Raw genomic sequence first — 72,089 nt, forward strand, 5'->3', positions numbered from 1 at the left:
CCAAGTCTTTAACAGTGTAAAAAGATCAGTATGCATGAAACAGCATTTCACCCCCCCTTTAAAAGCAGGTGCGCAAGTTCCATTATGGCAGTGAAAGACAGAGAAGTTGTGTTGTATAGGGATGGGAGAAACCCACCCAAAATAGCGTCGGTTTAACAGTTTTTTCAGTTTTTCAGTCAATTTTTTTTCCTGGTTCTTGACAGACAAACCAATTTGTCAGATGTCCTTATATACATATATGTCTTGCCACTATTGGGCAAACAGGTCTGATCCTTAATTACTACAATTAGCCTGAATAATTTGTAAGCTAGATTTATGCCTATTTTTTCACATCTTCGTGGCACTCCACAATGATTTCCGTCATCTCGTGTTAATATTTTTTTTGTGTAACAATTTATGATTTGCAAAAATAACTGTTGCATCTGTGTAGATTACATGAGGATTATACGTTGTGCACGCTATACATTATGGTCAAGCATGGGCCCTTAAAATAGCATAATGAACAACGCACAACGCGCCACTGACTTTAGACCAGGTTTTTTCTGGTCAGTGGCGCAATTGTTTAATGGAACAGCAAAATAGCACCAGGGATTGTTTGCGCCGGAACACGCCTCCTTTATTGCGCTGAACCGCCCAGGGAGCGCAAGTTCATGCACTAGTTTAGCGACGTGTTTCTTTGGAGGGAAAAGCGCGCTCTGCGCGGGTGGAAAATAGGAATGACACAAGCGTCGGTGTACAAAGTCAATTGCGCTGGGTGCAAGATAGGGCCCCATGAGTGATGAATTCATTAATTTAATCTTTCTAAACTAGCTGTATTTGTCACAATTAATTTATAGCCTTGACCTGGGCATTTACAGCTAATATTTCAAAACTTTAAGCAAAAAAAACAAACAAACAAAAAATCTACAATTATCCCAGCTCTCCATTATTTCTGTGTGGTTTTATTCAGACTCCAACATTAAAACCTCAAGTATCTGCTATTGCACAATGATCACCCTTTATTGCAGATGTTGTATGGCAAGCTCCAGTAAAGTTTGGGAAATCGGCTCCACAAATCAAAACAAGGTTTACCAATGGACTGGATGATAACAGGATGTTTTCAAATGTAGCAATTGAGCTGCACAAAACCATCCTGTTGCATGATGCACTTGAAACACAAAGCTAAACTGAAGACACTCAAATGTGAACCTTTCAGACCCTGAGAAGGGCGAGAGAGGGGGAAACTGGATTCAAAACATTTGGATTTCACTGGATTCAAACATATTCTACATTTAAAGGTTCAGTGTGTTGTATTTATGGAGATCTGTTGACAGAAATGCAATATATTATACATATGTTATACGTATATGGTAAGACGCTATGTTTTCAGTGGAGTATAAAGACATTACTTATTGTACTGTTAAGTTGTTATTACCTTAATGAGCCATTTCTATCTACATACACCTTGGTCCCCTTACAGTGAAGTCGCCATTTTGCACCGTCATGTTTCTACAGTAGCCCTAAACGGACAAACTTCTCTACAGAGTGCTAGTCACTCTCTGCTCTATCTGACAATGACATTTTGTCCTGAGTTGGCCACCGTAGGTCCTCTATGTGCTCTGAAATTGAGGGTTGTGGCTAGAAGGGATACAGTAACAGCCAGAAGTGATTCAAATTAATTTTAACTACTTTTCAGATTGTTTTATTAACGTCTACACCTACCCCAGCCCTAAACCAACTTTTTAAATAATTTAAATAAAGTAATTCAATGATGCAGTATTGATGTGCTCATGCCCAGTGGCTGTAGTTGTATCCTTTCTAATCTTTACCGAAAGGGAGAGGTAAACGTTGGGTGATTCAATTCACAACATCAGCGCTAGATGCTGCTAAAATTCACACACTGCACCTTTAAAGGAGGGTGCCTATTCTAAACAAAGGTGTAGTCTGATGATGCCAAGTGTGAGCGCAATATTGGGATGTGGTCTTCACCTCACAGCCGGTGGAAAATAGGACCCGGGCAGAAATCATGTTTATGGATGCGGTTATTAACGTTACTGTAGTGTAAAGCAGAGCAGGACCGAGTGTTGTGGAGCTGAGCACCGCCGCTCGAGCGATTGTTTTACAAACACACGGCTCGCAAGTACCGGGACTTTTATTATGACGGGACGGGACACAGTTGCCAAGCGCACGCACTTCCACTTTTTCCGGTCATGATTATAAGGTAAAGCAGCTCTGTTTATCATATTAGATACATTTAAGTGTGTTTATTATTATTTTAGGATGTTACTCTGTGCGTTCGCTCAGCGCTGCCGTGACATGTTCACACTGCTAAGAGAAAAGCGCTTCTGCAGAATAAAACCGAGGGTAACGCAGATATGATGCGATAGACAGGCGACTCGCTCAAACGCTATGCTGAAACGCTATGCCTGGTCCTTAGTTAAAATAGCAATTTTCTCACAATTTACAAATAGTTGGAAACATTTGGGATATTGTAAGTACTCAACTGAACAAAACATATAACACTGGCCTAGTGGTTTTTGGATATTTACTGCAAAAATACTACATAGTGCACCTTTAAAGCCTGAACATACGCCCATTGTGTTTATTGAACATCTTCTTTGAAGATATGAACATATGACATATATTTCCCTAGTTTGTCCTTGCTTAGTTCAAGCAGGCTGTTTACAATAGTCAGGCAGTCAGAAAAGAAAAGAAAAACGTCATGAGCGTTTTCAGGTTTAATGATAGACTGTATAAACCAAGTTTAATTAAATCAAAACATGCCAAGCTTAATTACAAAATAACTCTTGTCATGTACAGTAAATGAGCAACATGATCCGCATTATCTGCAGATGTTTATTTTAAAAGTAAATCTGATAAGGATAAAACATTTCCCATCAAAATCCTCGACATAGCTCTGTGACAAAAATGAGAGCAGCCAAAAGTGGGCCAATCCTGTCTTTGACAATTAAGAGGATGTTCTTTGGATTGCTTTCTTATTATGTTTAAAGCCAACCGGAAATTCCAGGATATTGTTTTAATACTTCAAATCTGAGAAAATTTATTTGAGCTACAGGATAATCCCTTATAAATCAAAGTTTGATTAATTCCTGTGACACCCACCGACACATGTGCCTTCGTGCCTTCATAAGGTGGGGGGTGGGGGGTAACCGTAAATGCTTGTGTGTGTGTGGATTAGTGTCTGGAAATGTTGCCTCCATGCATAATGGATTTACCATGAAAATTGTGCTGTGCGTCAAACACTAATAACTCATTTCTCTCACCATAAATAACCCTTTCATCTTTCATAGGAAGACTGGGGCTTGTTGTCACACTTTTTACTACAGTGAATGTGTTACAAGGTGCTGTAAAAAAATATTTTCATGATTTGTTAACATTTTATCATTTGTCAAATCAACTTAGATAATTAATGTAGTTCAGATGATATAATATTATGTATTTCTGTTTTATTAAATTAATCTCCTTTGTTGTATTAACTCATTTTTTATTTGAATGAACTCAATATTTTATAATTATAATAATAATAACAATAATTTGTTCGATTTATATAGCGCTTTTCAAGGCACTCAAAGTGCTTTACATTGAAGGGAGGAATCCACCACCAATGTGCAGCCTCCACCATGATGCGACGGTAGCCATATTGCACCAGAACGATCACCACACACCAGCTGATTGGTGGAGAGGAGACCGAGTGATGAAGCCAATCAGGATAGGGGGATGATTAGAAAACCATGATGGACAAAGGCCAATGGGCAAATTTGGTCAGGATGCCAAGGTTTGCCAGGATGCCGATTTTTGGTAACTTGCTCTTTTAAGTTAAACCAACAATATTTTTTACAGTGTAGGTTTAATTTAAAAGTTTGTGCATAGTCACATAACTTAAAGGTGCAGTGTGCACACTGTAAACTTAACTTAAAAAAATCAGTCACCTGGTTGCCTTAAAATGTTGAGTTTATTGAAATTAAAAAATGTAGTTAATACAATGAAGGAAATTGGTTTAATATATAGAAACTCAAAATATTGTTGTATCTGAACCACATAAAACATTTGGTAAATCATGAAAATAACACAATTTGGCTGCATCATCACAAATAAAACACATAATTACCCAATATTCTTACAAAATCTTTAAATAATATTTGAATAAAAGTTGTCAATTCTCAAAAATGTTCATTGTATTAACTCAAATTTTTAATTTCAATGAACTCAAAATTTTAAGGCAACCAGGTGACGGATTTTTTTAAGTTAAGCCAACAATATTTTTTACAGTGTGCACACTGCACCTTTAAGTTATGTGAGTACAAACTTTTAAATTAAACCTACACTGTAAAAAATATTGTTGGTTTAACTTAAAAGAGTAAGTTACCAAAAATCGGCATCCTGGCAAACTTTTTTACAGTGAGAATCTTTATGATAATCTATCGACAGAACTGCATATATAACTATGTTTTCAGAGGAGCATACTTTAGGTCTGCGCAGGTCATTCAAACACACATTGACACTGGGGTAAGTTTTCACAATGGAACATGCCATTAAACAGCCTTTTATAGACTTTTCAGGTCATTTTAAAAATAGTATTTATGACATTTAAAATGACCAGTGTAACTCTAACCCTAACCGTAAATTTACAATTCAATCTGAAAATATACAAATAAAACTAATTCAAAATACTATAAAAGTATATAAATAGTAGGCTACAAGAATAAACTAAACCTGATATTTATGAAAAAAGCCTATTCTAGGTTTCAGTTAAAATGCCCATTTTATCTGAATGTGTACTTATGTATACCAGCACATTTGACCTTTGCATTCAACTTTGATTGTGCGTGCGGATGACCTCCACTTCCCTTTCCCTCTCTCTCACTCTCTTTTCTCTTTGTGATTATTCCTGTGCATTTCTAGGTTGGATTCAGGAATGTGCTCCATTTCCCAAAAGGAAGTGGAGAGCGGTGCCCAGCCCTGTTGCCCCTCCTCACGGTGGGCCGTAGAGTGAAAAGACCCTCAGAGACCCTGGACGTCCTTCCTGCTGGGCCAGCTTTCGATCCGGCCTGATTCCCATCCCTACCACAGCAGCTTCTGGCTGGACAGCTCCTCTGTTGGTTACAGTGCTCTTCTTGTATCAGGACTAATGTATAATGAATCCATACTGTATGTTGGAGTTCTCATAAACCTCCCTGCACAAACCAATAAAGTCATTAAACCCAAGCAATGACGGCGGATGTTATTCGGCAGTTTATCTGCTCAGCATTGAGGCTGGTTTTATCACGTCTGCGTGGGTGTTTGTTTAAGCCTGAATGTGGAGGGTGTTTTAATGCAGGTTGAAGATAACAAATTGATTTCATAGTCAAATGTGATCATACATTGTAGGAAGGAAAGTATAGTCTGAAAATCCCCAGGGGGAGCCCATTCGCTTGGTGCAGTACAATAGAGGAGGCATTATGGGGGAAATTGTGGTTGGGACAGTTTTGTTTGTTTTTTATTTAAGATTTATTTTTGCAATTTTTTCCTTTATGACAGGACAGTTAAAGGATTGGGAAAGGTCCACAAGCGGTGCTCTGCCTACAAAGCTATTGCAGTTATAACATAACATATAACATAACATAACATAACATAACATAACATAACATAACATAACATAACATAACATAACATAACATAACATAACATAACATAACATAACATAACATAACATAACATAACATAACAACATAAATTACTCATGTTGTTGACCCCCTTTTGCCACATCCCAAAGATGCTCTATTGGTTTGAGATCTGGTGACTGTGGGGGCCATTTTAGTACAGTGAACTCATTTTCATGTTCAAGAAACCAAATTAAAATGATTCAAGCTTTGTGACATGGTGCATTATCCTGCTGGAAGTAGCCATCAGAGGATGGGTACATGTGTTCATAAAGGGATGGACATGGTCAGAAACAATGCTCAGGTAGGCCGTGGCATTTAAACAATGCCCAATTGGCACTAAGGGGCCTAAAGTGTGCCAAGAAAACATCCCCACACCATTACACCACCACCACCAGCCTGCACATTGGTAACAAGGCATGATGGATCCATGTTCTCATTCTGTTTACGCCAAATTCTGACTCTACCATCTGAATGTCTCAACAGAAATCGAGACTCATAAGACCAGGCAACATTTTTACAGTCTTCAACTGTACAATTTTGGTGAGCTTTGTTGTAGCCCATCCGACTCAATGTTGTGTGTGTTGTGGCTTCACAAATGCTTTGCTGCATACCTCTTTTGTAACGAGTGGTTATTTCAGTCAAAGTTGGTCTTCTATCAGCTTCAATCAGTCGGCCCATTCTCCTCTGACCTCTATCATCGACAAGGCATTTTTGCCCACAGGACTGCCGCATACTGGATGTTTTTCCCTTTTCACAGCATTCTTTGTAAACCCTAGAAATGGTTGTGTGTGAAAATCCCAGTAACTGAGCAGATTGTGAAATACTCAGACCGGCCCGTCTGGTACCAACAACCATGCCACGCTCAAAATTGCTTAAATCACCTTTCTTTCCCTTTTCTTTTGGCTTGTGCATCTGAAGTCTTTATTTGTATCACCCATTTAATCCCATTGGTCACAATAGGGGCCGTAAATATTTTTTTCATTTATAAAAGTTGGTGTTTTAGTGCATTTCCTGCAAATATGGAAAAAAATAAAGGGTCTCATTATAAATATGTGCAGTGTCACATGGTTTGTGCAAATTGTCACATGACCAGAGCAAAGTTCCAACCTGATGGCCAATTTAAGAGTTTTGGTGGCTTACCGTAGATGTCAGTGCAAAACTAGTGAGCACTTTAAAAAAAAAAGAATTTTAGAAAACAATTTTAGTACCAATTTCCACTATCTTTTTTTATTATTAACTAAAGGAAGCATTTTGCCACACACAGAGATCAAGAATCAGCAGGCGAATCTCAACAATGGTGACATGCTACATGCCACAATGCATGCTGGGAGCCAACATAGTATTCAAATTATGGCTCCCAGCATGCATTGCAGCATGAAATGTTACCATTGTTGAGATTCATATGCTGATTCTTGATGTCTGTGTGTGTCTAAAGAAAGTTCCCAGAATGTATTTAAAAATCAAAACTCAGAATGACTGATCTGCTACATAAAACCTTTGGTGGTAAATATAATATACCATTCACAAATAAGCCCTTTGATCATGAAAAAAGTAGTAAACTACTTCCCTTTATAATGCTTTTCTCTAGATCACATGATCATTGGTTACAGCATTCTTTGCAACAAATTACAGTGTGTTAGGTGGTCAAACACTGTTACAAACTCACACAATACACTATAAGACTCAAACTGCCCAACTAAAGGAAACACTCATCACCAAAATGGTAACCAAACATTTTCAATAATAATAATTAATGAAGACAGAGTTTGGAAAAACTGCTTTTATTTATAGTGCATCAACTGCCTGGAATGAGATTCAAAGATCACTAAAACTTAGTGTATTTATTTCACTCGATGAATTTAAGTTATATCTTAATCGAACATTTCAAGCTTTCTGTACTTGTTCTTGTTCTTGTTCTTAAAGGTGCACTATGCAGCTTTTGTCCACTGGAGGGCGCCTATGCAAAACAAATGCGTAGTTTGATGACGCAAAGTGTGAGCGCAGCATCTTGGGAGATGTGGTCTTCTCATCACAGCCGGTGAAAAATAGGACTCGGGCAGAAATCACGTTCATGCATGCGGTTATTAACGTTACTGTAGTCTAAAGCAGAGCAGGACCGAGTGTTGTGGACCTGAGCACAGCTGCTGGAGCGATTGTTAAACAAATACCGCCTTGCGAATACCGGGACTTTTATTATGACGGGACGGGACTCATTTGCCGGGCGTCTGCACAGATCCGCTCTTCCGGTTATGATTTTGAGGTAAGTGTGTGTTTAAAACGATGTTATGACGTTACTCCGTGCGTTCAGTTGTTCACACTGCTAAGAGTAAAGCGCTCCTACCAAATAAAAGCCGAAACCGAGGGTAACGCAGACGACTCTCTCAAATGCAATGCTGCAACGTCCCTGTCCTTAGTTAAAATAGCAATTTTCTCACAATTTACAAATAGTTGGAAACATTTGGGATATTGTAGGTACTCAACTGAACAAAATATATAACACTGGCCTAGTGGTTTTTGGATATTTTACTGCAAAAATACTACATAGTTCACCTTTAATCATGTATTATTGCTGGAAATGTGTGTGTGGTCATTTTTGTTTTATGTATTTAATTTTACGTTGTGGGTTTTATTTTGAGTTTTTTTTTGTGTGCTGCTACCTTGGCCAGGGCTCACTTGTAAATGAGATATCTATCTCAATGTGATTTTATTCCCTGGTTAAATAAAGGTATAACAAAATTAAAAAATAAAATAAAAAATAAATAAATAAAAAATCTACATCGGAACCTGTTCATTCTTAATAAGAACATTTGTTTCCAAAAGACACAAAATGTTGCATTGGCTCAACTACAAAAGATTTGTTACAGAATAGTTGCTTCTCGCCAGAAAACAAATAATGTCAAGTTGACTCAACTAAACATTTTTTTTTGTCACAGACAACTTATTTTCAGTTATTTACAAAAGTTGAGTCAACAAGAAAAAGCTAGGGGAATTTTTTTTTGTTGTACGAGATTTCAAAGAGTCATTTCAACTTTTTTCAAGTTGTGTTTTTTACAGTGAAATAGCTAAGCCTTTGCAACTTAGAAAAACGAGGCTCACGGTGGTAGAGGAGTAACACAACCTCGCTCGTGTTCTTCGGCGCTGGCATCAGTCCTGCCTACAGGCCTCCCCGGCTCCCTTCCCTCAGCCAAACATGACCACAGAACCAGAACCGCTCTCAATGCCATCGCCTCGTTCCATCAGCGAAAACCTCACAAGCCTGGCCCGAACCCAACCCACTGATGTAACATACCCAAAATTCAACACGCCAGCCTTTGGCGGCATTCATTTTCCCTTATTAAACCGTTCGATTTGATTGGTTAGTTGCATATTAGAGTGATTTGTAGAGATGTTTCAGCTATACGGTGATGTTTCAAGACTTCATAACGGTGGAGAATATGACAGAGTGCCACCTTCAGGGAGCCTAACATCAGAAATGATGATCATGGCTCCTCAACACACAGCCAAAATATGAAGTCACAGTCTTAGTCCTAGGAAAACAAGAACGCCCAGCCCTGATTGAAACATGCTGACGGCACTAAAATCGTATTATTTTAGTCCAAGACAATTCATTTAGCTTCTTTTCAAACTTTTTATGACGGGTACTTAAGGAACACACGTAATACAGCGAATAAAAAATGTTCTCAGAAACAAATGTGGTTTACTCATCCAACACTAGGACAATTTGAAGGGAACACAGTGTACCCAGGAATAATAACAAACATTCATTAAGACACCAAACACAAGTTTGGGCTTAGTCAGACTTTCATTTTTTATTTTATCCAGTAAGGATGCATTAAATTGATCAAAAATGACTTAACATTGCTTTGACATTTATATCCTGAAACAAATGTATCAAAATACTTTCTTGAGAATCAAATCAGCATATTGGAATGATTTCTGAATGATCAAATGACACTAACGACTGGAATAATGATGCTAATATAATTCAGTTTTTTGAAATATATTAAAATAGACACCAGTTAAAGGTGCAGTGTGTGAATTTTGGCGCCGAGGTTGTGAATTGAAAGCACAGAGAATCTACGGTGGGCGACACAGGACAAAAATGTTATTGTCGGAGAGAGCAGAGTGACTAGTGCTCTGTAGAGAAGTTTGTCCATTTAGGGCTACTGTACACATGACTGCACAAAATGGCGATTTCATTGTACATTGCATTTCTGTCAATAGATCATCATAAATACTACACACTGCATCTTTAAAGGGATAATTCACCCCAAAATGGAAATATCAGTTTACTCACTCTCAAGTTGTTCCAAACCTGTATAAATGGTTTTGTTCTGCTCAACACAAAAGAAGATATTTTGAAGAATGTTTGATCTGAACAGTTGAGGGACCCCATTCATTTCTATAGTATTTTTTTCCATATTATATTTCTGCTTAGTTAACCATATTTTTCAAAAATATCTTCTTTTGTGTTCAGCAGAAGAAGCTCAAACAGGTTTAGAACAACTTGATGGTATGGAATCCCGTTTCCACTACTAAATAAAAAAATTAAAAGAGCAATTGTGACTTTTATAAAGTGAGTTAAAGGGATCCCATGGTGTTGAGACTTGTATGGCTTAATATAACATAAATGATGTCTCTTACTGAATTATGTGGTAGAAAACCCATGAAAGATCTACGTTATTTAAAAAATCGATTTTATATTTGGACCATGGGCGGCGCCATTTTGTTTGCGTTCTAGGTTGATGACGTAGAGTGGTTGAACTCCTCAATCAGCTGGCGTTACCCGTAGCTATTTTTACCACAACGCAACTCGAAAATTGTTTCAGAGTTAAACAAAACAAATTAATTGCTTTGTAATTGTACTTAAAACACACTCAAACATACATGTGCACACAAACTCACCTACACAAGTCACAAACAGATCGGCGGGCGCGCACACACACACCTCTGACAGACTGCTCTGTCTCAATCGCATGCATCATCACCAAAACATCCTGCCTCTCTTCCTCACGTTACTTTATCCCATCGTCCTACCTAGATATTTCCCTCTGCTGGTCACATTAGGCATTATAGTTAATCTACTATCAACAGTCTATCTAGGGAACAGGATGTGTTGAACAGGATATCAACACGGGAATAGATTGAGGGTGTGTGTGTGTTCGCGCCGATCTGTTGGGGTGTGTGTGTGTGTGTTCGCGCCGATCTGTTGGGGTGTGTGTGAGTCTGTGTGAGAGAGAGAGTTTGTGTGCACATGTATGTTTGAGTGCGTGAAGTCGGACAGCTGTTTGTAAATCGGCTTTACACTCGTTATTGCGGTGGAACGTGAGACTGAATGACTGCACTCGAACATGTCCACTATGGTGTCGGACAACACTACAAATGTCCGTCCCTTCAAATAATGCCCTATTTAAGGGTATAGGGTCGATTTCAGATTCAGCCCCTGTCGTGGAGACTGAGCAACCCAACATCTCGATTGAGACAGAGCCTGTCGTGTGCGCGCCCGCCGATCTGTTTGTGACTTGTGTAGGTGAGTTTGTGTGCACATGTATGTTTGAGTGTGTTTTAAGTATAATTACAAAGGAATTCATTGGTTTTGTTTAACTCTGAAACAATTTTCGAGTTGCGTTGTGGTAAAAATAGCAACGGGTAATGCCAGCTGATTGAGGAGTTCAACCACTCTACGTCATCAACCTAGAACGCAAACAAAATGGCGCCGCCCATGGTCCAAATATAAAATCGATTTTTAAAATAACGTAGATCTTTCATGGGTTTTCTACTACATAATTCAGTTAGAGACATCATTTATGTTATATTAAGCCATACAAGTCTCAACACCAGGGGATCCCTTTAAAAGTCAGAAATAAAGTCCGAATTGTGACTTTATATCACACAATTACGAGTTTATATCTCAGAATTCTGACTTTAAAACTCGCAATACTCATCAAACAGGAGAGATTAAATTTCATGCAATAAGAGACCAAACACTTTTCTTGTCGTTTATAATGAGCTTTTATTTAAAAGCACATGTATTAGAGCTAAGTACATTTAGCAGAAAAAAACAAAAACAAAACATTTTGCTATTATTTATTTTGTACAAAATGAGACAATACAAAAATACTAATAGTGAATTTGATACAAGTGTATGCTTTATTCAACGCTTATTAAAAACGTACTATCACAAATCTACAATATTTTAGTTACCTAAATACAAAACTCTGTCAATCAATGCTCATAAAAGCAGCACTTTGTAAATAACACAGGTCATGACACATTGCTTTTTAGATTCATAGTGGATATATCTAAACACGTTCAGAAATAATATCTTACATAGTTAATTTTAGTGATCTATACATTATTTATATATTTCTGAGAGAGAGAAATAAAACGGTTGGTTGAAATGATAGGACGGACTATACAATGGGAGGGATGTGCAACACATTTGGAGCTTGAGTTGTGTTGTATGGATGTGTTCTCTGTAATAGTCAGGCATTACTGTACAGCTGTTAGTGGGGACAGTAGACATGATCACGATAGGATCATCAAGGCTAAGAAAAGGCGTATAGAAAAAAGAAAAATAAAAGTCCACAGTTTTCTTAAGTTTCTTCACATGGTAGCAGCCAACTGCACAAGGGCCAGCTGCGGAAACACACGCGACACATATAAACACACTCAAACTTGAGACGGAGCGTCCTGCTGAGGGACCCCACATTCCCTTAACCCCGTCGGGGTTTGGGGAAGTTTGACTTTTGCCAGGACAGGCAGAGGGCACAGGTGGCATCATGGGTAAAAACACACAACTAGCGTTGAGTGATCATGCAGTTGGAAGGGAAAGAGTTCAAACCAGCCAGCGGAAGAGGCTCATTCCCAGTTCCCCAAAAAAAAAAAAAAATGTGCCAGAGCAGTCGGTGGGAATCAATCCCAGCGACCATGGTGGCGAGACACACCTCTACGCCATCCTTCCCAACGTCTAACTCCGCCCCCCTATGTTAGCTCTGACCAATCAGAAGACAGCGAGGCGGCACGGCTCAGCCACGTCCCCAGAGATCGGGCATCGTGAAATCATTTACTAAAATAAAAATCTATCTGAGAATTCAGTCTTTATCTAAAAAAAAAAAAGTCCCATTCCCACCCACCATTTAAAACCCGTTAAAATGCAGTTAGGCCACTGTTCGAGTAGCGAAAATCAGCTATGATGGGTGTTATAGACCTTCATCAAGCTTCTTAAAGCTACACTTCTCAGATAGCGAGTGGTGACATTTAACAATGAACTTGGATATAGTGCTATAAGTTATTCTTCTTTATACTGTTAATATATCTGTGCTAATTACATCGCAGGTAAAACGAATCATTCCTATTAATAAGGAATTTGTTGTCCTATGCGGTTACTGAAAGGCCACAGAGACAATAGAAAGAGACGGTCGGAAAGAGAGAAGCGCTGGTCACGTGACCAGCCTCACATTCACTCTCTCCTTCCTTTTCGTTGTCGTTCATTTACGCATTGGTATATTTCTGTGTATTACTTTCGTCAATGGGCCCGTTTGCCCGAGCTCAATTCAATCTCCGCAACAAATTACGTAATATTTTGAGGGAGAAATCGCTTTTGTCTTGTTAGCTTTGTGTCTGTTTTGCCTTCCGGATTGGGCTCTAGGATAGTGAGGTCTTTATAAAGTCATAATAAGAGTCAATAGGATTGTCTCTGTCCTGTCCCTACATTCTACTGTCAGATGAGAGAGAGGAGGTGTCAGCTAGGCCATAGCTCCTCTGTCACAGGTGGCTGTTCTGGTTTCTTCAGGGGATGGAGGGAAGGGGTAGAGGATGGGGAGATTACAGAAGGATCCTCCCATTCTCCTCTCCTACACCATGTTGTGATGGTTGTTCCTCTCTATGATGTCAGAAGAGGGGAGGAGCTCTTTCTTGATTGGCGAGGGAGGTGGAGTGGCAGCCTTGGCTTTGGGTTTGAAGAGATCCGATACATAAAAGGCCTAGAAGAAGAGAAAGAAAAAGAGAATTAGATCATTTATTTGAGAATTAAACTCTTTCCAGAAAACTAATCAAATCAAGTCAGGTTAACCACAGGAGTGTTTGTAATGCGCCTAAAAAAATAAAATAATAAATTAGAGTAAATTATTTTTTTAGAGTGAACCATCCCTTTAACTGGCCACCACCTACAAGAAACGGAATTGTATTTATGGAAGAACAGGAAAAGGAACAGAACATTAAATTTGAGAGAAATTACATTCTGGGAACTGGCGAGTTTTCTTCTATTCTTGTCAATAAAATAGCACCTATCAAATAGCAAGTTTGATTTAGAAAGAAAATTTATATTAATATCGTTCATAAGTTTGGGGTTGGTAAGACCCAAGTTTTCAATGTTTTTAAAAGAAGTGTGTTATTTATTTATTTGATCAAAATACAGTAAAAAATTATATTGTGAAACATTATAATTTTAAAAATAACTTTTCTATGTATATTTATTTATATAAGTGTTTTAATACATTAAGAACATTTAAACTTTAGGTCAAAACTCGACAACTAAAATTAGTCAAACTTTTTTTTTATTATGTATACTTAATTTCTAAATAAAGGAAATGGTGACTCAAATAGGGCATGAGCAATTGCAATATAGCATAATTTCCAAAGAACCAGCAAATGATTAAACTTCCCAGTTACCACTATTCAGACACATACACAATATTACCTAAGGTATTGGAAAACCCCTTCAAATCATTTAATTCATGTGTTCCAATCACATCCATGGACACGTGCATAAAATCAAGCACCTAGGCATGCAGACTGCTTCTACAAACATTTGTGAAAAAATGGGTCGCTCTCAGGAGCTCAGTGAATTCAAGCGTGGTACCGTGATAGGTTGTCAACTGTGCAATAAGTCCATTCATGAAATGTCCTCAATACTAAATATTCTACGGTCAACAGTTAGTGGTATTATAACAAAATGGAAGCAATTGGGAACAACAGCAACTCAGCCATGAAGTGGTAGGCCACGTAAAATCATAGAGCGGGGTCAGCGCATGCTGAGGCGCACAGTGCGCAGAAGACGCCAAATTTCTGTTGAGTCAATAGCTACAGACCTCCAAACTTTGTGTGCCCATCAGGTTAGCTCAAGAACAGTGCATAAAGAACTTGAATGGGATTCCATGGCTGAGCAGCTGCATCCAAACCGTACATCACCAAGTGCAATGCAAAGCGTTGGATGCAGCCACTACTGGACGCAGCGGAAACGTGTTCTCTGGAGTGACAAGTCTCCCTTCTCTGGCAATCTGACAGACGAGTCTGGGTTTGGCGGTTGCCAGGAGAACAGTATTTGCTTGACTGCATTGTGATTATGGTGTGTTTTTCGTGTGTTTTTTTTGGAGATGGGCTTGGTCCTGTAGTTCCAGTGAAAGAAACTCTCAATGCTTCAGCATATCAAGACATTATGGACAATTTCATGCTCCCAACTTTGTGGGAACAGTTTGGGGATGGCCCCTTCCCTTTCCAACATGACTGCGCACCAGAGCACAAAGCAAGGTCCGTAAAGACATGGATGAGTGAGTTTGATGGCGAGGAACTTGACAGGCCTGCACAGAGTCCTGACATCAACCCGATAGAACACCTTTGGGATGAATTAGAGCGGAGACTGCGAGCCAGGCCATCTCGTCCAACATCAGTGCCCGACTTCACAAATGCGCTTCTAGAAAAATGGTCAACAATTCCTTTAAATACACTCAGAAGAGTTGAAGCTGTTATAGCTGCAAAAGGAGGACCAACTCCATATGAAACCTCACGGATTAAGAATGGGATGTCATTAAAGTTCATGTGCATGTAAAGGGAGGCGTCCCAAAACTTGGGATAACTGGCAATAAAATGTATTTTTGAAGCATCGTTGCACGTTCCAATGACCACAAATGAGCAATATGGTTTTTGAAATGTCAGATGATATAAAGGCTGGCAATTAATCGCCCGTGACATGCGGATGTGTATGAGGTCACAACGCTGATAAGAGTGGCTAACGCCTTGAGTCAGTAATAAAGATAATGAGGAAACCCCATCAGTTCTTTTGTTTCAGTCTCCGACAGTGAGGGAGTGGGGAGTGAGGTCAGTATTAATGGTCTCACTTGGCGTGGGAAGAACTTTATAGTCAAGGAGAGATGCCCGACAACCTTCTCTTTACGTCCCAATGACATCACTGGCAAAACAGGAAACCAGGGAGGGGAAGAAAGGAAGTGTGCCTTTGGCATTACACTAGGCTCGCACCCAACGGATTTACAAAGAGCTGAAAATATACAAGTCTGAGTCACGGACCTTTCATGCCAAACACGGGATGCTTTCACGGTAATGTAGGCTTAGGAGAGGCCTACGGGATATTTAGCCGTCTACACACCATGAATGTTACTGAAGCATGCAGAACAGCTGAGCTGGACGGCAGCAGCGTGGAATCACCGATTCCAGAAAGCCTGCCAATGCGTAAACACGCGCTATTTATGAGTGTGTGAAGAGTATGGGGCCAGTGTGTGACAGGAAAAGAGGTCAGTGTTTGGGGTAGCTAACAGCTAAATTGTCCTGACACGTTTCAGGGACTGCTGTCAGCCGCAGGGCCGCAGTGCTCTTGGATGATGCCAAGGGGTAAGAAAAAGCACATAGACTTGCACACAGAGTAAAAAAAAAAAAAAAAAAAAAAAAAAAAAAAAAAGGATTTCCTATTTGGTTTTGTGAGTGACAGGCCTGAGTAAGCAAGCTGTAACTATCAACAGGTTTGTAAGTGTGTGTGTGGGAAGAGATAGAAAGTGAACAGAAAGCCTTAGAGAGGCCATCAGAGTTCTGGAATCATCTTTCCAGCAGCTGTTTCTTGCATATCCTCTCAGTGAACGACACTATGCTGCACATACAAAGAGCGCTTTATCCAAAGGTTACAGAGGATGAGTTCATCATATGGGGCCTCCTGTGAGCGTCTTCTGCTTATACGAGTGAAAGCATGCCAGAAAGATCATGACATTTCCAGAGTGACCTTTACATTGCACTGGAATGACATCAGGAAACTGGACCGAGAACCTCTGCTTGTTTGCAATTATAAAGGATTTCAATACAAGAGGAAGTATGTCTGATATGGGCTTTCCAATGGCAAGTGCATATTTATATATAATGCAAAATCAATAAACTAAAATGTCCTTTTTAAAGAAAAAACTTTAATTATATACAGTAAAAAATAAAAATCACATTATATGTAATTTTACAAATATATGGTTTTGTAAGTAAAAACTATGAACATAAAAGGACATTTCCAGCACAGCATCACATAATATCATATTTTATATAAATACATTTTTCTTCTTTTGTTTTTATTGTTGTACATTAGTCTATGCCTTATATGAGTATTGGCCATGGATTATGGGCAGGACACTTATGATGAACTAATTAATCTTGGCTTTCGATTTTACCATCTGTATTATCATGTTGGTTTCATTTTAAGATAAAAAGAAAACATTGACGTTCAAGTAGATTGGTATCTTAACATTACATCACTGAGATATATGGTTATAAGTTGTAAAATATCAATATGCAATCCTTTAATATCAGAAAATTGTCACTGTATACTTTCCAATGAATTTCTGGAAACCGTAGCTGCATAAAAAAAAAAAAATGGGAAAAAAGGTTTTTTTTTTTTTTTTTTTTTTTTTACAATGAACACTAAGGCCGTGTGTCCACCAAAGCCTCGCTGTGAGCGCTTCAGAGCGTTTTGAAAGGCAGCGTTTTTTTTCTTCAGTTGACACTTTTTATACTTTTTAAGTGTTACTAATTTCACAGGTAGTTTGTTTCTGTATTGATTCTATATAAAATTGCTGATACAATGTAAAGTATTTGCTCTGGCTCGTTTTAAATAATTTTGATCCGTTATTATTGCTTGTTGTCATCTGTTGGCAGAATGTGGTGGTTGGTCTATGTAGTATTTGTCCCGCCCCTCCTTCACTGTGATTGGATGGCTAGGTAAGTTGAACATTCTTCAACTCTCGGCAACCAGTAAAAAACGCTGAGCGCTCAGCGCTTGAGCGTGAAATACTCGCTCAGCGCCTCGTTGCGCTCCAGGCGTTCTAAAAATGTGGCGCTTCCATTGCAAACAATTGAAAGCGCCAGCCAGCTGTGTGAAAAAAAGCTTTGGTGAACACACGGCCTAAGTGTCAAATACTTTTTGCAGCCACTGTATGTGATTATAGCAATTTGATATATTTATATTTTTTGGTCCATGTTGTTATATTTCTCAGAATTCTCAAAAAATATATAAAAACTATTCATGTGTTACACAGGGCTGACAAGGCTTCTGTCGATAGTCTTCAAATCCAGAATTAGATTGTATGTAATTATGTGTTATCAGATCCAACATGACTCAAGAGCCGTCTCTCACAATAAACACAGGCCGCCAATGAACCTGTGTCACAGGGTGAGTGCTTCCTGTGTCACGGCCCTCTGTCTGAAAGTGTTCTTCCACAGCAAACTCACTCCATTGTGTTCAAATGCTCAGTCAGCACCAGGAAGCTGTTTTTCTTGCTTGTCTAAGCCTGTGTATGTGCACTGACCTTATTGCAGTACCACCAAATGCATATAAAGGAAGAATTAAGATGCACCCTAAGGGTCTGTTACTGCAGCATATAATACAATTCCATACTATTTTTTTTTTGTAATGTGAAAACACTAGAGCGTCAAGTTGCCTAATGTACTATTTTAGTCACCATCTCTGTATTATATTGTATTAACCCTCTGGGGTTCTTCATTTATGGGTCACACTCAGGACCTTCGGGTCTAAAAGGACCCGGAGGTCGGGAATAAAAAAAAAAAAACATTGAGTAAAATCAATGAAATATATTTTTGTTCAATAATATTTTTCTTTTCTTTTTTGGTGTTTTGAGATAATTTTATGATTTATAAATAATATTTATGCAATAATTATGACCCATTTTTTCCCATTGAATATAATAGAATTTTATTTTATTTTTTTTTTTCCTTTTTTTATTAAAGCTGTATTTCATTTTAGAGTCAAGCCTAGGCCTCATGAAAGCATTTTTTTTATTTGATTGGTGCCATCTGGTGGACACAGTGAGCATTTTTATCACGCAATAGCACATTTTTACCACTAGAGTGCATTACAGAACCTGTGTGTGTGTGTGTGTGTGTGTGTGTGTGTGTGTGTGTGTGTGTGTGTGTGTGTGTGTGTGTGTGTGTGTGTGTGTGTGTGAGTTTTTGTTTGTCTGTTTTGCACTCTTGATGTTTTAGAGATTCACCCCTTCACTGTTGAGTCCTTTTTTTCTGCATCCTGGCTGATTTGTAGATTATATGCACAAAAAACTCTGTATTTTCATATTTTTGCCAATTTCCCATTCATTTCCTATGGGGGTCTTTTTTGACCCGAAGGCCCCGAGTGTGACTATTTTTTTTACGACCACTTAGACTTTTCCAATCCTGTCCCCAATTTTTTTTTCTGTCCATATACCAAGTACCAATACCCTCACCAAGTTTCGTACCATTCAGATGAAGCTACGATTTTTAACATTTCTTTCAAAAAAAAATTCGGGTCAGAAATGACCGAAGAACCCCAGAGGGTTAAAGGGGTTTGACATCATCTAGTACATGGCAAACTAACTTCTCCACCCTGGCGCTCTCACAGACGTTTACTTAATTGGACAGGAAATGACACCAAACAATTTGTCGCCATTAAACAATTACCAGATCGTTGAAAGATCCACACAATGTATACACTTATTTTGGATCCCAGAGCTGTGAGGGCTCACCACCAACTCTATCCAAACTAGTCTCAAATGAACCTCACTGAACTTCTGCCGCTTTTCACTGATGGCCTTAAGGGATTCAACCGAACTGTGAACAGGTTCATAGATGTCATGGGTGTGTACACTTGTGTGTGGTCTTCCATTGGTTTGGGTGTGCCTGATTCTAAAAGCGCCAAACACAGCACATGATTATGTGTGAGAGTGTGTTGCTTATGTTATGCATGTGTCTTAAATTGTAGTTTCAGGCACTGAGCCACATCTGCATAATAATTGTGGAGACCAAGTTGTGTTTTGGCTGCTCGCTCGCCAGCGTAACATTAGTAAAGTTTAATAACACTGTTAAAATTTCCTTTCTTCTTACGTACAACCACACTATTTTCGGTTTGAGATGGCCTCCGTTTCCATGGCAACAGGAGAGCTGTGGCCCACAATGGAGAAAAGAAAAAAAAGAGTAAAGCTCAGGCCTAACATATGGGCGAGAGTGATAGGATATCGGGACAACCATCTTGCAACGCAAGCCAGACCAGAAGCACTTAGCTATGGACATTTATCGCAGGCGGAACTGGAGTCTGTAATATTGAAAATGACCCTCTGTGCTCTTGAAGAACGGTGGGATACTGTTGGCCAGGAACTGTTGTGGTGTGAGAACTCGAAGGGTGCTGTGGATATAGAGAGAGTGGGAAAAGGAAAAGGCTGTTTGAGTGCAGGCCTCCAGCTGTTTCCACCCTTGTCTAGTCCTGCAGGAAACACCTCTGCAACCGAGCCTTATGAGCAGCCAACCTCTCACACTCTCTCCATCCATGTCAGCAGCTTAGAAAGTGGGCCGTGTTTGATGACATGAACAAACAGTTCACGCCACTCTCAAACAGGAAGAACCGGAGGATGTGGCTTCAGACAACAGTCCAAAAGACAAAGTAGTCTGAATCTCAAGGGTTCTTTTAGTTGAGTATCAGACATATACATATATGCCAGGCTGCCTGATTTCAGCGATCGTAACGGTGGTGAATCTTGCCAAAAATCTCACCAGGCCGAGTATAAGGAATTGGGATTTTAGAAGACTGAACAAACCTGACGGCCTATTTAGCATTGTGCCGCTTGAAGTTTCGTGTTTCCCTGCATGATACATAGACAGGCTGACATTAACTGCTGTTCTGAGATCAGTTCTCTGGGGGCATCACAGTCTAACAGCACTATGCGACCCGATCCTCTTTAATATGGAACATGCGGTAAGTCTGTAATCAGCTTTTGCAATCCAGCCAAAACTCACCAAGACCTGTAACTTTCCATGGTTTCTTTGAAGCCAGCCAGTTGGACACCAACCCAGAGCGCTTACAACCTTTAAACGTCTTTAAACACAACCCCCTTAAGCAGTAATCAGCACCTACAGCCAAACTTAGAAGAAATGTTTCACCTCCCAACCATGAACTGTTGGAGACTGCTAGCTGAGAAGTTTGGACAAGGTACACTGCAGCCTACGGTGCAAAGCGAATGTTTTATGTATGGGGCCATAACTTTGGCATGTTACCATGTGTCCGTTTCTTCTAAAGACATGTACCTTGCTTTACCTCTATAGAATTCATCTGAGCTTTGGTTATTAGAGATACTCTAATTGGGCCACTAAAACGTTCACAGATGGGGAGTGGAACAGATTCCAAATGTGGGCTCGTTAAAAACAAGTACATGGGGCGCCTTGATCTGTAGTGAAAAGGATCTCCTTTCTACTCTCTTTTAGTTGTACTTATCTGCTATTTTTTTGTATTTTACACTGGGAAGAAACTTCTCCAGGTTTCAACAACAATCTTTCACATTGAGGGTCTTAAAGACCATCAGAAGCTGATGATTAGACTGTTTCACTAAAATGTTTTTTTCTTAATGAGGTTATTAAAGGGTTGGCGAATGGCTGAAACTACTCTTGGAAAAAAGAAACGAAATGGCAATAAACAAAGACAAGAGCCAAATGAAAAGTGAGCTGCACAAATTCGGCAAATTCAAGGACTGACGATTAAATGTTTTGGAGGTTCATGATACCAGTAAGATGATGTTTGGCCAACATCTGTGTACCATAAAAACTGTGCTCTGTCACAGCCAATTAAAGTGAAGAAAGACAGTCCTAGGACATTCTGGGAATTGTATTGTGATGTATGAGAAACACAAATCAATTTTAACACTAGCAATTTAAATATTTTTCTTTCGGTTGTTGTAATAATTAAGTTGGGGTGATATCTAGGGAAAGGGGTATTGGTTTCTTGGCCCCCCTTACCTAATCTTATGAGCCTTGAATATCCCCCTAACCCTTTATGGTACAGATAACATCCTGTTTCTCAAAATAACTAATTAAAAGGGTAATTTCTCTTATAGAGAAAAGGCTTTCTCTCTTTTTACATTCAGTTCCCCAGGCTCAATTTTCCCAAAAACAACCCAGTAAATCCTGCAAAGTTAAGCTTTGCTTACTGCAGGGAAAGTTTGGCACCAACAAGTGTGACGTGCCACAATTATGAAGTGTAAAATTCCTTTTTCCACAACACTCCCCCTTATCCTTTCATTTGAGATTTGGTAATGGTGCAATTGAGGCAATATGCTCTGCATTAGTAAGAAAAAGATTATGCTTCACTGTGATGGATGAGTAATTTTGTGGAAAGGGGTGAAAAAGAGAGAGGGTGGGGCCTGGAGAATGTTGTGGTCTAGTTCAAGATACTCCAGATCCCCTTCCGACCTCAAACTCTGGATGGTCTTCTGTCTTCACTACCAGATGACACATGATAAAGTCTGTTCTTAATAGTTCTTTTGACAAAATTATCAGACAAATCTGCCTCTAGTTGAGTTCCAAACATAATGTCACAAACTATACTGACAGGAAAACCTTTTCATTTTTCAAAGTGACGGATCAAAACAGGAAAACATGCTAAAATGTCGGGTTGATAATTGCCAGCACATTTCCGAAAGGAAAAAAAATTAATTAGTCCTTCTGGTGTTAACACTGTGTAAAAGTGCTTGTTCACCATTTTAGAAAAAAAAAATCCAGATGTTGTGATGGCAAGAAGATCAAGGCCAGTGGTTATCAAATGTCATAAAGTAGGAAATTTCCAGATTGGTATACTTTCCAACCAATAAAGAACAATTCAAGACAACAGCCCCTCGTCTCCTTAAGGGTATTAAACCTTATTTGGAAACATAAACTGGATCTAATGAGGGAAATACAAAAATGTACTCACTATGCAGTAGGCCACCAGGGCTCCTTGGGCAAAGCCAGCTAAGACATCAGTGGGGTGGTGCTTGTGATCAGAGACACGTGATAAGCCAGTGTAGAAGGCCATCATCAGCAAGGTGAACTGGAGGAGGGGTCTCAGGAGACGGGCTCCTCGCCACGTAAACCGAGACTGCAGGTAGAACTAAAGAAAAAGAGATAGAAGGCAATTTAAACAATGCAACATTTGTAAAACTTGTTTATAAAACATATAACTAATAAAAAAAACAAAATGTTTTAAGGGAAAACAAAATGAAGGTGAAGAATGGGATTGGGAAATGGGAAAAAAAATGGGAATTGGAATGGGGGGGGGGAAACCTAGAGATGCGGTCTCTCTCTCTAGTCACCTAAATCCAAGGACCCCTCATAGAGTTTGCTTTCTGGGAACAGGAAGACTCATTAGGGTAAGAAAACAAATGAAGAGAGGGTTGCAAAGATTAGGGGAGGATAGGGGTCAGGAGGACAAACTGTTGACGACGCTCCGGCGGCCCATCAGTCCTGAAACCCTTCAAACTAGTTCGGTTAAGGACCCTGTACTCATCACCCTCCCTTATATCATCCATCACCACACGAGAAGGAAAACTTCCATTATGTCCCAAACCACAGCAGACAACAGAAATCTCTAAACACACGCCTCCTCACAGACATTAACAGATAAACATACATGCGCACACCCAGACGAGGCCCGGAACGATCTGTTAGACAAAACAAAAAATAGCCATCTTGAGTTTTTAGCTTCCAAGCGAAGGTGTGTACAAGGTCATGTCTGCTTTCCTGAACAGCTCTCTCCTCACTCCGAAGGCATTGTGTGCATACAAAGGAAGGAATCCCTCCCTGAGGATGTTTGGGAGTTGGAGTTTCCTTACTGAATGAAGTTCTCAGATGATGCGAGGATGGGTGTGCCTGAACAAGCAGCTCATCGAGTCATATTCAATTTTGATAAATGATTGGAGTTTTGGGTGTCTGGTGTATTTAACTAGACAAAAGATTACAAGCACCAAATATGTTCAAAGAAACCTCATGGGCAGAAAGGCTGGAGATAAATAGAGCCCTCTTCAATCAACTTCAATTGATCTTATCTTGTAAACACATCCTCTCAGAACGGAAGGATGGTAGAGCGATAAGCATCTGTAGGTGTTTATGTGTGGATGTGCGTTTGTTCCTCAAATCGACAGGAATCAACTTATGGCATGCTGTCTCATTATTTCAATTTGCATTAAAGACTGATTTGGGCCACAGAGATATGCTGAAACAAAACTTTCAGACGTATTGCCTGATTCAGCAATCATTTCTTTCTCTCAGGCTACTGTAAATGAGCTGTTGGGTTTAATACTCTAGGTGGTTAAATAGCAGAGCTAGATGTCACAGATGAAATGGAGATACTTGCTTGATTATTTGGCAAAAGTTCATCGGAGGCAAAACACAAATAAATCAATTCATACTCATGTACATTTTGGTCCAGCTTGGCCTCAATGTTGGCAGCAATGAGGGAATTTCTAACCAAGGAGCTGTAGCTATTTCAACCACAGACTTTCATACACTTGGCATTCCTATCCCTATAAAAAGTTCCTGCAGAGCACTCACAAACAAACGTGTCAATAATGTCTTTGATCCATATGGCCATATAAACGCAATGGAATGTTCTTCAACCACAGATCTTGGCTTTCGGAGACAGAGGTCTGTCCGCCTATGCCTGTCAGAGACTCACTGACATTACTGCAAAGCTCAAACAAAATTACAAAAGTGAATCCATAAATTAGGATTGTTAAAATGAAGAACATCCATCTGCATGGGTAATCCCTGAGTTTTTTTCCCCTTCCCTTTTTATCAAATGTTTTTTGCCTTGTGACTGAAGCTATTTCTCACACATCACAGATGCAAAATTGAGAAAATAACTTAACCATTTTGAAGGCTTCCAGGATTTTCGATCATCTTTCAGAAGGGTTTCATCTAAATTAATGTAACAAAAGAAAACTATAAACAGAAAAAAAAGAAAAAACATAAAAATAGCAGTTTGGTTCTCCAAAATGACATTTTCATGCTCTCTTTCGCTCCAACAGGCAAATGTTGCACAATGCAGCACAAAGCGTGGAATGTTATTGTCGTTTCACTTGAAAAAGTGGTCACAACACAAACAAGGCAACCAGGGCCTCTGGATGACATCCGCCATATGCTCAATTTCACACACATGAGGGGTCAAACAGAATTCAGTTTCAGAAAAGAATTCACGGTTATACATTTACATGCACGCACGCATGCACGTTCAAAAGTTTGGGGTCAGCGAGGTGGGACTTATTTGATGTAAAATACAGCATATTTTTGCAAATATTGTGAACAAAATTTTAAAGTAATGTTTCTATTTGAATGCATTTATAATGTAATTTATTCCTGTGATGTGACATGATTCTTTATAAATCATTATAATATGCTGATTTAGAGCTCAATTCTTACCAATAGGACTGTCAAGTGATTCAAATATGTAATCGCGATTAATAGCGTGATTGTCATGAGTTAACTTGCAACTAATCGCAACTTAATCGCACATTTTTATCAGTTGTAAATGTATCTTAAATTAATATGTTTTAAGTTTTTAATACTCTAATCAACATGGGAATGGACAAATATGCAAATGTACGTTTATTATTAGTGAAACCATACTCAGAGCATGAAGACTAGAAATGTATCAAAGGTCACAGATGTTTTTCAAAGAACTAGTTCATGTCTCTTAAGCCTTAGCTTAAAAATTTTGAATAAGCAGTGATTTCTCTCATTTTAAGAATATAAGTAAAGTGAGTTTTTTACACTGGCAGTTTAGTTCAGAATAGGGCACAGCTCGTATTGGTAATGTGAAAAGCTGTCACGCAGACTTGTGAGCGCACCAGTACCACACCATACCTGGAGGAGGTCCATATTCCACGGATTTGAATATAGTGTGGCCCCTTTAAGAGAAGCGCGTTCACTATTGAACTGCTGGTATTTTGTGTGTGTGTGCGCCGAACTGTTCTGCGATTCACGCGAACAGTTTGAGAAACACGAACTCGGGAGCGCTCTTGTTCAGAAACCTAACCTGCGTATTTGTTTTAGCCGATTGTAAAGTAATTAGTTCGATAAAACACATGTACTGTTAGTGGTGATGGTGTCAATGATTTACCTCAGACATGAGCGAGAGCGAGCTTGCAGTTTAATCGCGCTCGGACTGCAGAGAATGTGCTCAGTGTAAAAATGCACTTTTCTTTCGACCTGGAGTCTAATAAAAGTTAAGCAGAAAATATGGTAGCTTATGTAGGCTATAACTGCACTTGTTTCAGAGTAATGTTAATATTAACCCTTTTCTTCCCCTATTTCTATTAGCTGCTGCATCCTTTACGTCTATGGCTGATCTCGATTTCTCCAACTACGGGCTAGGCCACGGACCAAGCAGAAAATGTGTGCTGCGTTAATAAAATTAATTTGCATTAACGCGTTAATTTTGACAGCCCTACTTACCATCCATAGGCTTTATAAAGAAACATATTAATATAAATATTACCAAATTGTGTAATCAACCTTTCTCAATTAAGTAAATTATGTATTAACATTAAGTATTTTTCCTTTGTACCAGCACTTGCAATATCCCTAATATAAATCTTTTCTACACTAAAACAGCAAAGAGAGAGTCCTGGTATATGTTGGACTGTAAGAGGTCACGGAGGGGTGACGTTCGGCGCACCAGGAATCCTGCTGACGCTGATCTCTAAAGCTGTGAGCCGGTATGTCGGAGTCTGGAGATGAGCTCTGTGACTTCTCCAAACTCTGAAAGTGTCTCCGCTCCTCAGGGCGAGAGTGGGGTCCTCTCCACACGTAGGCATCCAAGTGCTGATAAGAGCAACAAAGCCTGAGGACCATCAGGGCTCAGATACAGTCCATCAAATCTGCCTCTTAGCATTTTGCTATCAGAGCTCAGATAAGCCAAACGTGCCACAGACGTTGCGATTAGAGACGATGCTGTGTATATGGTTCTCTAATCTCTGTGCTTTTTGAGGCGGTGGCAGCAGGACTGGCAGACGGTGTGGTCTTAGATTCCTCAGCGACATCCAAACCCAAAACACAAACACATAAACACGCCTTGTGCCCATATGAGAAATAACACAGCCTTGTGCTGATAACGTGCTCCATCCTGCTGACGGTCTTCATTCAGTCCCTTCCCTGCAGGCGATCTGGGTCTTGCCATCAGATCTGATACAGTGGTATCAAATGGGACAACAGAAAAGATCCCGGTGGGCTATTAAAGAATTAGTTTCCGAAAGTCTTCCAAGTCTTCTGAAGCGATAGCTATACATGATGTTTAATGCCAGAATAAACATCATTGGTACTCATGCGTTAATGCTCTATGTATGTGCATTTATCAATGCTTATATGCAAATGAAAGCCTAAATTAAACTTGTTCATCACATAAAGTAGTCATCCTCAAAAGATTTCAGTTCATTGTAACAGCATGGAAAAGAGTGTGTTCTGTGAAGAAGTCATAGAGGTTGTTCCTTTAAGCCCACCGATTGACTTCTTCAGGTCATTCAAACAGCCACAAAATGGCATGTTCAGTCCAACTTGGCATGGGAAACAGAAAAAGCAAGAGGTACCACGATGCATTACAATAAATCCTGTTAGCTTAACATAAAAAGTTTGATAGGAAAGGCTGATCTTTTTCATGGTGCTGTACATGGTTTCTGGGTCATTCTGACGTGTATAAGCACCGTTCTAGTAGAAAACAGTCAGATTTCACTACTGAAATGCCTTCTCCTCTATCCTGACCTTGGGTCCAAAACTATTACAGCGAAGGCAACGCAGCCTCGCCACATGCTAATGGGCCCATTGTACAGAGAAATAAGTATGAAACAGCTGGTAAAAGATGTCCATGTCAAAAATACTCTGTGAGGGTTTGGTTTATTTTTACTCTTCCTGTGATCTTGTATCTATTGGTCACTATAGCAAACTTGAGCTTCATGTGTCATCATGCGGTCTGAGAAGTGAAGTAAAAACCACAGCTAAATCAGAACTCATTGACTACGAGTGTGAAGGTCATATTGAGAGGCTAGGAAATAACCAGCTTGCTGCCCACAAAATACCCACATGCACTTGCTCTCCAGAACAAACTGATATGCTGATCCAACTCACGGAGCATGAGGTTGACCAGCCAATCTGGTATTGAACTGCATGGATATTGTGGTGCACTAAGGCTCTTGAATACACTGCACAATGTAGTACTAGCAGACACCTGAGGGGCTGAGCTTCACTCGTTCAGTTTAAAGTTAAGGACATTAATCTCACTCACTGGCTTCTCGGCAGGATGACGCAGACTGCAGACAAAGTTCTAGAAGAAGGAAAAATCTGTACAATGTGTCCTGCACTACACAGGTCTTCCAGTAGTTGGCGTTGAAAGTTATGATACTTAATATTTTTGCGTTAAAGGATTAGTTCACCCAAAAATTCAATTGATGTCATTAATGACTCACCCTAATGTCGTTCCACACCCGTAAGACCTCCCTTCATCTTCGGAACACAGTTTAAGATATTTTATATTTAGTCCGAGAGTGTATAAAAAGTCAATGCACGGACACTATACTGTCCATGTCCAGAAAGGGAATAAAAACATTATCAAAGTAGTCCATATGTGACATCAGTTAGTTAATTAGAATCTCTTGAAGCATCGAAAATACATTTTGGTCCAAAAATAACGACTTTATTCAGCAGTGTCTTCTCTTCTCTGTTTGTTTTCAATCGTCAAATAAAGATTTGAATGGTTATTAATCAGCATATTGATTCATGATTCGGATCGCCAATGTCACGTGATTTCAGCAGTTTGGCCATTTGACACGCGATTCGAATCATGAATCAATACACTGATTCATAAACATTCAAATCTTTATTTGAGGACTGAAAACAAACAGGGAAGAGAAGACTATGCTGAATAAAGTTGTAGTTTTTGTTATTTTTGGACCAAAATGTATTTTCGATACTTCAAGGGATTCTAATTAACTAACTGATGTCACATATGGACTACTCTGATGATGTTTTTATTCCCTTTCTGGACATGGACAGTATAGTGTGCATACACATACGCTCTCGGACTAAATATAAAATATCTTAAACTGTGTTCCGAAGGAACACTTAAAGTGTGCATATTCTGGGGTCTTACGGTTGTGGAACGACATTAGGGTGAGTCATTCATGACATCAATTTCATTTTTGGGGTGAACTAACACTTTAACTGTGATAAAATGTTTTTAGGACTCTGATGAATATAAAGTTTAAAAGAGCAGCATTCATTTAAAAATTAGAAATCTTTTGCAACATTATACATGTGACCCTTGACCACAAAACCAGTCGCACGGGTATATCTGTGGCAATAGTCAACAATACATTGAATGGGTCAAAATTAAAAAAAAATATTTTCATGCCAAAAATCATTAGGATATTAAGTGAAGATCATGTTCTATGAAGATTTTTTGTACATTTCCTATTTTAAATGTATTATTATTAGTAGTAATATGCATTGCTAAGGACTTCATTTGGACAATGCATCCTTCCTAAATAAGAGTAATATTTTCCTTTAAAAAATCTACAAATTTTGAATGTATATAACAAGTTAAATTAATGAAATCAATACATTACAAATAATTTCATGTAATTTCTTTTTTTTAAATCATTTATAATGACTACGACATTTGGAGTTGTAGTTTCTAAATATGTTTTGGCTGCTGCTTCATAATAAACATGGTCAGTTAGTTTATATATAAAATACAGTTAGTTTTAATAGAAAATATAATTGATTTGATCTAACAATGATAATAAGAAAATGGTTTAATTTGTTTAGTGATTTAAAAATGCTGCTCAGGTGAATGTTTTATAAATTGGAAGAAGTTTTCAACTTGCCTTAAAAAAGCAAACCTTAAGACTACCGAGAAAAACAAAAAAAAAACATATGTAAACATAATGCAAAGTCATCTTGGTAACTATTTAACGTTTGTAGTACATGTTCATAAGAAACAGCGAAAAAAGTGAGATAAAGTTAGTCAAACGTATCATTGACGGAACAGGTGTGGGTTCTGTCTTGAGGTAGTGTTCTATAATGATTCATTCGTCAATTTTGTGAGAACAAAGACAGTCTAGCTTTGACCTGGGTTACGTTTGTGCAAATAAAAGGGCATCACAAGACTGGTGTGAGCTCTCATTATGACTTCAGCGTCTGACCCATGAAGCATGACAGCTAGACTGAGATAATTACAGGGAGCGAGGCCAGGAAGGGGAACGCTCCATTCAATAAGACGGTATCGCTCGATTTGTCTACTCAGAGAAAACTTTCCTTCACTTGTTTCTCTCGTTCTTCAGTTTTATATTTAGCTTTGTAAATCTGCTTATCATGCTTTGTTCTTTGATATCTAAGAGCATTCTCCTCTTGTTTTTAACTCTGAAGGCCAAGAGCAGATGGTAAAATAATCTTAGCGTCACCCTGTATCTTAACATAATAGTCTATTCACATATTCACATTTTATAATGAGTCTAAACTAATATGGCTTTGGCTGTGAGAAATTTGGTCAAGGTTTTTTAGAACACCCGAATAATTTGCCTTTTGGAGACAAATCCAGGGTTTAAAATCAAGATGATAATTCAGACTTAAAATTGCCAAGTTACTACAAGACATGCTGAAAGTCTGTTTTGAAGTTAGAAATAAGGTTTTCTGGAAAGAATTCAGCTTTTTTGGATCCTGTTTTTTCTGGATGCTTGCTTTTCACCATGAATAATGATGTGTAACACTGGCTGACATCTCTCCTACCTTGTGGCTAATCATGATAGTTTAAAATAAAGCAGGTTTATGCGTAAAAAAATTATTGCTTTAGTCACAAAACACTCAACAGTACCTGCCTGGGGTCTGGCTCATAAAGTACGGTTTCCTCTTGTATAGGAAGTGTTCAGGTCAGCGTTTCGGGCGTTAGGCCCATCTGTCAAAATCACACATTCATTTAATGGCTGTTTTGAGAGCATTAGAACGAACCCTGCATGAGTTTTAACAGACTTGCAGCCTCAAGCACACATATTCTCTATCTCCCTACTAATTCCATCTTTGCCTACTCTCAAATAATCTCTCAAAACACTGAGAATGAACATCTGGCCACCTCCATTAGCGGAGCGGCTCCACCTCCGACCATCTGAAAGAGTGAAAGGTGGAGGGGCCCATGGAGATGCTGATGATTTACATGCAGGAAGAAAGGAGGAGATAATAGGGAGGAGTGTGGGGACTTGCGTGTGAAAGGGAGAAAGTTTGACGCCTTTGAAAGAGGCTTTACATACAGTGAGAGACTCCGGGAGGCTGAACGAAATCTGGCTTTGTGTGTATGTAAAGCTATATTGGGGATTCTGCATAATTAGTATATAAAAAGAGTTTGACCCATTCAAAAAGAGAACAAAAATAGAGCATAAGGAATGAGAGAGAAATGAAGGAAAACTTCAGAGAGAAAGGAAGTCTATGCAGCTGCACAAATAAAAACAGGTGGAGTGTGTCCATCCAGGGGATGAACAAGGAAAATAACAGTGACCCACATGTCAGAGTCCCACAGAGGAGGGTGAGGGGCGATAGAGGGTCACCGTTTCACACTAGATATAACAGTCATGAATAAACAGCTTTTTAGTAAAAATCAACAAAACTATAGCAGTGTGGGTACTTACAGCCAGGTACAGCATGGTGTACATCGAAAATGAAGCGTGTCCAGAAAAGAAGGATTTCCTGCGAAGAAAAAAAAAAGCATTTAATCAAAATGTATTTACGTGCTAAGCTTCTGACACTGAGTAGATTTTGCAAATAAATACACCTATTCAATTTCTTTTAATTCTCTTATGCTCACCGACTGTTTAGTTTACCTGGGACATAACTGACAGCGTTTACATGAATACTCAGCATTTTGACATAACTGTGTGTGTATTTAACTGTTCAAGCGCAGTTAGCTGCGAAAGAAAAAAAGAATTCGGGATCGCACGCTGCTCAAAAGGGAAACTTTCTGTGTGCGCTTCAGAAAGTGTGAACGAGTTGTTTTTTTCTGCAGTTTATTGCGCTTAAAAACTCTTTTGGCATCAAGCAAGTCACATGTAAGTAGGGATGGGTACCCGAAAACCGGAATTAAAACGGGCCCCGGGGGTGAATTTTGAAAGACCGTTGTATAAGCTCGGACGTTATCGGTTCTGCTGTCGGTATCTATATCAAAATGACTGGCTTGGAGAGTCTCTTTAACACAACACAGTTTGTGTCTAAAATAGACGTAGTTATTATGGATATATTCGGGAGAAAATGTAGTGCATCTGCCTTTTATTAGTCGCCTATAGATCTGCACATCTGTCTTAAAGAGGCAGCAGTGTAAATAAACATGCTGACGAATTAATGCGAATTAAACAACCAAATGCAAAGAGAAAATCACTCACAGCTCTTGAATGAATAACTTCAGCTTTAATTAGCATTAATTTAGGCTATTTATGATAAACTATGCAGTGTTATTTTACATTTGATTACTAGAATGAATATATATATATATATATATATATATATATATAGTACAGATAAGAATACCGTTAAAGTACCGGACCGATAAGCAGTATCGATAAGAGTAGTAATACCGTTAAAACCTTAACGATACCCATCCCTACATGTAAGTTACAGTCGAGTGTCCAAGTCTATTCTCTGCTATATGCATATATACTTTAGCCTATTAAAATCATTCAGATAGTGCAAGCTGTTGCATGTCGCGATATGTACATTTGTGATATATCATGATATATCGATATATCATGCAACCCTAATCTATAATAGGGTTGCCCTCGACTAAAGATTTTTCAAATCAACTAGTAGTCGTTCATTTAAAAGATTAGTCGACTAATTTAATGCATATATTAATAAGCCATATAAATCATAATAATGATATGTATAATACATATATACCAAATTAGCACTCAAACGCACACAAAGCAAAAGTTATGATTATAAATGTGTCATGGAAAAAAAACACCAAGCGGACTGTCTAAACATGTCAATAATGTTTTCTGTGTTTTCTGCCGCGGATTGATTTTGACTCATCATCTCCGCAGTAGTGGACACGCCTATATGTTTCAAAAAGATTTGATATAATCTGAGAATATTTGTCTTCCACATCAATTGGTTGACAATAACTTTACCTTTCTATAGCTATATTTCTCATGTCTGTGAGGCAAGTATATACTGAGTTTTGGTTGATTTTTTTGACACGCTCAAGTTTACAGACCAAAACGGCAGAAACTGCGTCCTAATTGTTTTCTTTGTTTAGTTATTGTGAGTTTACACAAATAAAAGCAGACACTTTTCAGTTTTCAAAGATGTATTATATGCTTATCTGTATGACCAAAAATTATGGAGTATTTCAAGTTGATTTAAATGATCGCGCCGGGGCCTCCTATTATGAAGCAAGCATGTTAATACTTTAGCTTATTTCCATACAAACACTTTAACAGCCATGTAAAGCTGCTACTACTAACATGTTTCAAATGATAAGCCATATTTGAGGTTGATGGATGATTGGTGAATGCTTGGAATTGGAATTATTGGATTGGATTTTTTTTTTTTTTTTTTTTGCAGCTAACCGACTTAATTTTTGGTCAACTAAGCCTCTTTTAGTTGACAAACGATTAGTTTTATCCTTTAATAGAATTTTTCTTTCAAAGCAAGGGAACCCATGCGCATATATGTGCTGAATATCTCACCTGGCCTCTTGTACTTTGCTGGAATCTCCCAGGCATGTGTATTGAGTAATATATCCCAGAGAGCAGTTAATGGTAGAGTAGTCAGGCCGACAAACATCTAGGAAGTGCGGCCTCATCCGGCCAACCGAGACCTTAGCGATGTCTGTGAATGATTGGCTGACGGCACAGCCGAAGATGAACACGCCCACTTGTCTGTAAAGGGTGGAGACATATGGGTTTCCCACGAAAGATTTGGAGCCCTGGTTCAGGTAATGGATCCTGTAGCATTCGCCAATCACAATCTAGAGAACAAAATTAATTACTGACAGTAGTGATTATTACTACACACAGGTTCTGTTCCAAAACCCAGCAAAGTTCCAATAGTAGGTGAGCAGGGATGTTGGGTATAAATATATTTTATCAATACTCAAAACTATCAATAAAATTGGTTCAGATTAATTAAAAACAGATTTTCCACATTTATGTATTTGTATGCTTATTATAGCATTACAACTTTTAGCTTAGCAACATTTTAACAACAAAACATTTTGAAATTAATCGTCGAGCCATTTTGTGTGATGCTCGGAGTTGTCGTCTACACTATACAAACTGTATTTTGGTTGTTTTTTGTTGGTTTAACGTAAAAAAGTAAGTAACCTGGTTGCCTTAAAATTTAGAGTTTATTGAAATTAAATATTTGAGTTGATACAATGAAGGAAATTAGTTTAATAAATAGAAACTCAAAATATTATTGTATCTGAACCACATAAAAAATTTGATAAATCATGAAAATTGCACTATTTGGCATGTTTCACTGCATCATCACATTTAAAACACACACAATTACCCAATATGCTTACAAAATCTTTTAATAATTTTTTAATAAAGGTTGTCGAATCTCAAAAAAAAAAATTAATTTCAATTAACTCAAAATTTTAAGGGAACCAGGTAACTTTTTTTCTAAATATTTTTTTACAGTGTACGTATAGTGTTCTAAATCTTAATCCATTATCCTATATAAGACTAGAAAGTGAGGCAGTTCACTAAGTTTTGGAACAGAGCTACAATGCCATTAACATGATACAATTATGGTGAATTTGATAAGTCACACCACAAAGATTAACGTGTCACTGTATAATATCACAAGATTTCAGTGGTCAGGTCATGGGCATGCAGGGTGAGGTTAGACGTACATGCAAATGAGCTATTTGTTAGGAAAGCACATTAATCCAAAAAGCAGGGAGACATGAGTAAAAGAAATGAGAAGACGGGTAACGTGAGTTATGACTGAGCATGGCCTGCCCGTTGCTGGTGACATTTTAATGATATGGAACATATTATGTTTCTAAAGGTTATAGCTTTCATATGAGCAGTTAGAGCATGGGAGTTTAAAACGGAGGTCTGCACCATTTGAAACCAATAGGACGTAAATTAGAGAAGAGAGGCGTGGGCTGTCAAGTAGTACATAAACCATTCCTTAATGAGAAATTTACTATCCCCCCCATTTTTTTCTCTCTTTAAGCTGTTGTGGAACACTGTTGTGTTGGTAGTGAAGAGTGGGGCTGCCTTCCCTGAGGCCTAACCAAACTAGGACTGGAGACACTGCTAATTAACTACAGCTGTGTAAGGGATGCCAACACACACACACACACACACACACACACACACACACACACACACACACACACACACACACACACACACACACACACACACACACACACACACACACACACACACACACACACACACACACACACACACACACACACACACACACACACACACACACACACACACACACACACACACACACACACCTTGTTTTAATCAGGAGAATTGCTGAGCATGGGAACATGTCTACTCCAGACAGTGAGGCACGCATGTCTCCATATAGGATCTCCATGGAGTCATGGTTTGGTTTTATGCCAGTGTTCAGGGGCTCGTGCTTAAGACCACTTCCACTTATTTTCCACAAGGGGCTTGTCTGGCATCTTGAGTTTTTTTTTGCGACAGTGTTTTGAAGTTTCACAAGCGCTAAAAATTGTTTTGAAGTTTCACAAGCGCTAAAAATAATTGCGCTATCTAGTTTGACATTGCATTCTTTCTTGTTCTTCGTCCAACATGTGTCCTGAAGGTGATTTGGCTAATTTGTGAGAGGTTAACCCTTCGCCAGCTGTCACGAAGGCTGTGAATGTCTACTAGTTTAACACCTCAGCAGCAGTAGGGGAGTTTATTCTCTTACCCAGATGGAACTACACTCAAATTTTGCGGGGCTTTTTGGCAAGGTTTTCATTTTATTTAGTTTTATTTGTTGGGGTCCAAATTCAGTTCACTGAATAATAGGGTCGATCTTACAAAATCTGCTAGAACATTTGCAAAAAAAAAAAATGGTCATGATTAAAAGTCAACAAAAAACAATTACTAGGAAAACTATTTAGTTAAAATTTAAAATTGCTTAATTGTTTTGTAATTAAAATAGCAAATTTCAATGATAAATTGACTAAAATTTTAATCTTTCCTTGAAAAAGAAGTGAGCTTAACTGTATTGAATAAGCACTTGTACTACCGTATACTTCAACTCTTAAAAGTATATTTAAGTATATTTATTTAAAAAATTGTGCTTGCAGATATACATTCTGTTCATATTCTTTTAAAGAGTATTTTTCCATAATAAGCAGTTTTTTAAAGGTATACTAGTGTACTTTTTTTGTCAAGGGTTCTGTCATTATATTATTGCTTTTTAACATGTTTTAAAAGTAACCTTGCATTGCTGTTTTTGAGAATTACTTTTCGGAGAAAAAGTCAAACACAAAAAGAGCAACGCACAAAACATGCAGACAAAAGAAGACGGAACAGAAATAAAAGAGAGAGCGAGTCTGAGACAGAAAGAGAGATAGAGATAGAGATAGCCCTGACCATGATAAATCCCTTGATGTTGAGTTATTCAAATATTTTAAATGAAAAGATGGGATGGGGTGGACTGGTTAATGGATTTGAAGAGGATTATGGGTAGGATTCTTTGCTATAAAGTCATTTATTTCTAGAGTTATTCGAATGATCTAATAGGGGATGAGGAATGTAAATGGGAAGTTTATGAATCAGTGGTAGATTTATATGAATATATAAGAGAATAACTTACAGAGAGGATGGCAATTAGAATGCCAGCGGCACAGAGCACGGCATCGCTTATGGTGTCCCCGTTTTTATACGGGTACTGGATGGACTGGTCACTGCAGTAAAACCCGCGACGGTACGGCTTGATTGTGCTAGTTTCAATAATCAGGAAAGGCAGGCCAGCTATAGCGAAACACACACACACCCACACAAACACACACAGAGAGAGAGAGAGAGAAGGGGGGAGAGAGAGAAAGAGAGAGATTTCAGGTCAGTCAACAGAAAGACACACGCAGGTAGCGGCACGGCACAGCACAGCACAGCACAGCACACAGCAACCGAGGATTATGGGAAAAACCAGGCAGGGGAGGGGGGTCTGACATGGAAGCTCGGTTTCTGAGAGAGTAAACGGCTGCATATAGTTAATGTCTGCCTATGATTAGTACAGTGCACTAGAAGTTTCTGCTACATAACAGCTATAAAATATAATAACTCTCTCAAAAGACTTGATTTCCCATGCAGTCGCCCCACTCGCCTGGCCCCATGTCCCCTGTCTGAGGCCCCTCTGTGGGGCACTTACGCTGGCAATGGGCAGGAGGAGGCCCACGGCTGTCAGCACAGAAGAGGGCACAGTGCTGTTTTTATAGGCGTAGCGGATACTGTCGTCCGCGCAGTAGAACCCACGCTGGTACGGCTGCACTGTCGATTTATGCAACACCATCGAGGGCAGCATGACTACGCAAAAAACACACACAGACCCCATAGGGCGTGTCATGATACACACTTACCTGAGAGGGCAGGGATGTTTGTGTTCATGAAGCGTAATATATAGTGAAAAATACACTGCAAAATCAGTATTCTTGTCAGTTTTTTTTGCCCACAGACAATTTTCTTTTCTTATTTTAAATCATATTTCTGATTTATGACTAATTGCATCTTCAAGTAAACTGATGGTGATTAAAGCATTTCTTTTAGATATGTTTTCTTCTGAAAACAATACTGATTGCAGTGTAAATAGCATGAAAACCAAGTGCAAAAAGCAAAATAGCATTAGATGAAAAACCGATGAGATGGATTGTTAACTAAAATCTTCTAGCTGTTATCTAATCTTCTAAACAAAGCATTAGCTTAAAGTGCTGCTGCTACAAGAGCCGTGTACACAAAACCTCACAGAGCACACATAATGCACTGTGTATCCAATACACAGTTTCGAAGTAACGGTTTGGGTGTTTGCTAATTAAGTAATTTGCGCGAAGCAGCACAATAGCAAAAGAAGCTTCCCTTCACATTTGCCCGGGTTCAGTGCTATTGTCAGTGCAAAGTAGCTTACAGCTAAAGACAATGCAGCCTAATGGCATTAGGCAAAGCTTTTATGCAAATAATACTGTATGTAGAGCTTCAGAGACCTAATTCAGCAGAGATAAGACCATATAATGACCAATAATGTTTATTTGGTTGGATAGTTTCATTGAGGGATTCAAACTGTAAAGGGTAAATGTTGGGTTTTACAAGAGCAAAGAGTGATAAGGTGCCTATTCAGTGAGAGTGTGAAGTCCTTTTCCAAACCTATAGTGAGCTGTCTTGCTTGCTCCATTTGCATTTACATGCTAACAATCATGAAACCTTATCGGAACAATCTACATCTCCACACAAATAATGCTCGCGATTAATTGTAATAAGAGTTTAATGTTAGCATGTCGCTAAGATAATAACAATCATATATATCCATAAATATACATAACATAAAAGAATGTGCACTATATGCCTACCCTAGAGTATGTGTAAAAACCGAAGTAGTCTGGGCTTAAGGATTTGCCAAAACAAGTTCTCTTAGGAGGTAACATGTTGTTGCATTACATTGGGAGTGTGACTATAATGCTATCTAGGTAGGCGGCTCACTAGGGTTTGGAACAGAGATGGTGTATGCAGACATTATGGAGACAGATTATATGGATTTTCAGGTTCGCTTGTGGTTTTGCTAAAACATTTTCATAACTATGATGAGTCACCTTTTGTGATTAAAAGCAAAAACCTGAAGACTTATGCTGAGGACAGTTTCCCGTGGCATAGAAATGGACAACAAACTACATGCACATTAGTTGGGTATGCATCTAAACCGGTCTATTTTTTTCTTTAAGGAAAGGGATAGATGCCAGGCTGGGAACTCAGCCCAAAGTGGCCAACTCATTAAAATGTCACACGTCCTGCAAAACACACGTCAGCTGTCATCATCTAACCAATGGCGGGAAAAATAAATACATATTTTCAAATCAAAGCAAACTAAACATCAGACTCAAAGTTGTGGTGGGAGCTTTGAAAAGTTCCCCTTGAAGGATTGTAAAATGTGTGAATAGCAAGAAAAACAAAGCTTAGCTTACGCCGACCACCCAAATGTCTGGAATGGTGTTTGGAGCAAAAGAGAGAAGGGGCGTATGTTTTTTTTTTTTTTTGTGGTTGGAGAGAGGAGACTGCAGCCGTGGTGACTGATTCTTTCTAACACACATATACATACATACAATAAACCAAACCTTTAAGATCATACCAGCACTGGGAACAAGCCCGTTTGGAAAAACAACGTTCCTCGATCTACCCCCAGAGCGTCTTTGCTTTTCTTCGACAGAAAATCTACTTATACCTCAATCTCTAAAAACTTGGACTTAAGCGCAGAGTGAAATAATATTCAAACATGCTCAAAGAAACATCACGTTGTGGTTTTTAGACATACGGCTGCGTACAACATAAGCTACTTCATCTACATGCGGTCAAACACCTCTGTCCTTAATCTCTCTCTGCTTTCAGACGAATAAGCATTACCGGAATTAGACGCCGTAGACACTTTGAACACCTGCGAAAATAAAGGGCCTTGGGAGTTTGTAGGGTTCTCTCACAGGTGCTCGAGTTGGGGACGGTCAGAGAAACTTGCTTGGCCAATTCAATCCAGGGGTTTGAGACTGGGTGGAGGAAATCCATTGGCCGAGGGCACATGTGCAGAAACACACGCAGACATGGACGCACATTCCTCTATGGCACTGCTTGGGATGTTTTCAGATCTGCTATGACCACAAGGTCAAACACACTTAGAATGTCTGGAAAAAGCCAAGTCCTGGCGATCATATTTCATCATATGTGCACGCATGTTAACATAACTCATAGTGAATCTATTTCTGTCAGGGTGTGTATAGGGTAAATCTGCATAATTAGGCTACAAATTCAAATTATAAACACATTCGTTACATGTATTTATATATAAACGAACTCTGAAACAAATTCTCTTATTGTATCAAATTTTACTAACATACTTGTTGAAATTATTTATATTTTAGGGATTTTTACTGGAAAAGACAACGAAAACACTGATTTATAAAGCAGTAAAAAAAAATAATAATAAAAAAAACTTTATTAGTAGGATTAAATATGTTGTACATTGGCATAACTTTGGTAGTCACCATAGCACAAACTTCAAGAGGTGCACTGAGCACCTACACAAGCTAAATAGTTCTGAAATGTGTGTTTGTGTATGAAGATCTCCACATTAATTCCATGTGTTAGTGAAAAGCCTTCTGTCTGTGCCCAATGATGTTGGCTGAGAGCCAGCGTCATGCCAGCACGCCGTTGTTCTACTGCCCATGTCATCACCACGAGAGGGGCATGGTATGCTGAGAGTCTTTTCTTTCTTCTCTTGCTCTCTTTCTAACTCTTAATAAATCTTCATTTCAAAAGACACAACCTGAAGAGCACCTTAAAGGGGTGGTTGCATGCGATTTCACTTTTTTTTTTACTTTGAGTAGTGTGTAATGTTGCTGCTTGAGCATAAACAGTATCTGCAAAGTTACAGCGCTGAAAGTTCAATGAAAACGGAGATATTGTCTTTTAAAGTTATGGCAGTTTATTGCCTACAAAAACGGCCGGTTTGGACTACAACAAGCTTCTTCCCGGGTTGGTGACATCATAAACCCTTGCTAGTCACCGCAGATGTGACTTCTGCCTGTAATGCTAAGGGGTGTGGTGTTTCCGGACAACCTGTGCTTGGCACTTCAGCCAATAAAAATACATGAAACTACATTTGGCCCTCTATCCGATCTAAGACCATTGCGTTTTTTGGAGGGATGGGCTTCATTAAAAGGAGAAAGAAAACAAGCTGTTCAAAGGACAGTGCAGACAGCGGTGTAAAATAATGGTAAAATATAAGAAAAAATATGGTGTTTAAAATAAAGAAAGAAGTATTAAGATATGTTATACTGCGCCCCATAAACACCACCAAGCCTAGAAAGAAGAAAAAAACACAGAACCACCCCTTTAAGACAATCAGAAAACTTGAAGGTAATCTAGCAGAGCCGTGGTGGCTATGTAAGAGACGGGTCAAATCAAAAGGCACAAAATACAGACCATTTTAGAGACATAATATAGACACAAGAATTCTGTTCATCTAGCTGTCCTTTTGAAGATTTGTCAAAGGTTTAATGCCACAAACTAAGGCTGGGACTAGAGGTAATCTGTTTTACATCTATTCTAACTCTCTCGACTTAAACTTCCTAGTACAACAGTAACTATGAGAGACTGAAAGAAAGAGGGAAGGGAGGAAACCACTAGTCTCTCTGTGGTCTGTGCATAGTTAATTAAATAGAAATAAATTTAGTCTGATTCACAATGGCCACATGTCCACAGTTAAAGAGTGGTGACCTAAAGACACAATAGAGGGATCTGTCTAAGTTAAACAGCTCTTATTGTATCCTCGTGTCAAGGAAGCCATATGAAAAATATTAAAAGCTTAACTTGCGCCCAAGAGACCAATGTCCTTATCGAGACGTATTTACTCAATGTCAGATGTCACCAAATTTCAACTGTGAAAGTCAATGTGCAAATTATATAATGGCTTTTGTGATTGTCAGGGTACCACTGTTATTCTATGTTATGACTATGTTATAAACTTACTGTTCATCTCTATGGGTCTGTCTCAAAAATGTCTATTTTGTCTCATAAATTCCTAAATTGTAAATTAACGGTGTTATTCTGTGTTATTTACATCAGCATTGTTCATTTGTCAAAGACATATTTAGGGGATACCCCCCCCCCCCCCCCACCTCCACACTCCTTCTGGTCAGAGAGCTTGCCATGTGACTCTTTGCCACTGGGTTCAGTGCGTATGAACTCTCCATTCAGTGTGACTTAATACTCAATATGAACAATGAATAATGAATGATGACAAATAATGGGTTCAAAATCTATTGGGACTTCGAGCACCATGCATACACCAGACACACTTACAAAACAATTATGAGTGTGTGGCAGAATGGTGTATTGTGGGGGAAATTTTTCTATTTGCGTTATCAGATGTGGGCATGCAGCCTTTATGCTCTCAGAAGGGGAACAGCTAGACGCCAGTAGGACGCTAAGGGCAACCACTGAATCAACTTTTTAGTGAGCCGGCCGCCGCTGCTGATAGGCCAGAATGGAAATCATTTGTAGAAATCAATGTTTATATAGGAAATGAGATTATTCGTACTGGAGACAATTGACTATTGGTGCCTGGTTACACAGTTATAAAGCCTCAGGGAAAAACGTGTTTGGGTGTCTGCTGCAAGATTACATTGACAGATCTAATGTTCACTTGCGAAAATGTCAGAGGTTGTGGCATAATGCTTATAGCTTTGATTGATTTTGATTGCTCATTTTTTTCCCAACTGGTACATAACTTTGAAAAGAAAGTCACTGGAAGTAATACAGTCTGACAAAACCACACAATGTAAAAAGTCAAAATTACTTGTCAAACAGCTTATAAAAGACAAAGGGAATAATTTATGTCACTAACAAAATTTCAAAAATTGTATGCCATTGGTTATGTCAAAAAGAAAGTCACCCCCCGATTTGTCTGGCTGTTCAAACAAACTATTTTCTGATGGTACAAATTTTAAATATGCATTTGGTTTAACTAGACTTCTACCTATTAGATATCTGTAGTTGCAGAACCTTTAACAATTTGCACTTAAAGAAAACTGTAGTAGGAAATATCTGAAATGTTTGACCTTTCCTTCAAAGCTTCTAAAAGCTTCTTGCTCTAAAGAAAGCAGTGGTAATGACTGCATGATGGGGTGAAGGTGAACTGCATTGTGGAACAGAGGCAGTATATGACAATTAAAGGCCGATCTGTCATTGTTGGGACAGAGATGCATGGATGAATGGGAAGAAAGCTTTGTGTAGAAATGCGTATGAAGGAAAAGCCTTCTCCCGGCAGGGGTCGCCTGCCCTCTAACAACGAGTGCACCCAGAGGTCCGAACTCTGAGCTGTCAAAACTCTTTTAAATGGATTATGCGAAAGCACAAACACAATAAAACACATAGACACGTTTAAGTCCATTAGATACACAAAGCAGAACCAAGTTAGATCAACAGCAAGACAGGATGTAAGAATACTGATGTAGCGTGACTGTGCATGTGTGATGGAGGCCTGAGGTAAGTTAACACGAAGTACAAATGTAAAAATGTGGTGGAAATAATACACATATTCTCTGAACTAGAAACCACAATTGCCACAACAAATCATCTAGTCAAGTATCTTCATAATGTGAGCCGCTGTGTCTTACGCATCAGGTCTTCATGTAGCTAGTGTGCAAAGATACCACATAAGTGTCACGAAGCAAAGGAAATTATAGAAAGTCATATAATGCAAGATAAGCTAGGTTGTTTTACACATTCTTTAGAAATGTTTGTATGAGCTTATCTGCTAAATTGCTCATTGACCCATTGAGTCAGACAACACCATGCTTGGAATGCATATTTTACTACATTGAATAAATTAAGGAAATGGTTTTACATATACTGTGCAGGAAGTTTAAACCCTGAATGCCAACTTCTACTGATTTACCTCTCTCATGTATAGCACCTTGTGAAACATGTGACCTAAGGTGTCAGGGTTTGGTTGGTTAGAATAGCTAGCATTAGAATTAGCCAATTCAATTGCCATTGAGATTAATGAGAAGGATAACAAATGTCTTTCTCCAGGTATTATAGTCTTCCTTGGTCAGAACTTTGCTCTCTTGTTCATCATTTCAGGTTGTTTTGTAACTCTTGGCTGAAGAACATTTTGGTCCACACACCCTTGAATGTGCAACCTGAGCCCCAATTAAACACAATGAGTCTGGGGTGAACTTGATTCATAACACACCTGAGACGAGGAAAGACCTTTCTAACGTTTTCAATCTACAATGGCAACAATCAGGACTACACCTTGAGGAAACAATGCACACATGACAGTATGCAAGAATAGAATCGTTTTAGATACAAGCACATCCTCTGTGGCCACTAAGGGGTGGACGTGAAGGTTTGTTGTTTAGTTCTCAGCTCCATTGATGGCTTTATCATTGGTGATCTGCAAAGGGCTTATGGCTGGGGCCTTCACACAATGCGAGAGCCTGTGGAGGATGCGGAGTGAGAGAGAGCGGGCAGGGTAACCCTTGTGGGAATCAGTTGAGAATGAGTGGCTCACTGCCAGCTCTCATGAGACTCTCACTAGCTGAAAGACTGAAGCTGAAGACAAAAGAGAAAGCCACCCCCGCTGGGAACAAGGGAAATGTAAGAGGAGGGCTTTATTAATTACTGGGAGAAAGGTAAATGAGTGGGGCAAGAGGAAGTGAGGGAGGGCATTGAAATCTAATGCAACGCCACAACATGAAGCATACTGTTTCAGAAAAGAGTACGTGCGGACCAAAGACTTTAATACCTGGAGAAACTAGATCCGAAGTTGCTCAGCTGGTGCAGGAACCTTTGAAAGTCTTCAACTTGAAATTTTGCTCATGGATGCAATTATTTATGAGCCAATCACAATGAATCTACACATGCAAGAGTGTGGATCAGAGCATAAAAGCAAGAAACAGGACAGCCTACAGCCTTGTGGACTTTAAGGCATAGCCAGAAATGTCAGTCCGCCATTTGGGACAGGCCCTTAGCATAGCTTGGTTTGTATATAGTACATCCTGAAGCCATGCTAACATGTCAGACCTTGACCCCTTGGTGAGGACATGCCATTTATAAAAGGTTCTGCACTTGCTAACTGGAATGAAAACGCCCTGTGTGGGATTCTTCAGAAGTCAGAGATTTCAAACTTGATTGACATTTCAGAAACACACACACACACACACGGATACATTCTGGCTTCCAGACATATACCACAAAACCCACCCAGACTAAACACTAAAACACACACAGAAGTACACACAGGGAGATTAACGTTTTCTGTCACCTTTGACCCATGATCCCTGACCTTTGGAATGTGTGGTCTCAGTAGCACCCTGCATGTTGCCTCTCTTTTGCCCCCACTGTAGTACAGAAGCACTGACCCGCACACTAAACCTATACCCATGACCCATCACTTATAAATATTCAGAAAGACACAGTCCGATACAGACCCATGTGATTCAACCCAGATCTACTAACCCCATTTCCACTTGACCAACCCGGTTATCATCAATACTAATAATATCTCTCTTAGAGTCTATCAGTTCGCCCATACACTATGCACTGCCCACAGGCCACTTTTTCTGCATTATATGGTCTCCAGAAATCTAGGGCAAAATAACAAAATTGCAGCTGTTCAACATTCAGTTATATGAAGTGCAATTTTCAACCAATCAGAATTCACCTTGGCCAGAGGTACTCCAACAAATTGTTTGCCACTTGTCACAGGAGCCTTCTTTATTACATGAAGCCTGGTTAGGACACAGTGTGAAATTTGGAAGAAAAACCAACATGGGAATGTTTATTTGGATTATGACAGACTTCACTGTTTTTCATTACTGTATGTGAGAGGGACCACTGCTCTCACTGTGTTCTCTGCTCTCTCACACACCAGGTTTGCTCCGTTAGCTTTGTCTATGCAAGCTGCTGAGGTCAGCAAAGCTGTGGTCATTGGCAATCCTACCTTTCTCACTCTCTCAATACATTAGATAGGCTCTGGGACAGGGCCCCAGTTCAAAACATGTGCTTACGCGCAGCAATTTTTACTCACGGAAATCGACGCCAGGGTCATGCCTTTTCAAACGGGCATCCGAGTGGGCAGCCTTTTGGGGGCCTGATAGCACTGCATGCAAAACACTAGAGTCGTGTCTAAAATCGACTAAAATCTATACCCTTACATAGTGCTCAACTTCGAGGGGACTGAAATCACAGTGGATATTATCAAGTGCACTCATTCGATCCCATAAAGATAGTACAACCAATGTACAACCAATGGCTCGGGAAATCCCACTGTCGGGGTCATGCCGACTTAATTTCTGTCTAGGCAGAGGATGGGGTCCACAACCCTACTGTCCCACTCCGTGTCCAAATTCGCTCACTTGTTTTCATTTACTCTTTCAAGAGGACTACATTAAACTCCTAAAAATTGGAACCATTTTTGGTTCCCCTCAGAACCTTTCAGCGATCAGTTCTTAAAACAACCATGTTTTCTAAGCTTAAAGAACAAAGAGTATAGGGGGAGATTGTGAGTTGTCTGGTACTTGTGTACAGTATCATCACTTTCAGGTGAATGCATATTGAACGATTATGTGACAGCTTTAACCTTGCTTTTCTCTACAGTTTTTACTTACTGAAAAGAGAAATCTTTTGATGTCAACGCAATGTGGGTAACATAGCTCAATGGGGTACTTCAGCGCTGGGAAGGTGAATCTGTATTTAAACTGGGTCATTAATGTAGTTTTTTGTTTTTTGGTGCTTTCTAGACTGAGATAAGACAGAAAATGTATTTTTGTCTCATGGGGATGAAAGACAACAATTCCCAGAATGCTTCGCTGCCCTATAAGGCCACTCCCAAAGCCACCGCTAGTGAATCACTGTGATTGGATCACTTTCCCCACCGTGCTCTTTTTCACAAAATCAGTTCACTTAGAGAACAGTCACTACAATTAAAAACTGAACGTGTCTGTTCAATATAATGTGATTTAGCCGCTCGAGGGCTTGTCACAGCACAAACGCTGCAGTAGTCAGATAACATTCATCATGATGAATGAGCTGAATGAGCTCTCATTATGAGAGCTGAGGTAAACGCGTCCGCACTCGCGGCATATACACTCACAGCGCGTGTTCAGTCTGGCGCATTTTTAATTCATGCCTTTGGAAGGCGCGATCATTTGAATATACTCCAGGGTTTCTACTGATAGACAGCCATATGCTAATCGCTGAAGTAACCCTTTAAAAAGAAAATACACTAAAAAACGTATACTGTCCTTAGGGGTGTGCCAGTTTCAGAATTGGTGATGACGGTTATGATGCGAGTCAAATGTCACGGTTCGTAACATAACCGCCAGGGGGATGGGGTTCGTCTGTTATATCAACTTAATCGATATGAAGTGCCACTATATGCAATCATCACAGCTTTCTGTTTGTCTACCCATCAGATGTCGACGCCGTCCTCCCCAGCAGCTGGAATTTGTTTAATGATGCCATAGCAACTCTCAACTGTCACCAGGACGGTTTTATAAAAGCTATTTATTCGTTGTAATGTGTAATAATCATCTCAGAAAAAATAAATTCTAATGTCAGGCGCAGTTGAAGTAGTTGATTGTTTGCTTACATGTGTAGGTTTAGGGACAGTGTCATCTATCTTCATAACTTCTTACGAAATAAAACGTTTATCCCTCTCTTGTCAACATTATAGCTTGGTGCATGTGAGCGCGGCGCGCGCTGTGTACGTCATATAAGGACGCACACTCAAAAGTAATCAGGTCAGGTCGTGTACATGGTGAAGCATGTTGGTGTATTTACGTGCCAATTTTGCTAAGAGCAGATAGCGCGTTTCATTGTCTCTCCATCATGCTAATGGATTAGCCGTATAGTCAATTGGTTGTTCTTGGAGATAGCGGGTTAACTCCGTGTCAGCGCGGGTTGTTTTTGGAGATAGCGGGTTAACTCTGTGTCAGTGCGCGCTCTGATCGGTATAGGGGCAGATATTTCAGACCTCCGTTTATTAAGGAGATGATGATCTTCAAGATTTCTCTTCTTGGTAGAGGGTGGTGCACTCTCCCGGATCATCTCCAGCAGTAGCAGCCTCCGAAGAACCACTTCCTCCGCCTCCGTTTCCCTCGTCAGCTGATACAATTTTTTTTTTTTTTATGTTTGTAAAAAAATATTTTAATAACACTGTTTTGGCGGTTATAGAGTTCTAATGACGGTGTTTAACTATAACCGTCGGTCTCACGGTTATATATTAACCGTCACACCCCTAATTGTCCAGGCCCCTTTGGCTTACGAGCTTCAACATACTGATTTGGGATGCAGTGATTCTTATCTTGCATACTATTTAGGATGAATTGCAATGATACAAAAGCCCTCCAAGTTCCAAACATGTCAAAAGTGTTTACTAGAGGAGAAATATTAACAGAGCTTCAAGTCAAAGTGTCTGTGTGTTTAACAAACATTCCTGAATGAGACGTTTATTCAAATTATAAATATATAAACATGACGCCCACCAAGGGTAAAATCACAGTGTATGTAGCCGTAATGGAAACGTGTCAAAGCTTCTCTATCATTTAACCTTTTTGATATCATCCCCACCCACAAACAGCCTCTTGAGGAGACTATAACAATATATTTCACTAACAGAAGACACGAAGACACACACATTTAATTTATAGTGGTTACTTCTAAGAAAATAAGTGTTTCTTGTTTATTTAAATCATGTAATAAATAGGCCTAGCATGTCATAATAGAATTCTGGAGGTACCATTAAATCAAGCAGCTAAGAGCCCTAAAAAAGTCACTATGCCAACTGTGTCACGTTCTTTGGTAGGTCTGTTTACTTTGCCTTTAGGTGCACAACTGCTGGCCAGTTTCCTTAGGTCAAAGGTCAAACCCAGCCCTTTTCTTCTCACAGTAGAGTGCAATTAAACAAATGAACGCCGACTGTCTTTTTCTTTACTGAGGACAATAAAATAAAATAAACCCCTATAGCTCAGGAGGAGAGGCTTCTTAAGACTGAAGGAGTATTCCTTTGCTCTCCATCAATCCTTTCATCGCCTCTGCCCACTTCACAGACCCCAGAGTCAGTGGTGTGTTGTGATCCTGGTTAACCTAGCCCACCACAGCCTGCCGTGAGCATCTTCATTGGGGTAGAGCTCAGGAACTGCTCCCATCTCCCACCCTGCCCTGGAGCTCAAGAGAAAGACCCGCCACGGACTTAACACTACAACCAACGTATCTGAAAATATCTATCTACACTTTACCAGAGTGTGCAAGCTGCATTGAGGCTTTAGCTGTGGTAAGAGCATAAGATCAGAAAAAAAACTGTCGAAATGTGTTTATTATTGTGTAGTCTATGAGTATATACATTGACATGTCTGTGTAAGCTAAACATATTATTGTGGGTGTGTGCTTCTGTAATGAGACGGTAACAATAAGAGTGGAGGTATAAACGATCACAGCATTGTTCTGATCCTACTCCACCCACCAGGAAAAGATCTCAGAGACAAAACAGCTCTATAAATATAGATACACTGACGCAGTGATGCATATGACATATGCATGTGTTCATTTATACATCAAGTGTTTTACTTACTTAAATTATGGGGAGAAGAGAGGGGAATGGGATTAGGAAATGTTGCAAGCTAGGCTCAAGCTATTATCTCCCAAATAAGCTCCACAGCTGAAGGCCCTAACTACAACGCCATAGCTCCAACATCACCAATTTAACCAATTTTTACAGCATTGACCAAGGTCACATTAGCAATTAAAGAAAAAACACATAAGCATAAACCATGGTCAGGTCAGTGTCTGAATAATTTTGATCTCAAATTTATATCAATTTTCTGTAGTCCACTGTAAGACGAATTATTAGGTATAATATGTCACAGTTTACTTTATTTAGCTATCCCCGTGTACATAAATTAACTATAGTGTCCTGCACCCACTAGTAAAAAAATATATCTGGTGTCTGAATTTTTGGTTTGACTATATTTTATACATTGCTTTAAAGTACATTTATTTCGGTTTTAGTACTGTTAGCAGTTAAGCACGTAAACTTTTCATTTCTGTTCAATTTCCTCTAATATTTTAATGAACAAAAACATATTTTTACAACACTGCTCTATATAAATGCACTGACACAAGTTATTGGCTGAAACAGCACAGATTTATTTTTAATATTATTTTCAATAAATATGCAAATTTGATTTCCATCGATCCCTCCTAGCCTCACCCCTCACCCTAGTTTATTCAGATATTACACTCTTTATCTTTAAGAAATCATCTAAAGTTGCAATGCTTAAAAAAATTATTCTCTAAAGGGGTGCCAAACTGAAACCAAAAACCACATTTGAGCTATATCGAGTATTATCCATCACATTAGAATATCAACTTTGGTGACACAGGTCTCATTAACATAAGAATGCGCGCAGGGTGACAGCCTTTAGGGGCCAGCTAGGCTTACACTCAGGAATGCCAAGCACCCTGGACTTAATCCATATGACCCAGAAAAAGTGAAAGAGCGCTTGTCGTGTGAGGGTGGCTAGGTCACCCTTGGCCTTTTGGTGCTAGATGAAATTCCCAAACTGGATTTGAAGAAATCCCATTCCAGAAAACATGCGCACACTCCAGAAACATTCCTCTAAACACCCTGGAATTATAATCAAGCTCGGCGAACTGAGGGTGATTGTTCCGCTGTGTCGGCTACAGCTGATGCATCCCATAGACTCGTACACACACAATGCCTCATTTGCTAAAACAATAGCTACAGGATACAATATAGACTAGTGAAAGGAAATAGACTAGAATTACACTGAGAATAAATAAACAAATCGTTTGTGTGTTTACCTCATAGAGAGGCCTACAAACCAGCAGGGGCTCCTCATACTTGATTCCGCAACCCTGAAGATCTTAAGCTATTGTTCCGAGCACAAACAGAGAGCCGTAAACTGGCAGAGATATGCAGCTGCTGATCACAGAGAAATGCGTCCACACTCTAAGGAATTTAGTGACCGTAACGAAAACCGAAGAGCGTGTTATCATGAGTACACACTACAAGAGACCCTCTGGATGTGATAAAGTCTACACACACACACACAATACACATAATGGTCACTCATGCTCATGTCTGCCTGTGTAATTGCTACCTACGGCAACCCACTTCGTCGCATAAACTCTACAAGCATATTATTAAATCACATGGCAGCGACCTCAAAAACCAGCCTCTCTCTCTCTCTCTCACACACACACACACACACACACACACACACACACACACACACACACACACACACACACACACACACACACACACACACACACACACACACACGTTCTTGAACAAATAGTCAAACACATTGTACTGCACATGTGCACTTAGACATACACAAATACCGAGCGTGGGCACCATGTTTTGACAGCGTCATTACTAGCGGTAAAGCCGAGGCGAGGCAGTCTGTGACTCCATCTGAGGCCCAGATGACTCTAATGTACTCCAAGAGCACTCATATGGAAACCATTCCTACATCACACTGTAACCTTAATGCTGACTATTACAAAATACAGCTCCCTCAGGAGCCAAGAGACTCCTAACATCACTTTCCACCGATCCGAGCTTCTCATTCAGAGGAATGACTTCTGAAATCCTGTTTTACGTATCAACGAACCCAGCTTGATTTTTTAGTTAACGTCAGAGGAGGTGTTATTTTTCATCTAATATGTCACCACGTTACGTAACGAGCAGAAATGGTGATTTCTTTTGTCATTTCTTGAGGTAAAGTGTCAGAAAAAAGCCACAGAGGACTGATCTGCAGGAAGGATGTCTGAAAGAAGTCTCACAAAAAGTCAACATTCTATCGCGCTTTATTCTTATAATTGGTATGCGTCAGGTTATCATTAGACCAGAGGCCTAGCAGAATTATTTTTTTAAGTCACTGTTTGGATTTAAAGAGGCAAATACTTCTATGATTGGGTCATTATTTCACCGATTAGCATGTTATATGTTTGGGATCAGTTCTTCTAACCCTAATTAATGGAGTGTGAAACTTATAATTTCTTAAACAACCATGAAAGGCACATCAGGGCCATATTCAAGATTCAAAAGGCTCAAATTGTGAAAGGAAGGTTTAGGAAGGAGCATGAAGAATCATTTTCACACATGAATTGGCACCTGAGTCCAGACCTTAAATTCATTGATGGTCTTTGGGATGTGTTGGAGGAGACTTTACAGAGGGCTTGACTCTTGGAACAACGTGTATTTCCATCAAGAAGTGCATACATTTTTAACCCGAATCTTGTATTAACAAGAAATACATCTATATATTATAGTAAAAATTATTTTATATGATTTGATATAGGTCCAAAGACCAATGTAAACTGAAATATAGGAAGAAACGTGTAAGGGTACGTTCACACTTGTCATGTTTTGTTCGATTAAAACGAACCCTGGCACGATTGCTCGTTTAGTGCGGTTCATTTGAACATATGTGAAGGCTGCCATCCGAACCCTGGTGCGCACCAAACAAAGGGGCCGAGACTGCTAAAAAGATGGGTCTCGGTCCGCTTCCAAACGAACTCTGGTGCGGTTCGATTGATATGAACTCAACACGGACCAAAGACATGTAAACGAACCAAAAACAGGACGTAATGTCACAAGATGCGACGCTACAAATCAGCTGATTTGACGACGCGGAAAGATCGGTGTATCGAAAATGAATAATGTTAACGTTAGAGGGCAGACGTGAAGCAACGAGGAAGTGCCTTATCAATATTTGGACCGACAAGCATGTTTCGAAAATGTTAGAAAAAAAACACACAAAAAGCATACTCGGTTCTTCTCATCAAAGTTACTGTGTTGCCCATTAGCCGGTAGACGACCAAACTGCCGTCTCTTATCTGCATGCAACGGAGGACATCCCGGTGGTGTTTTGTATGTTTTGAACATTTTATGAGCTCTTTATGAGTTCTCAGCGGGTAAAAATAATGCCATATGTACATGCATAAAATGATCGCGTTTAATCCGGCACACAGCACTGTTTTGAATGTTCGGTAACCTAGCTCCTACGTCATATAAGCCGACCAATCAGGTTGTGAGTGTCTCCCTATGCCTTTGGTTCGGTAACTTTAGGTTCGCTGTTAAAAATGCCAGTGTGAACACTAAGCGGACCAAGACTATATGTTTTGTTTTTTGGTCCGAACCAAACTAACCGGACTACAAGTGTGAACGCACCCTAAAACTGAGTGATCGTTCAAAGAGGACTAAAGAGTTGGTGAAAAGAAGCGTAAAACACTAACACATAACTGAGATGGAAACATGACAACAGCAGAAGTTGATGGAGCTCCATCAGTCCATCTGACTGACAGCTACAGAGGTCAAAGTCTTTCCTGAACGCCATGTGGCAGCTTTAGATGGTCTCCTGCAATTACACCCAGTGAATGAGAGAAAGAGGGACGCTTTGGGGCAAAGGGAAACGATGTAGAAAAAAAATGGGGGGGATTACATTTCACAGCACAGCTGGCCACACCTAGGGCAAAGAGTCAGAGCGAGGGAGGGAAAACAGGAGAGCGGCCTAGCGAGACTACCTTTTCCTCTTCCCTCCCTTTCCTGAGTTTGCTCCTGCATACACCGACCCAAAATTATACCAGATGTCACTTCAAGAGTGGAAGCCGCCCTCGGTCTATGATGAAGAATTTGAGAAATTCTGGAAAATATTTATAGAGGTGGACCAGACCTTCTCAGCTTCAGAGGTGGAGGTTAATGTAGTCAGGCCTAAATGAGAGAGACTCCCAAAGGATTCTCTGGCACTCCATAACTCTACCATCGCCCTCTTGGAATGCCACGGATAAAGGAGAAGTTAAAAGCGGCTAAAAACGACCAGAAATCATGAGACCGAAACCTTTTCCTTCGCTTTGATCTCCTCGCTAGGTTAAATGAATGAGGGCCAAGTCGTTCACACATTGTTTTAATACAAGGTGAGCGCTAACGGTGGTGATATCTTGTAGCATTTAAGTTGAGTTCTCATTTCCATACCAACAAGTAAACAAGAAAACTCTTTTAGAATGGACACCTCCCCAGAGAGGTACCAGGAAGCAGCTTGGTCAAACCTTTCAGACCAGCAAACTGGATTAAATGTCAATGGTAAGTCAAGTGTGCTTTGCATTTGTGTGGTATGAGCAATGAGCACACGAACAAGCATCGCTAACCAAGCAGAAAGCATCAATGTTATATGTTGCATTTTAGGATGAATCTTACAGAGCATGTCCCTGTCACCCCAAATTCAAAAAAAAAAAAAAAATCAGACCATGGGCCTATTGCACAAAACTAGGATAAGGGATTAAGCCGGGATATCTTGGTGATCTTGTCACCTGTATGCAAAATGTAGTTCAGCGCTGTCATGTAAATGTAACCTGAAGGCACACTCACACCAAGAACAATAACGAAAGATATATTAGCGGATAAATTGAGCCAGGATCACCAAGATATCCCGGCTTAATCCCGTATCTTAGTTTTGTGCAATAGGCCCCAGTACATTTTTTGGCATTATTTTGTATGACAATTATGTTAATTTCCATTCTAATTGGCATTATGGTAATGCAAAAATAAATGAATAAATATAAATTAAAAAATTATATACACACAATTAAAAAAAAAAAAAAATATTAAATTATAATGATTAAATACCATATGTTATAAATATGTATAAAAGTATACAAAAATATTTTGAACAGTGTATTATAAAAATTAAATATAAATAAAAAAATTATATACACACAATTAAAAAAATATATATATATTAAATTATAATGATTAAATACCATATATTATAAATATGTATAAAAGTATACAAAAATATTTTGAACAGTGTATTATAAAAATTAAAAATGAATATCATAATCATATTATTGTTATTATTTGATATATAATATAAATAATATCCTTAAAACAAAGGAATAAGAGTAAAAAAAAAATATATATATATATATATATATACATTTGTACAATTTAATATATAATGTAAAATATTTTTAAATTGCAATAGTACAATAAAAATGCATTTGATACATACGCTTATACTATTCATTAATATTATATATTAAAACAAAGGTATTAGAGAATAGTTTTTGTTACTTTTTTTTTACAACAAACATACATCAAATTTTTATTTTTTCCCTTTGATTTGGGGGCAATTAAAGCCTGAATATATTCTTCATAAGTCAAGTTAACAGCCATTTATACAAGCAAACCACTGGCATCTCAAACAGTAAACTATTTCATCTATCAGTGGCATGGACAGGAATGTGTGCGACCCGCCACCCTCAGGGGGAGTGACAGTCAGAGACACGCCTCCTATGCGTTACTATAACTACTGTATGCTAATGAGCTGATCTGCAGCCTCTCTGCTTTATCTCAACAGGAGGTAACGCTAAACATACAATCTGTCTGGCTGCTTTCTTAGGCTTCATTAACATTCATAATGCATCAGACACACTGCAGATACAATGCCCACAGTGATGAACTACTAATGAGGCAGGAACAAAAGCATCGGCCTCGGTGTGGATGTACCGCATGTGTAAACACTAACGGTTGAAGTGGATTCAAAAGCAATAAAGCAGACGAGCAAGAGCCGAGGAGGTTATCAGCCCCGTATCTGATGCTGGAGACTGCAAGAGAGAAATCCAGGCCCATGGAGATGGAAAGATGGAGATAACGCACTAATCTACAGATCTACACAACAGATGGAACTTGGAGTGCCTAATCACTGGATGGGCCGCAGCTTCAGCGCTAACAAAGCCCATTCACTGAGAGACATTCTTCAGCCATCCTTTTCAAATGAGTCTCCTCTCTTTCACATAAACCCCCTCCCAAGATCACCGAAAACAGGCCAAGCCCGCTATCCTAAACATGACAAAGAACATGTTTGTTTATGTCTTCCTTTTGAAGCGAAGCGTCACCTTGCGCGAGACTTTTTTGTGAACTCGTTACATACGTTCACGCGTCTATATAAGAGAACGCGTCATTTTGGTAGCGTTTAAAAGAGGCAGTAAAACATGCACAGGAAGAGCTGTGGGTTCGTTTCCATTTACGATACGGCGATGAAAGGAAGTTATTAGTCACCAAACTCGTTGTAAACTTCTAATTTAGGACCGCCGCTCAAAGCGCCGCTTGAATCAGCGAGATTTCCTCCTCTCCCGCCTCATCCTGCTCAGACACGTCTTCTCTTTTCAAAGCGCACCAACCGTCCTGGATGCTGCGGAAGGTTCACAGGCGTTTTTAAACCACAGATTCTAATTGCTTACAAAAGCCTTGCACTTCTCTAAAGCGACATGTTTAAGCCATTCTACCCCGCATTCCTGGGAACAAAAGCAGCGGGACTCGTTCTGCCCCTAAAAGCGGGAGAGAAAGTTGATATGATGCCGTGGCTGGAGTTAAATGAGGCATATGCCAGCTGGCAGGGGGCTGGAGGGTCTCTTCTAGAAGAATGTGTAAAGATGATGACTGAAGTTTGTTAATCCTTCCATTCTGAAGGAGGAGGGTTCGAACTGACAGGCTTTGAGGAAAGATGAGAACCCGACGCCGTGATGGTTTCCAGGCATCTGAACCAAACGACAAACCAGGCAGCTGCTATTCACCTAGCAACTAAATACAGACTAACTGTAGAGGTATTTCAGGTACAATCCTTCTGGAGTTAGAGGGGTTAAGTGTGTCGCTCGAGGGCACAACTGTGTTCGCCCATCGTGGGTCTGAACCTACAACCTTTGGGTTCGAACTGACAGGCTTCGAGGAAAGATGAGAACCCGACGGTGTGATGGTTTCCAGGCATCTGAACTAAATGACAAATCAGGCAGCTTCACATAGTGACTAAATACTGACTTATTTCAGCGGCATTTTAGGTACAATCCTTCTGGAGTTATTGAGGGGTTAAGTGTCGCTTGAGGGCACAATTGTGTTCGCCCATTGTGGGTCTGAACCTACAACCTTTAGGTTACCAAGTGCACATCTTTAACCACTGAAAGCAACACTTTCATCAAGCTCCCAATGTCACACTGAGCTGGTGAAAGCTGTGAATGACAGCACATCAAAAACTTGCATGCATTCCTTTTAACCCCGTAAAGCCTGACTAACGAAATAGTAAAAATAAAAATCTTTAGACTAAATGTGACCCTGGACCAAAAAACCAGCCATAAGTCGCAAGGGTATATTTGTGGCAATAGCCAATAATACATTGTGAGGGTAAAAAAAAAACCATAATATATGTGTTTTTAAAAACATAATAAAAAAACATAATATAATAATAACATTATTATTAATAACTTGCTAAGGACTTTATTTGGACAACTTTTTGATTTTCTAAATATTTAGATTTTTTTGCACCCTCAGATTCCAGATGTGTGTTTTTTTTTTTAAATTATCCTTATGACCCTTATGTTTTGTAGTGCAGTGTCACAAATATGCTTTTGTAGAGTATCATATTTGAAACATCAAACTTTTATGGCCCATATTTGGACATGATATTTGAGAATAAGAGAATAGTGCGCATACTTGAGGAGAAGAAAAAAAAAAAAAACTTTTATTCAGAGGTGTAGCAAAAAAAATGCAATTTGGTGCAGTTTCTAATATGTTTATGCCCAAAAAGTATTGTATTGCATTGCACAAAATTTTTTAGCGTTCCGGAATTTTATTAATGACAGAGATATAAAATTTAAAGTTCCTCAAAAGCCTGATGCATCTCATTTAGCATGATTTATAAACTAAACCTAAGATTTCGATACATTCATTTTTCATCTTTCAATATTACTAATATAAAAGTCATTCTTATGTTTACTTGTACAGGTGTCACATCAAAAATAATGTACTTTGAACTTTAAATCAGATAACAGAAGGCATGTAGGATAGTAGATTGTGTACAACAGGTTTTCGAGCAAAGTTCTGATCATGTTGATAATTCAGAGCCCTTAGAAATGTGTGCATTAAATATTAAACTGTGAGCTTTATAGGGTTAAAGAAAATGACATGTGCCTGAGAGCAATTGACGTGTTGTGTATCCTCTGTAAGGCAAGTATGTCACGGTCAATTGGCTGTACTGAACTTCAAATCTAAATAAACTCTGTCATAATAAACTCATCAGATCCAAATCAACTGCACATGGCCGTGATGGTCTACCAAAAAAAAACCCTGAAGGATCACAACTGTAAAAAGCTGAGAATGGAAAGTCATGTTTACAGAACTTGTTTTGACTGCAGATGATTCTGTTACATGTAAGTGATCGGTTAACCATAATAAGCATGTTCATATGCCACTTCAAAAGATGTCAATAGGGCGCAAAAGGGGCCACAATAACTCTTTCCTTCATCTGAGTGAGGATGGTTTCATTAAAAAAATCCAAATAAGGTTGGAGAAAAAACAAGTGGTTTTACATCAACAACAGTGGCAACTTTGCCCATCCTACAGGGCTGTGATAAGAGTGCAACGGTTATTCTTCTGTTTATTAAGATACCAATGAACTTTTTTGCATTGTTATCTCAATAAACAGTAGTTCACTTTATTTTGCTTGCATACTCTCCTATAGACAAACAGTTAAACCAGTTTAACTTCACTTGGCAGCATGTATTCCAGCTGGTGCATTATGCTATACAAAACATATTGCACTTTTTATGCATTTATATAACTGTACACATTTTTCCTTCAACTTGTAGCTTCAATTGTGATCTCAATTACTGCAGCATGCTTTCTTTTTTCCCTTAGATATCTAATTATAAACAGACAAATAAATACCAACACATGATGGTGCACTGATTTGAGACATAATGCAAAATTCAAACTTTCTGTGTGTTGGACACTCACCCAGGACAAGGCAGAAGATGTCTAGTGCTATTAAAAGTTTCCTCTTGCTGTTGTCTACGCCGTTGTTATTTAACGTGGATGTTCCTCCGTTTCTTGTTTCGGGTGCCATCGCTTTCTCATACATATAGTTTTGCATTTGAGAGTTCCTCCAGTCGTCTTTCTCCTAAAAATCCCAGAGATTCACTGCGGCGGTTCGTTTCAGTGGTCTTGTCAGCAAGGACGTGTCGTATAAAGTTTGAGAGAGTCCCGGCTAAAGTGAGAAGACGTCCTAAAAAGTTACTGAAAACAATGAGCTGTCCGTGCAATCAAGTCCATTCAACTGTAACTTTGGCCAGTGAAAGCGCAGCGTTGTGGAGCACCACCTCTGTCTCTGAACGAGTCGTGTTGGGTCGGTTAGTGAGTTGTTGTGATCTAGTTCTACGCTACTTTAAAGTTTGAACTGAGAGCGGCGTTTTGAAACTAGGAGATCAACTCCTGTTTATGAATCCTCCTTTGGTCTCCACCTCCTTCCCCTCGGTAACTACTCAGCCCCCTTCTCCTGTCCCGAGCCTCGCTGAATGAAACCCCACGGCCCTTAGCTACATTCACTCCGTTCACTCAAACAAACATACGCGGTGAGATACACCTAGCGGCCAATGCTGGAAACACACCGTGACCAGACCGTAACCAGTTATCTCACTTTCCTACATAAGATGCGCGAAAGGAGAAAGGAGTTAGATTGAGCAGATATAATGTTTTCAGTACATAAATTCATCCACTGATATTGCATGTTTTTTTCATAAATCGTATATTTGAGTCACGTATATTACATAAGGTTACAAAAATACTGTGGTATTTTTTGAAAAAGTTTAAAAAATATATTGTTATTAATAATAATAATAACAAGACATGTATAAGTATTGTAATTTATATATATATGCTTTATTAATAAATAGTATATAGGCCTATGAGTAGCTAGTGTACGTCTATTACATAGCCTAAGTATTTTTAGCAGTATTTTAACTCACTGTGGTATTTTCGGAGATTTCAAAAATATTCTGTTGTTAATAATATGAATAATACTTGTAATAACCTTTTTTATAAATAAAAAACATTACATTATAATATATACATTAGGATTATTGAATGCATATAATAATATATACTTTTGTTTTGTGACTCATTTTCAGATTGTGTCAGTATTTTGATGGGTTTTTAAGTTTGTTATACTATTTCTCTCAATTATTCAATCCAAAACACTAAGAACTCTACTGGAAATCTAAAGGACGGGGGAGTTAAGTACTGCAAAAGAGCTGGTCATTAAAAAAAATGAAAGCTCAGTAGAAGTTCATCGTTTTGTAGGACAATGATGGCACCCACAAAGCTTAATTACCATCTGACTAGCCCCAGAACAAAGAGTTAGCTGGCCTACAATGGCTCTGTCAGAGATCTGATCCCAATTCAATAGAGGATCTGGGACACAAATGACCATGCACAAGAATCTTTGGACTAACCTGCAAGACACCTGGAAATAAATAAATAAACAAACAAACAAACACACAAACAAGCACCTCTTGCAATGCTCTTGCAGAAAAAAATGACACAGCATTACTTTTATATTACTGTTATATATTCTAATATTGTAATATATTTTCTAATATCTGTATGATCCAATTCTCCTAATAGCCTTAGCTTTTTTGAATTATAATTTATTTATTGCAATTGTTTACAATAAAACAAATAAAGTAGTAGTCTTAGGCTAGATATTTGGACGATGATAAATTAAAGGCAACCGTTATGTCCCTCCAACTCAGCAGTGATGAAGCACTGCCATCTAGCGGTGAAACGCATGAAACACTTGAAGTTTAGACACCTTAATAGCCACAGAAATTGCTTCTCATCTAAATGTGGACATTGCATTGCATGGGCCGACGTATATTGTTTATAAATGTTTATATATAGGCTATATATATATATATATATATATATATATATATATATATATATATATATATAAACAGAGAGAGAGAGAGAGAGAGAGAGAGAGAGAGAGAGAGAGAGAAAGAGAGAGAGAGAGAAAGAGAGAGAAACTTTATTTTTACACCAGTTTTACAAATGAGGACCAAATTAGGTTTTTGCTGATTTTGACAGGTTTTGCTCACACACACACACACACACACACACACACACACACACACACACACACACACACACACACACACACACACACACACGCGCGCAGGTTTGTTTCACTATATTAGTGAGGACATTACAGACTTCCATTGATTTTTATCAGGTTAATGATATTTGCTATCCCCTTACCCAACCCCTATCCCTAAACCTACCCATCACAGAAACATATGCAAAACAATAGATTTAAATAAAAATTTGTTTTGGCTGATTTATAAGCCTTTTTAACTAGTGAGGACCAGTCCAATGTCCTCACTAGTGAGTCATTTTCATGTTTTACTATACAAGTGAGGACATTTGTGTCCTCACAAGTATTGCCAAACAAGGAACACACACACACACACGTTATTTCCTCATCATGGCACCTGTTAGACTGGCAGCAAGTGACATTTTGTCCATTCAGCATTTTGTCCTCAAAGTTAATGTGTTAAAAGCAGGAAAACCGGGCACATGTAGGATTTGAGCAAGTTCGACAAGGGGCAAATTGTGATGACCAGTGGTTAAAACCTGTGAGCCCTGCAAAACCATGGGCTATACAACTGGGGTGAGGCTGGACTTTTGTCGGGTTTTCCCGTTCTGCAGTGGTCAGTATCTATAAAAAGTGGTCCAAGGAAGGAACAGTGGTGAACCGGCGACAGGGTCATGGACGGCCAAGGCTTAATGATGCACATGGAGAGCGAAGGCTGCCTGTGTGATCTGGTCAAACAGACGAGCTATACTTGTAGCTTAAATTGCTCAAGAAGTTAATGCTGGTTCTGATAGAAAGCTGAAACCTTGGGTCCTAACATCTATGTGGATCACTCAAAAAAAAAAAAAAAATATTGTATGATGCTGTTCACTTTATTTAAAGGTGCACTATGTAGTATTTTTGCAGTAAAATATCCAAAAAGCACTAGGCCAGTGTTATATATTTTGTTCAGTTGAGTACTTACAATATCCCAAATGTTTCCAACTATTTGTAAATTGTGAGAAAATTGCTATTTTAACTAAGGACCGGGACGTTTCAGCATAGCGTTTGAGCGAGTCGCCTGTCAATCGCGTTATATACGAGTTACCCTCGGTTTTATTCTGCAGAAGCGCTTTTCTTTTATGTCACAGCAGCGCCGAGCGAACGCACAGAGTAACGTCATAACATAATTTTAAACACACTTAAATGTATCTAATATGATAAAAAGAGCTGCTTTACCTTATAGTCATGACCGGAAAAAGCGGAAGTGCGCGCGCCCGGCGACTGTGTCCCGTCATAATAAAAGTCCCGGTACTCGCGAGCCGTGTGCTTGTATAACAATCACTCCAGCGGCCGTGATCAGCTCCACAACACTCGGTCCTGCTCTGCTTTACACTACAGTAACGTTAATAACCGCATCCATGAACATGATTTCTGCCCGAGTCCTATTTTCCACCGGCTGTGAGGTGATGACCACATTTTCCAAGATACTGCGCTCACACTTGACGTCATCAAACTACGCCTTTGTTTTGAATAGGCGCCCTCCAGTGGACGGAAAGTTGCATAGTGCACCTTTAAGTAATTCATCACAAATCAACATCAGGTTTCTGGTTAAAATATAATTTCTTCATGTTATATTGACTTAAAACCATTACTCTTTGACATAACTAGATGTTTTTATTTTCAAATAACATGTTTCATTCAAGTAACCCAAACAAACTGGACATTCACTTCCCATCATGCTTTGCAAAGGGGCTGAATTCGAGAAAATGTTTAAATTCGCCTTATTCACCTGGCGGCCATTTTGAAAACTCTAACGCCGTTGAGGGGTACACAAACCCGGAAGCTGGACTCCGATACTGTAATAATCAGTAGCACCATTCTGTTTCACTGCACTTCGTCACTCAGGAAAAAATCCTACCGAGGACAAACCTTTCACCGTTTTCCGGAGGATAAGGGATTACATGGAGAGTGGATTAAAAAAATAGAAAGACTCAAGCTATAGCAAGACTGGGACATGTCAAGTTAGCTTTATTTAGCGCTTTTACAATGCCGATTTTTCCAAAGCAGCTTCACGGTGTTAAACAGGACAATATTGCAACAAATTTGATTCAGCTGTAGTCATTCTGTAGAAAACGGTGATGTTATCAGCTTATTTTAATCTATCATATAGTGTCAACGTGTGCAGATCAGTATTATAGTTGATACAGTTAATTTACATGTGGGAAATATGTGTGCATAAGCTACTGGATCCTAATATATATAAAATGTCCATTTATCCAAAGAATAAAGTACAATTTTATTACACATGGATGATGTCTTTCATAACTTTACAACTGTTCGGAACATCAGAAAGAAATAAGTCATTCAAAAACATTGATAGGCATACTGGTCTAGGTTTGTAAATGGTAACTATGTACATTTATTGGTATGGAGGAATACAAATGGCCTGCTTGTATATTGTAAGTATGGAAAAACGTACCAGAAAAGGGCAGAACATTAGAAATTACATTAGGAGGAAAATTAAAAAACATTAACAAATGAAAACTATATACATAAACATAATATCAGTGATGCATTACATGATTGTGTTACACACAACAGGCAGAAAGTGAGTGACACAGAATGCTGCTACTGATTAGTACCGTATCGGAGTCCAACTTCCGGGTTTGTGTACCCCACAACGGCGTTAGAGTTTTCAAAATGGCCGCCAGGTGAATAAGGCGAATACAGTGGTATTTATTTAAAAAGATGAGAAAATGGAGAGACTTTTAAATGTAATGTTCCCTTATGTTGGTATTTAAAAGTTGTGTGATGTTAGTGTTGTTGGAGGTTATTGTGGTGAAGTGTAGAGCATGTGCTTAGGGTGATGACTTGCTAATAATAATTCAAGTTGTTTTAATAATAATAAAAATAAAATAAAAACTGCTTTGGGCATTCCATGGATGTAACAAAGCCATCTTCTGGCTAGCCAATAAGATAAAACAACAACAACAAAACAAACAAACAAAAAAAAAAAAAACAGATAACAATTACTTGTTATACAACTTAATAGTTTTGGACAAAACTATGAATGTTAACCAGATTCAACTAAATTATTAGAATATAGACATTAAGAGAATAAATTGTTATACAAGTACTTTTACTTTTAATACTAAAAGTACATTTAAAATCAAGTACTTTTTTACTTTTACTTAAGTAGGATTGTCGTTGTAGTACTTTTACTTAAGTAAATATGGCTCTGGTTATTTGTACTTTTACTTAAGTACTGAGATTCAGTAGGCTACTTCCTCCACCACTGCTGCTAACATCTTGGTTCTGTTAAATACATGAATAATGGGAATTTTAAAAATGCTATTATTGTTGGTAAGAATTGATTTTCATACAACAAAATCTTCTCTAAAAAAATACACGGCTGTGAATCCTTATTACAAAACTGAATTCTGTCAGGTCAGGAGCCTACGTTTCCTTAAAATATGCGTATTCGTTCATATTTCAGTTTTTGCTTCTTTTTATATTCTATAAGTTTGATTTGGAAAGCGACAGCCTATGATGTAAGAAAAAGAAATGATATAAAAAGAAAATTAAATGAAATGGTATACATTCTAGTTATCGTCTTTGAAAATAGTTTTAAATTTAAAACTAACGCAGGAAAATTTGTGAGATTTGTCATGCTCAGTATCGGTGAGGGGAACACTAGTTTACCTAAACAAACAACGCCACGACCGCCCCTTACCGCCAGTTAAAGCCTATCAGCTGATCAGAGAACTGCCTGTAAGTCTACAGTTTCTTCTGAAGCTGAATTCAGATCAGCACTTACAGGAGTTTAGTACAGCTCTGTCTACCTCATGTGCTCAATCCCGCCTCCTGTAAGGCAGCCCGTAGATCTCACATAGTAAAATGGCTGAAAAACAGAAACACGAAGGCAGGGTAAAGATAGGACATTACATCCTCGGAGACACGCTGGGAGTCGGAACATTTGGAAAAGTGAAGAGTTAAGTCTATTTATTTACTATGCTTGTTCGGATGTTGCATGGAATGGAAGTACGAACGTATGCTTTCAGGGTTGCTAGTGCTGAACTTGCCGGTGGACGATGTGGAAAATGAACGTAGCATGAACTGCGTAGCAAGAACCTCCACTAACGTTCTCCACGCGCAGAGAGTGCGTATGCTTTTAGTGAATACGGCGCAGAGCTGGGAATTCATTCAGCACCACAGTTACGGTGCACTTGCAATCATGTTTGCGTAAATGTTAAGTATCACAGCATTTGGGGAACTATCTGGCATTTCGGAAGTATTTAGGCTTCACATACGTACGCCTTTAGTATTTATATATATATTTAGTATTTGACACATTTTAATGCACTGTCATCCTCCCTGAAGCGCGAGCAGGCATATTGAGCTAACTTACGCTCTTAAAAATACATTTCCAGCTCCCAAATAATTGAATCTTTAAAACGTTTGTCTCAAAAGTATATACTGGGGATTACTGTAAAAGTAGCACTGGAACAAATGTCGTAGTTCTTATATTTTTCTTGCAGTATTGCTTTGACCTTGCAGTCATTTTCTATTCTAAGCGCGAGTGGGAATGCCGGTCATTTTGGGAATGACCTTTCGCACGGATACGTTAGCTCTTGTGTTTGAGCGTGCTCCGCATTTAATAAAGTAAAACCTATTATATAGCACGGTCTATGTTGCATTAAAATGAATGCACTCAATATTATTTTCTTTAGTCTGTGCACATAAATCCGCTTTAAATTAACTGAGATTGCATGTGCAATAAAAATCCATCATTCCAAAAAATAAATAAAAATAAATAAATAAAATAAAAATAAACTGAGAGGTCTAACTGTTACCTAGAAAGCATTTTTTCCCCCTAAACAAGCGTTCCCATTTTACTGAATGGCCCTTGCTCAGCTGTGTGTCTGATAACATTCCCTTAGCCTACTATTGAGTGCTACCCACCCACTTTTCCAGGGGTCTTCATTCCGGAAACTATTTTTTTGCATTCATTTTCACAAAGGGACATTTAAAGATCTTGGTTTAAGCCATGAACTAAACCAACCAGATACAGTGTAAATCACAACACTGCAAACATTGATTTTAAGCACACAAAAAAATATTTCAATATTACAAAAAGACTAAAAGGCTCAAGACTGTGAACATAACCACTTTAAAATAACTAGAAAATCTTTGAAAACATTTTATATATATACAGGTCCTTCTAAAAAATTTAGCATATTGTGATAAAGTTCATTATTTTCCATAATGTTATCATAAAAATTTAACTTTCATATATTTTATATTCATTGCACACCAACTGAAATATTTCAGGTCTTTTATTGTTTTAATACTGATGATTTTGGCATACAGCTCATGAAAACCCAAAATTCCTATCTCAAAAAATTAGCATATCATGAAAAGGTTCTCTAAATGAGCGATTAACCTAATCTTCTGAATAAAATAATTAACTCTAAACACCTGCAAAAGATTCCTGAGGCTTTTAAAAACTCGCAGCCTGGTTCATTTTTCGGCTGTCGACCCGACCCTGTCCAGAAGGCCATCATTGACACCCTGTGTTTATGGGGCACAGTATAACATGTCTTAATATTTCTTTTTTAAAACACTGTATTTTTCTTATATTTTACCTTTATTCCACACCGCTGTCTCCACTGTCCTTTGAACGGCACGTTTTCTTCCTGCTCATCCCTCCGAAAAACGCAATGGTCTTAGATCGGTTAGATGGCCAAATATAGATTTATGTATTTTTATTGGCTGAAGTGCCAAGTACAGGTTGTCCGGAAACGCCACACCCTTTACCATTACAGGCATAAGTCACATCTACGGTTACTAGCAAGGGTTTATGATGTGACCAACCCGGGAAGAAGTTGGTTGTATTCCAAACCGGCCGTATAAACTGCCATAATTTTAAAAGACAATATCTCTGTTTGCATTGAACTTTCAGCGCTGTAACTTTGCAGATACTGTTTATGGTCAAGCAGCAACATTAATCACTAACTAAAGTTCAAAAAGTGAAATCGCATGAAACCACCCCTTTAAATCTAATCCATTCACAATCCTCCTTGTTCGAGAAGCAATTTCACTCGATTATGAATCACAATAGGGAAGAAAAGTTTACAATTTCTGTTTCATGCTGACTTCAATGAGGGAAAGAACTTATGTCATAACTCTTGTAAGTTTGGCATTGTAATGTACAAGACGATGTTGATATGTTTGGTCTTTGGCAGAATAGATCTGCTACGCTTGCTGCTGCTTTTATTGCTGATGGTGCAAAGCAAGTATGGGACTTGCTACTGCCAGTATATACACATATACACTGCTGCGGCTGTACAATATAGCAATTACCCATAGCAGCTCTATACAGGTGGAGCTGGGGAAGGTGGAGGGTTTCTGAAACAGTGCGCTGTCACCGGGAGTGCCAGGTTTTCACAATAAAACCTGCCCAATTGCTACTCAAAACTAGCCCCAAAAAAAGCACATCACGTTTCAAGGGGATTCCTCTGTAAAAAAAAAAAAAAAAAAAAAAGTGTTCCGAGGGGATAAATTCTGCATTTTTTGGTGGGGTTACCCTGCTAAAATTCATATTCCTGAGGCTAAATATGAAATTATTGGGGTCGCTTCAACCCGCAGACATGGAAAACATGCAGCTCACAGTAACAGTGTTAAAGTAGCCCAATCCCACAGGAAAACCACAGACTTGGCAACACTGGCTGCAACTGCTACAGCAATTTCTTTATTCTATGTAAACATGTCAATTTTAGTGATCAAAATGGAATAAATCACTTTTTGAAAGTAACATTTAAGAGCGGGGTGGGGGGTTTGTGGTTTGAAATTAATTTTAAAAATGTATTTGTCATTGAATCATTCATTAAAGAAATTCATTAAAACATGCTGATTAAACTAAACACTTGCCTGGAAGTTTCTAGCAATCCTGAAGACGTTGATTAGCTGTTTCAATTTGTGTTTAATTAGGATAGCCTCTAAACTCTGCAGTAGCCTACATTTTCCCCCTAGGAGCAGGATTGGATACCCATGTTCTTGCTGATTAAGCTAATAAGATAGCCTGCTAGTCTAAGTCTGTACATGAGTTTGTGCACTACCACTATACATTTGTAAAAAAAAAAATCTTGAGGATACTTGGCTATTTTTATTAAGTAGAAAAAAATATCACAATAACGCAATGCATATTTGAACAGTAGACACAGACCTCAGCCCCCATTTGTCATCTTTTAAAATAATCGTGTTTAACTGCAAAAGTCCTGGAAAAACTACATTATGGCATAATCAAGTCGATCTCTCTACAATCTCAAAATATGTAATATACGATCAAAATACGTTTTCTCTACAATCTCAAAATACGTAAATGTTTGTATATTCTCGTGTCACGTCATGTATAGCAATACAAAAATGGAATCGTGGATAGTGACAGTCTGTATTGTGTATGGTCAAGCCTATTCATTTCCACCCCCAATGCAATACCAAATTTAGCATTTTATCAACAGTACATTTTTGTTAACCTTTTACCATATGTCTTGGAGTATCGCAATAACATTGTATCGTGAGTTGTACACTGTAAAAAAATTGTGGTGTTTTTTGTTGGTTTAACTTAAAAAAGAAAGTAACCTGGTTGCCTTAAAATTTTGAGTTTATTGAAATTAAAAATTTGAGTTGATACAATGAAGGAAATTAGTTTAATAAATAGAAACTCAAAATATTTTTCTATCTGAACCACATAAAAAATGTGATAAATCATGAAAAAAGCACAATTTGGCATGTTTCACTGCATCATCAGAAATAACACACACATAATTTCCCAATATGCTTACAAAATCTTTTAATAATCTTTTAATAAAGGTTGTCGAATCTCAAAAAATGTTCATTGTATTAACTCAAAATTTTAATTTCAATGAACTCAAAATTTTAAGGCAACCAGGTAACTTTTTTTCTAAATATTTTTTTACAGTGTATCGAATCGTGACATGAGTGCATCGTCGTTACATATACATATATATATATATAATCAACAGTAAATGGGTAGCTTTATGTTTCTCCATTTTTTTATTTGATTATGCTGTTCGCAATGCTTTATTGGATTGTAGTTATTTCCCTTACTAAAGTTGTATTTTTGTCAGATAAAAAAAACAAAAAAAACAAAAAACTGTTGCTTCAAATCAAAGTTTGAAGTGTTTTGACTCACCTCGTAGCTGATTGTCTTGGTTCATGGCTTGCAACTCTTTAACAAAGACTTTTAAAAAATACCTATGGGAAAATTAATGGAAAACAATACTTCCGGAACAGGACAGCTGAAAAAGGGGGCAGGCTCTAATGCACTCTATGGAGAAAGATGCTCCTTACAGTCAGATGATGAAGTTACAACATCTACCAAGGGTTATTGCTGTCTATATAGCCAGTTTGCTTTTTGAGGCTTGAGGCAAAGCCAATGTCTAACATTCACACAAAAAGGTGCATTATTATTCAATGTAGGGCTGTTTCGAATGCCATTTTTTGAGCTTTGAAGCTTAGGTGGCAATCAATATCGAATATTCGAAGCTTCGGTGGGTGGGTGGGGCTAAATACATAATAATAGTGTCGGTTTGCATTTGTATCATCTTTCATGACTTCACGTTTCACTCTTCGGCATCGTCAATGTGTTGCGGCAGACCCAGTGGAGTGCAGTGTTGCATTTGGTGCAATATGATCAGGTGGCACACATTCTTTAAATATTAATAAACATTTAATAATCTTTAAAATAGAACAGTTTCCGATATGCATTACACGGGCAGGTTTATGCTCCGAAAACGGACAGTGCACAAGTGATACAAAACACAAAGTCTTTTGAGAGCAAGAACTTTAATAAGGTATTAATAACGAACCTTTCTTTAAAACAAATGAATCCCAAAACAGAAATTAAATTAGTAACACACAGTGATTTCAACGAACTGTTATAAATAAAGAACACGGTAGCATGCTTATAAACAGTTGAATAAGAATAAATGAATTGTTTTTAAAATGACACAAAATGTAATATCTATTACAATTAGTTTTATTCTATATAAGGGATTTATTTTGTCTTATTCTGACTTTTTGTTAATTTAAATCTTTAAAATGAGCGATGCTTTTATTGAAAGCATGTTGCGGTGTTTTTTTAAAATTTATTATTATTTCAAGCATGAGTGAGAATGAGTCCGCGATGGAAGTCACGTGTTGAAAAAAAAAAAAAAAGATTATTCGAATCTCAAAACTGAAAATCGAATGCCACCTCACCAAACAAATATTCGATTATTCTAGTACAGCCCTAATTCAATGACTAGTAGAGCAAATAACCTTGAGGAGAGTCTTAAGATTTTTATGAAGGCGAGAAATCTAACATCCTTATCAGGCTCCAAATGAGATCCCATGACTGGAGTTTAAATGCACTCATGTGATGCAACTTTTCAGGGAAAAGCATGCAAGCTAACAAATAATCCACCGTAATACTGAAAACACTTAAATGGTTTATTCCTTGTCTTTAAAGCCTGTACAACATGAGCTGTAAGAGGGTGCTGATATGAATAAAGACCTTAAAGGGTTCACCCAAAAAAAAAAAAAAATGATGTTGATCTTCTTACCCCCAGGGCATCCAAGATGTAGGGGTGTTTGTTTCTTCAGTAGAACACAAATGAAGATTTTTAACTCCAACTGTTGCTGTGCCAGTCGTATAATGCATGTCAATGGGGTATAATTCTATAAGAGTAAAAAACAGATAGACATACAAATCCATATTAAACCATGTGGCTCGCGAGAAACCGAACAGTATTTATTTATGTTATTTTTACCTCATATCAGATGAATCTCATCTAGTATTCCCCAGTGCCATTACTTCCGCCGAAGGTCAAAATACCGGTGTGATCATATATATATATATATATATATATATATATATATATATATATATATATATATATATATATATATATATAAATATAATATATATATATATATATATATATATATATATATATATATATATATATATATATATATATATATATATATTCCTCATTAGTGCCTGTGCTGATTGGTCATATGAGGCATCTAGGTAAATATATATGATTACGTTGGTATTTTGACCTAGCCTGGATCTGCCCTCCTACGTACTTCCGCTCAATATTCATTTTCCTTCAGTACTACGTCTGGGACTGCGGTGTATTCTTAGGTTTTCTCCAAACAAATTTTTAACGGTCCAATCAGCAAACAGAGGGAGTGGCTGAGAACGATGACGTTGATGTTGATGTCATGCGCTAGTTTTAGTTCAGTAATGGCGGTGGAGAAAGATGCGAACGAAACCATTCATTCCGTTGTGGCACCGCTGCCGAACACAATCTCTCCCCCCCCCCCCCCCCCCCCCCCCCCATATGGCCCTGAGATAAGTGATTTATGCATTTTATTTCTGGAAAAATTCCTCCCATGACGCAAATATCGTCAATTTGCGCCATCGGAGGAATTGTTGGCCAGAGGCTAAAGACTACAGCCAGCAGAGGGAGCCATTTCCGCATGTTTTCAACTTGCGCGTGGGGGATGGGAGATCACACAGCACTCAGCTCGCAGCTGCAGCCTCAGGCATTCATGTTTAAACGTTACGGCCAGCAGAGCAAAGTAAGTCTTTCAACTTCTCAAACTAATTCCTATGAAAGTTAAGCTTTCAAAGGCATAAACTGAAAACACAGCAGACTGAACATGCGCTGTGAATCTATGCCGCGAGTGCCGTCGTGTTTACCTCAGCTCTCATCACGAGCTCATCCATGACTGTCAATGTGACTCCTGCAGCGTTTTGGGCTGTGAGACTCCCTCAGCGGCTAAATCACATATTGAACACACACGTTCAGTTTTTAATTGTAGTGTCTGTTCTCTAACTGAACTGATTTTATGAAGATGATCGCGGTCGCGGTGGGAAAGCGATCAGTGATTAAGTAATCCAGTAGCGGTTGCTTTGGGAATGGCCTTGTAGGGCAGCGAAGCATTCTGGGAATTGTTGTCTTTCATCCCCATGAGACAAAAATACATTTTCTGTCTTTTCTCAGTCTAGAAAGCACCAAATTAAAAAATAATTTCACATTTCTACTACATTAATGACCCAGTTTAAATACAGATTCATCTTCCCAGCACTGAAATACTCCTTTAAACCTCAACAGCGTACCGGCCTTTGCGGAAATAAAAGCTTTTCAATGGAGAGTGGCCAGACTCTATGTACAAATGAAATGTACAAGAGTCTGGTAAGACCAGGCAAATTTTGACCTTATTCGACGGAAGTAGTGGCACTGGGGAATACTAAATGAGATTCGTCTAATATGGGGTAAAATATAACAAATACTGTTCTGTTTCTCACAGAAACTAATCATTTCATGTCTTAAGACATCAATGTGTCGCCACGAGCCACAGGGTTTAATCTGGATTCGTATGTCTATGTGTTTTTTTTTACTTTCATAGAATTATACCCCATTCATTGACATGCATTATACGACTGGCACAGCAACGGTTGGAGTTAAAAATCTTCATTTGTGTTCTTCTGAAGAAACAAACACACCTACATCTTGGATGCCCTTGGGGTAAGCAGATCAACATCAAATTGTAATTTTTGGGTGAACTACCCCTTTAATCTCCCTCCATAC

General features: G+C 38.6%; 2 protein-coding genes across 4 annotated transcripts in view; one reads left to right on the plus strand and one right to left on the minus strand.

Moving 5' to 3' along the window:
• Positions 1 to 11,630: 11,630 nt before the first annotated feature.
• Positions 11,631 to 58,868, minus strand: plpp3 (phospholipid phosphatase 3). 2 transcript variants are annotated; one of them, XM_067417156.1, is made up of 6 exons: positions 58,305 to 58,868; positions 37,095 to 37,249; positions 33,419 to 33,699; positions 31,364 to 31,421; positions 22,633 to 22,809; positions 11,631 to 13,627 (listed from the first exon to the last, which is right to left on the minus strand). In XM_067417156.1, the coding sequence occupies exons 1-6, from the start codon at positions 58,438 to 58,440 to the stop codon at positions 13,499 to 13,501; spliced, it is 936 nt and encodes a 311-aa protein (XP_067273257.1). In that variant the 5' UTR covers positions 58,441 to 58,868; the 3' UTR covers positions 11,631 to 13,498. The 2 variants fall into 2 exon arrangements, with proteins under 2 accessions (XP_067273257.1, XP_067273256.1); XM_067417155.1 differs by lacking the exon at positions 37,095 to 37,249 and adding an exon at positions 36,540 to 36,697 and having other exon boundaries at positions 58,305 to 58,867.
• A 5,345-nt stretch (positions 58,869 to 64,213) lies between these two features.
• prkaa2 (protein kinase, AMP-activated, alpha 2 catalytic subunit) overlaps positions 64,214 to 72,089 on the plus strand; it is a 34,721-nt gene continuing 26,845 nt past the window's right edge. Inside the window, exon 1 of one of the 2 annotated variants that reach the window (XM_067417166.1) lies at positions 64,214 to 64,414. In XM_067417166.1, the coding sequence (XP_067273267.1) occupies positions 64,321 to 64,414 (94 nt within the window). In that variant the 5' untranslated portion in view covers positions 64,214 to 64,320. Of the gene's footprint in view, positions 64,415 to 71,922; positions 72,027 to 72,089 lie in introns of those variants that run through there. The other variant, XM_067417167.1, reaches the window with a different exon arrangement.

Source organism: Pseudorasbora parva, chromosome 15, assembly GCF_024679245.1.
Source record: "Pseudorasbora parva isolate DD20220531a chromosome 15, ASM2467924v1, whole genome shotgun sequence".
NCBI classification, from domain to species: Eukaryota; Metazoa; Chordata; class Actinopteri; order Cypriniformes; family Gobionidae; genus Pseudorasbora; species Pseudorasbora parva.

Coding starts and splice junctions, on each gene's coding strand:
- plpp3 (XM_067417155.1), bottom strand. CDS start 58,440: ATGCAAAACTATATGTATGAGAAAGCGATGGCACCCGAAACAAGAAAC. Junction 31,422..33,418: donor AGCAAAGTACAAGAGGCCAG/GTGAGATATTCA, acceptor TTTTCTTCGCAG/GAAATCCTTCTTTTCTGGAC. Junction 22,810..31,363: donor ACACCATGCTGTACCTGGCT/GTAAGTACCCAC, acceptor CTTTTTCTTTAG/TTCTACCTGCAGTCTCGGTT.